The sequence below is a fragment of the Schistocerca piceifrons genome, chromosome 2 (assembly GCF_021461385.2).
Source record: "Schistocerca piceifrons isolate TAMUIC-IGC-003096 chromosome 2, iqSchPice1.1, whole genome shotgun sequence".
In the NCBI taxonomy this organism is placed as follows: Eukaryota; Metazoa; Arthropoda; class Insecta; order Orthoptera; family Acrididae; genus Schistocerca; species Schistocerca piceifrons.
This window is the reverse complement of record NC_060139.1, coordinates 655,255,241-655,327,329: the sequence shown is the minus strand read 5'-3', so window position 1 is coordinate 655,327,329 and position 72,089 is coordinate 655,255,241. Positions and strand designations below refer to the sequence as shown.

At 40.0% G+C, this 72,089-nt stretch overlaps 1 protein-coding gene across 8 annotated transcripts; it reads right to left on the bottom strand.

The window, feature by feature from the left end:
- Positions 1 to 26,002: 26,002 nt before the first annotated feature.
- On the bottom strand, positions 26,003 to 68,650 carry LOC124776612. 8 transcript variants are annotated; one of them, XM_047251685.1, is made up of 3 exons: positions 68,378 to 68,650; positions 62,537 to 62,762; positions 26,003 to 26,698 (listed from the first exon to the last, which is right to left on the bottom strand). In XM_047251685.1, exons 2-3 carry the CDS (start codon positions 62,734 to 62,736, stop codon positions 26,437 to 26,439), a joined length of 462 nt encoding a protein of 153 aa, XP_047107641.1. In that variant the 5' UTR covers positions 62,737 to 62,762; positions 68,378 to 68,650; the 3' UTR covers positions 26,003 to 26,436. The 8 variants fall into 8 exon arrangements, with proteins under 8 accessions (XP_047107641.1, XP_047107648.1, XP_047107645.1 ...); XM_047251692.1 differs by having other exon boundaries at positions 68,581 to 68,644; XM_047251689.1 differs by lacking the exon at positions 68,378 to 68,650 and adding an exon at positions 66,536 to 66,653.
- Between the last annotated feature and the right edge of the window lie 3,439 nt (positions 68,651 to 72,089).

Sequence of the window (72,089 nt, the reverse complement as noted above, 5' to 3'; positions counted from 1 at the left end):
TACACGCTATTAAAGTGGTGATTGACGAACTGTTACAGGCAGGAATTGTTCACTCATTCAACAGCCCATGTGCATCATCAATCAAATTTAACACCAAAAAAAGATGGAACCTAGACGCTCTGTGGTGACTACAGAGTATTAAACACCTATACAGTTTACGACAGCTACCTGGTACGCAATATACAAGATTTCACACATTTGCTAGCATGTGTCACCGTACACAGTGTGACTGGCTGGAAAAAAAAAAAAAAGGTCTTACCTCCAAATCCCCACACACAAAGATGCTATCGCAAAAAATACTATTATCACACCATTTGGTCTCTTTGAGTATCTTTTCATGTCATACAGGTTGAAGAACGCAGGTCAGGTGTGTCAACATTTCAATGCAGGGGTATTTTCTCAGTTCAATTTCTGCTATGCCTGTTTTTATGACATCCACTTTTTGGGGGGGGGGGGGGGGGGAGGGGAAGGAGGCTACCATGGAAACCACAACTGACAGTTTGAACAAGTTCTCATTGCCCTAAGCGATGGAGGTGTGGTGATCAACAAGGACAAATTTCAGTTGTGGAAAGCAGAAGTTATCTGCTTGGGCAAATAGTTTGTGCAGAAACTTTGAACTTTTATCAGTGGCACCTGCCACAAGTCATGCCTTTACAAGAACCCCTCACTGATATGCTAGCAGGGTCTAACAAGCAAGTACAAAGGAAGATTGCTTTCAGACTTGCTATGAACTGCTTTGCACACAGAGTTATGCTGGACCACCCAATTCCAGATGTTTAGCTTACAGTTACCACAGGCATCAGTGACATTGTGATTGGTGCCAATCTGCAACAACTCTGATTATTATCGTGGAAACTTACATCTCCTCACGTCACATGGTTAGCCTTTGAATAAGAACTCCTTGCTGGCTGCAAAGTGGTGAGATACTTCTGTGAAGATATTGAAGGGCATCACATTACAGCCTTTACAGATTGTGAACCTCAACCCAAGACACTACTGACAACTGGACCATATCACATAGTTATGGATATGATACCTACACAGAGTTGATAATATCATCCCTGAATACTTATCATGAGACAATGTCATTTCCTTCCTGTTCAGTTATGAGAAACTAGCCACTGATGAGCGCAATGACACTAGCGTCATGGAGTTAATAAGCAACCAGGATTGAAATGTTAATCCTTAACAGGATTTGGCTGTTAGTGCCGCAATAATGTGCCATATGATTTTTGACCAACTCCACTGCCTCCCTCACCCAAGCAGGACTGCCAGACTTGAGTGCAAGCATGTGTATCGTGCAAATGCAATAAAGTCAGAAGACATGCACAACCACATTTGGGTCAGCTTGAAATTCCAAAAGCCCGCTTTTATTGTGTACACGTCGATCTCATCAGCTTTCTACCGGTGTCAGAGAGATTCAAGTATTTACGGTCAATGATAGACACAGCTTCTCTGTGGTTGGAAGCAATCCGCCTCAAGGACATAACAGTGGAGTCCACCACCCATGGCGGAGTCCACTGCCTGCACATTTATAGAAACATGGGCAGTGCGTTTCAGCATGCCAGATATGATAACTAGCAATCAAGGCTGTCAGTTTTCATTGGTGTTCTTCAGTCCCCTGTGTAACCTATGTGGAATCCAACATAACCACATCACAGCCTATCACCCCCTGTGTAACAGGTTAGTTGAACGGTGGCACAGATTCTCAAAGCTGCCCTTATGTGCCATGGGGAATTGTTGACCAACACGTGGTACTACCCATCGTTATAACTGCCTTCAAGGAGGACCTGCAAGAATCCCTCACCCAAAATGCTATACAGGAAATCATTGATGCTTCCTGCTGATTTTATTCTACTGATGGAAGAACCCAAGCGTATGGATCTCCCTCCACTAGTTCAACTAGTGAAAGGCCATATTAGACATATTCACATGCCACCTCCTGCTCAGCACTCAATGCCCAAGGTCATCATATATAAAGCACTCTCCAATTGTGAGCACATCATACTATGGGATGATGTGGGCTGATCGACACTATAGCCACTGTACAAAGAACCCTTCAAAGCTCTTAAGAGGGAAAACATGCATTTGATATTCTGTTTAATGACAAACCAGTGACCAACTGCCTGCATGGGTTCTCTAGGAAATCACCACCTCAAATGTCATACACAGCACTGATGATGACAGCCCATCACCCAGCGCACAGATTGCCAACCTTGACACAGCCTTCCCTGTCATCATCGTACTCAATCTCATTGATTTCAACCATGATGACACCACTTTCAAATTGCTTGATAATAATCTGTACCTCACAGGCCACAAGACAGATTCTCCAACAGCTAATGTTGCATGCATCCAATGCCTCAAAACATGCATACAGCCACCCACTGACATCAACTACACCTCCATATCATCACACCTTTCAACAGATGGTGTCCTCACTGTCACCTGCCCAAGGGTCTTACCATGATTGCTACATACACCCTCGCCTCAGGTAGGGGCAGATACCGCTGCACAAGCAATCACACTGCTTCTACTTCCTTCCCCCACAGACGCCCGCCAGAGTCCCAGTTTGTGAGTGGCAGGTGCCTTCCGCACTACCTGCTCCCCTAGCAGCTATACAGCACCAGCACCACACGAAGCTATCGTACAGTCCTTCATAAATAAAATACACTGGTTGGTATAATAAAACTGGAGGTGTTGTGAGTGCTGCAGTGCAGGCTATATACATTGATGCTGAAACATCATAGGTATGTTCATTAACCAATGCACTCATGGCGCATGGAGAAAAAAATAATAGTTCGATTTTCTGCCACCAGGTGAAGATGTGGCATTGTAAGCAAGCAGAATGTGAAATGTTTCCAATTTTGACATTAGTATGCCCTTTGTCTCTTGGTGGCATATGTTGATTTCTTTTGTGAAGTGGATTTTGGTGTAAAGGGTTCAGAAGGTTAAAGATTTGCGTATGAAATGGAATGCACTGTTGGTAAAGTTGTTTCATCGGAACAGCAGCAATGGCTAAAGAATATGATCAAGAAATTTGCAGCAGGGAGAAGGAGGCAGCCCATCTCCAAGGCAATTGTTGATGAAGTAGCTGTAGCTATAGTTGGACCGTGAACATGTGCCTCAAATTTTGCAGCCAGTGTCTTGGAATTTTGTCTCTCCCTTGGTCAAGAGTTTCAAAAGACTTTGTGTTGTATTTTACACTGGTATCCCTACAATATTCAGAATGTGCACCAAATGAGGCCCCAGGATCAGCTACAATGCCATGACATTGCCCTTAGTTTTTTGGTACTCATGCAAATGGATGACATGTGGTCAAGGAATATTCTTTGGAAGTATGAGGCACATTTCACTCTGCACAGTGTCATGAATGCGCAGATCTGTCGTACATAACAACATATTTCCTTCACCTCTCTTCCGTCCCCTTCAACCCTTCTGCCTGAAGAAGAAGCCACTGGCTCCAAAAGCTTGCCTAATTAAAACTTCTGTTATGTGTGTATTCTGCCACCAATTGGTGAACCATCATATATGCCACATGTTGTGCAGGAACATCCACTGCACTCAACTTTGTGACTGTATGGTGTGGTTTCACAAGCTCCTTCACTCTCAGTCCATTATTCTTCAAGGAGATGACATCTCATGGGCCTGTTAGGTGTACAATGACATACACTATGTGATCAAAAGTATCTGGACACCCCCAAAAACTTATGTTTTTCATATTAGGTGCATTGTACTGCCACCTACTGCCAGGTACCTACACCCTCACCTCAGGTAGGGGCAGATACTGCTGCACAGGCAACCACACTGCTTCTACTATCTACTATCTGCTTCTACTATCACAAACATTAACCTCAGTAGTCATTAGACACCACAAGAGCGCAGAATGGGGTGCTCCGCAGAACTCGTGGACTTCAAACGTGGCCAGGTGATTGGGTGTCACGTCTGCACACGAGATTTCCACACTCCTAAACATCTCTGGGTTCACTGTTTCAAGTGTGATAATGAAGTGAGAACGTGAAGGGACATATACAGCACAAAAGCGTACAGGCCACATACAGCACAAAAGCGTACAGGCCGACCTCGGCTGTTGACTGACCAAGAACGTTGGCAGTTGAAGAGGGTCATATGTGTAAAAGGCAGACATCTATCCAGACCATCACACAGGAATTCCAAACTACGTCAGGATCCATTGCCAGTACTATGACAGTTAGGCAGGAGGTGAGAAACTTTGATTTCACGGTCGAGCAGCTGCTCATAAGCCACACTTCACACCAGTAAATGGCAAACAACGCCTTGCTTGGTGTAAGATGTGTGAACATTGGACGATTGAACAGTGGAAAAATGTTGTGTGGAGTAACGAATCATGGTACACAATGTGGCGATCCGATGGCAGGATGTGGGTATGGTGAATGCCCGGTGAACGTCATCTGCCAGCGTGTATAGTGTCAACAGTAAATTTTAGAGGCGGTGATGTAATGGTGTGATCGAGTTTTTCATTGAGGGGGCTTGCACCCCTTGTTTTGCATGGCACTACCACAGCACAGGCCTACATTGATGTTTTAAGCACCTTCTTGCTTCGCACTGTTGAAGATAAATTCTGGGATGGTGCTTGCGTCTTTCAACACAATCAAGCACCTGCTCATAATGCACAGCCTGTGGCAGAGTCATTACATGACAAAAACATACCTGTATGGACTGGCCTACACAGAGTCCTGACCTGAGTCCTGTAGAACACCTTTGGGATGTTTTGGAACACCGACTTCGTGCCAGGCCTCACCGACCAACATCAATACCTCTCCTCAGTGCAGCACTCTGTGAAGAATGGGCTGCCATTCTCCAAGAAACCTTCCAGCACCTGCTTGAATGTATGCCTGTGAGAGTGGAAGCTGTCATCAAGGCTATGGGTGGGCCAACACAATACTGAATTCCAACATTACCATTGGAGGGCACCATGAACCTGTAAGTCATTTTCAGCCTGGTGTTCCGATACTTTTGATCACACAGTGTATGCACGTTATAAGGACCTCCTTGTCAACCACGTGATTTCAGCTTTGCAAGAGAATGACTATTTTCATGCAAGCTGGAGTGACACCACTTGCCAGGTGAAAGGTTTGCTTCGAGGAACCTTCAGCAATGAGCACATAATCTCTAGGCAATTTCAAGGTGTGTGTGACCTTCCAAGTCCTCTGACCTAAATCCATGTGACTTCTCATAGTGGAGATATCTTATAGATCATATCTATTCACACAGTCCACTATTCAGTCCTTCAAATGCCTTATTTGCACACAGGAGGCCTCACTTCCTTCAAAAAATGAAACAGATGTTATTTCAGTGGATGTCGATTCTATAGTGGTGATGGCCACAATGTTCTGATGGTACAATATGCACTACTTCCTTCAAATATGCACTTGGTCAGCTGTACTTCCAAGAGAACTGCATTTTAAGCTTGTATTTCAACTTATGCTCTCTCAAGTCATTCACTTCAGGTACCTCTCCGTCAACCCTCCTTAAATAACGGACTTTTGACCAGTATGTGTGTTCTAAAAATTATATAGATTTAATTTGACTGCTGATTAATAATAGTTACATAATGTAAAATAACCATGCTCTGCTACCATTGTTTAATGGAGTGACAGGCAAATGGAAGGAATGGGTTGATTACATGAGTTATTCCCCAGAATATTTATTAAAAAGCATCTTCAGTAATTACCAGGCATTATGACCAATTTAAAAACACAATGACATCAGGGGGTCACCGGCCAGTTTTCTTTATATTACAAATGACAGCTACATATCACAAACGACAATTAACATGGTTTTTGCCAACTTATACACTTCCTTCATCAACTCTATCCTAATAAGAAAGCTCCCTCCAAAAGTTCCTCACAAGTACCTAGTAGTTATTTCATATCTCCTGCTGATGTAACTATGTAGTGTCAGACCACTCCACATTCAGTCGCAATTCCAACTTGATCAACAGGGAAGTTGGTCCTCTCGCTCCACTGCAATTATGAGCCATCCCAGCCTGTTTATGTCATGTTGCCTCACTCCACCCCCTGAGACCCCACAACTGCTCGGGGCCTGTTGCTTTCTGTCAAGGAGACACAACTCATCTATATGGTTTGGCAGTGCCCTCAATGGAGCCACCAGGAAATTCAAATGCAATGCTGGCACCAATGAGACAGGGCCATATCCATCATGATTTCCTTAAATCAGCTACGGCAAATACTAGGATGGTTTCTTTCAATAGGTTTATTATGTTTCTATTAACCTAATTTTTGAGTGGTATTAAAACGCAAAAGTATCTTCCTTCCTCCAAGGAAGAAAGATTAGGGTTTAATGAATTGCCGAGAACAAGATCATTAGAGATGGGACAAAAGATTGGATTAGGCAAGGATGGGGAAGGAAACTGGTCATGCCCTTTCACAGGAACCATTCTGGCATTTGTCTTAAGCAATTTACAGATATCAAGGAAAACCTAAATCTGGATGGCCAGACAGAGATATGGACCATCATCCAGTGCACAAACCACTGCACCACCTCTCGATTCCTTTCTCCAACCCATTTTCCTAGTCTCTTGAGTGTTATCTGTGGATGGTGAGATGTATCGATGATACGGTAGGTAAAGAAAAATTTAAGAAATCATTTGCCTCTAGTGAGCTGGATTTTCAAGAGTAGAATCATATCTTCTGAACACCAAATTGAAGAGAGTCCAGATGAGGTAGCAGATGATGGTTCACTCTAATCTCTTTCCTTTGTAACTTGTAAGTGCTATACTACAATAGATACATGTGTTTGTGGGATTCTTTCCTGGTTGGAAGAATGTAGTCATTATTAGTCCCCACCATAGGATGAACAGAACAATTATTGTGTAATTAATATTTTACCCAGTCCAAGCAGTCGAGGTGTGCCAGGCAAAAGTTTAATCTTCTTCTCCCACATAAATTGCAGTTTATTAAAGCTTTTCTTGTGGGTCCTTATTACCCATTTGTTGTTCACACAGTCTAATTGTAAATCTGAGCACTGATGACTTACCACTGACAGCCTGGCATGTAATTATTAAGGCAGCTGATAGGTTCATGAGGCTAGGCAGACAACAAAGTCAAAGAATTCAGGATTGAATCCAAAATTGGTCCTAAAACTTTCTCTGCCACACATTTATTTTTTCACATATGGCAGTGGTATGCATATGAAAAATTGCCAACTTGCACCGGGGCTTGGAGTCTACATTAAATTGTAAATCTCTTATATGTGGCTGAGTACGACAGTTCAAAGGTTGGAAGGAAGGCAAGAGCTTACTACTTCCAACAGGACCATACTCAGTTAAGCTTTACAGAGTTCAAAGCAACCTTCAAATTGAGGACAGATTTAGCTTTACCTGATAGGGTATGTTTTTCAGTTTGTTTATAAAAAGCAAAAAGAAGTTATTTCATTATCACTAAAAACACAGAATTTTCAGAGAACTTTTTTGTGATTTATTTATCATGCAAATGGTATTAATTCCTCCTCTGCAGTTCTTAGAACTCTGCATTTATACTGCTTTCCTTAAGATCACACTCAGTTGCTTGTGCATTGAGTAGCACTGACTCAAATTCACTGTTTTCTGAATACTGACTCTTGTCTCTTTCTCTCTTGTTTTAGATCTGGAAATTAACGTATTTTATGACGTTTTCTTGTGTGCTTGGCACCTTCATGAAGACCCTTCTTTAAAATAGTCAGCTGCATCAAGAAAGGTAAATCATCTCAATAATAACTCTGATGAAATATTATGAGAAAGATATATATAGCATTGAGTATGAGGCGATTGAACAAGTTTCTATTTTTGCAGGATAAGAGTATCCAGAATAACCACTACAGATAAGCATTGATGATGTGATATAAATTGACAGCATTGTTCCAGTGTAATTTACAGCTGTGTTGCAGTAGATGATCTGCAGTAAATTCCAATAAATGTACACAAATCTGAAAAATACCTAAGAGAAAAGAACAGAGAGGAACACTAAGTACAAAGCCAAAGATCATCAGTTACAGTTAGTTGTTAATGTAGCGTAGAGAATTAGTTTGTAACAGCTGCATCTGTGTGTAATGTACACAATGTAAATCATTGAAAAGTCCCACTACTGGTGAATTTCATTGCCTCATCATCATCATTCAAGGCATAGTACAAACTCAGCTAAATAAGTGTGGAAGAGATTCAATGATAAATCTTTTGCAGGAGCTCTGCTAGTAATTGCTTAAAATTTTTTTGGTACAGCCACAAAAAAGCTGGGCAAAAGTGGACAATTGTATACTGTCTTTGTTTGGGTTATGGGTGCTCGGAGACACTCAAAAGAGAGTTTTAAGAGATGTGACATCTAGAAGAGATCATCAAGGAAGTGTCCGGGTGCTATGAGGGCTTGGACACAAGGTTCTTAGGATAGTGTAGGCCTTATCTAATATGGGTAAACAAAAGCCAGAGTATGAAGCCAGTAGACTGGACAGCTTTTTAAAATAGTTTATGTACTACTCCCCAAATCACATTTTAATATATACAATACGCCTTGGGGATCTCCATCTACACTCTCCGAGACCCAAGTTGGTTGGTTGGTTTTGGGGAAGGAGACCAGACAGCGAGGTCATCGGTCTCATCGGATTAGGGAAGGATGGGGAAGGAAGTCGGCCGTGCCCTTTCAAAGGAACCATCCCGGCATTTGCCTGGAGCGATTTAGGGAAATCACGGAAAACCTAAATCAGGATGGCCGGACGCGGGATTGAACCGTCGTCCTCCCGAATGCGAGTCCGAGACCCAAGTTATCAAGTAGTTATATAAAAGCTGTCTTCTAACACACTTCATGCAACAATAGAGTTATTCTCAGGTAATGGCCTTGCAGTTTGCTCGCCTTCCCTTGGCGGTACTGCTCTTTGAGAAGCGCTCTTTGATTTGCATTAAAGTGACAACTTTTCCATTTGAATCCATTTAACAGGTAGAGTGATCCTCGAAAGGAAGCTGCAAAGATGGATGCTCGACAAAATAAATTTGTCATTCTACAGCCAACTGGCTTGTTCTGAACACCACAGCAGCATCTGGGACAGGGTGAATTGCATTACAAGTGTGATCCACCATGTCACTGATATATCCATCCCAATGCCATCAGGACACAAATAGGCACCCAGTCCCATGGTGAAATGACAAACGTCAGTCCACTATAAGGGGCAGGTAGGTGTTGCCTCTGTGAAAGCTCAAGTGTCAGTTGGCCAACTGCTGAAAACCTCACAGACTTTCGAGTTACAAAGGAAAAATCTCTTCTGAGAAGTGGATTCACAAAAAGCTTGCTAGTTGCAACCAAATACATTATAGCACCTAGGATCAAAACAAAACAAAAATTCTATCAGTATTTTAAAAATAATCTGGATGATTGGGGACTTTCCTAACCAGTAAAGGGAGGCAATCCTGGTCTCCCTCCAGAATCCAGGGAAGGGCTCTACAGTGCCGAGTAGTAATCCTAGTGTTGCTCTAACTGGCTGCATAGGAAAGACCTTTGAGCACAAGGTCAGTCAGTCTCACTTGGGTGTTAGTATACAGGTAGCTACTCAGAACCTTCCATTGTAGGTTTAGGAGGTAGCACTTGAGTCTTCACAACTTCACTCTGCTGGAGGTGTCGCATTAAAAGGATTTCCTATGCAGACAGCATCTTGTAGTAATAAAAATTTATTTTTATAAGGCATGCCGAACTATCTGGAGGCAATACATACTAAGGCAGCTTGGACACACCTTCCCATCTCCCTACAGTCCTTTCTGTCAATATGTTCCTTTTTGGGTACTGAGTACATGATACTCCAGGCATCAATACAAACAAGAGAATAATACTCCACCCATAGATAACAAACAAGATCCCTCAGGAATCGAGTCATAAGTGTTAAATGCTCATTGAACGTATTGTGCTCAGTACCACGCCATCCATCATTAATTACATTTACTTGCTAGTGTAGTTCATGGAGAACATTAGTTGCAACTAGGGATAATGCATTTACAGGAGCAGGTGGAGAGTGCTGGCATTAAATTCTCCTCAGACAAACAGTGTGCTTCTGCTTTTACTGTTCACACAAGCCTTTTTCATATGTACACTTCTACTTAAAATGTGTAACACACTTCTCAGTTCAATAACACAGGCCTCACTTCCAATTACAGAAGCTGACTTGGTTGCTACATTTAAGGGATTTAATGAGCAAAGATCTTATGACACTATCTATCCTTTAGTAACCCAATAATAATCTTGGTTAGCAAAAAAGTTGTGTTTGTTCCAAGTACATTAATTTGTTAGTACTCAACTAATGGCAGTTTATGGAGAGCAAGACCAAAACAACTAAAAACCAAAAAACATTATCCTTCACGAGACGAGCAGATTAGCATTGGCAACTCCTCAGTGTGTATTAAGTGGGGAGGTTCTTGTATGATCCTCTGTCAGCTGCATTCCATCTGACCAAAAAAAAAAATCTGCATTTTCCAGTTGTCCTCTCACTACAAAGTGACTTAGGAGTTACATGAATCATGCATGATTTGCATCATGCATGACCTATTGGCACATCATATAATCAAAGTGTCAGCCCTTACCCAGTGATGGAACAGCCTGCCTCTCTGATTCATTCTGAGACCAAGAATTATTATTATTGCTCTTTATTATTCTTATTTCTCTTTATTATTCTTATTCACCCAAGGATTGTCTAACAATCAATAATATTGTTATTAAATCAAAAGTTCAAAATATACAACACAGAGACTACATAACAAGCTTTATCAGGACAAGACAGGTGCATTATGAGGATAGGGTAGGCAGTTGCCCATGGCCTTGATTGAGGAACCATCATGGCATTTGCCTTAGTGACTTAGGAAAACCAAGAAAAACAGAAATCAGGATGGGCAGACAGAACAACTCCATCCTTCTGAATATGTGGAATACATGGTCAGTGTCTTAAAAGCTGCACTGTCCCATTCCTTGGTACATTTTGTACAACATTCCTCGATTTAAACACATTTTTTCAGGTATCTCTTAATATAAAAACACAGTTCTGTTCTTCATCAAATAACACACACACACACACACACACACATACACGTGCAGATGATGCTGCAGTGTCCCTTGTACCAACTACAGTCTGTTCAGAAAGCAGAGTCCATGTTCGCACACATGCAACTATGATCCTCAGTTCCATAGAAAAACTTAGATAGTATCCCCCTATGATGAGTGAGATGTTGAACACAGGAAAATGACAAGACATTACTACCATACATTTTACATCCTGACATATGGTTTCCAATTGACAGGAATGGGGGAAATAAATACAGTAGAAGAAGAATGGGTAGCTTTGAGGGATGAAGTAGTGAAGGCAGCAGAGGATCAAGTAGGTAAAAAGATGAGGGCTAGTAGAAATCCTTGGGTAACAGAAGAAATATTGAATTTAATTGATGAAAGGAGAAAATATAAAAATGCAGTAAGTGAAACAGGCAAAAAGGAATACAAACGTCTCAAAAATGAGATCGACAGGAAGTGCAAAATGGCTAAGCAGGGATGGCTAGAGGACAAATTTAAGGATGTAGAGGCCTATCTCACTAGGGGTAAGATAGATACCGCCTACAGGAAAATTAAAGAGACCTTTGGAGATAAGAGAACGACTTGTATGAATATTAAGAGCTCAGATGGAAACCCAGTTCTAAGCAAAGAAGGGAAAGCAGAAAGGTGGAAGGAGTATATAGAGGGTCTATACAAGGGCGATGTACTTGAGGACAAAATTATGGAAATGGAAGAGGATGTAGATGAAGATGAAATGGGAGATACGATACTGCGTGAAGAGTTTGACAGAGCACTGAAAGACCTGAGTCGAAACAAGGCCCCCGGAGTAGACAATATTCCATTGGAACTACTGACGCCCTTGGGAGAGCCAGTCCTGACAAAACTCTACCATCTGGTGAGCAAGATGTATGAAACAGGCGAAATACCCTCAGACTTCAAGAAGAATATAATAATTCCAATCCCAAAGAAAGCAGGTGTTGACAGATGTGAAAATTACCGAACTATCAGCTTAATAAGTCACAGCTGCAAAATACTAACACGAATTCTTTACAGACTAATGGAAAAACTAGTAGAAGCCAATCTCGGGGAAGATCAGTTAGGATTCCGTAGAAACACTGGAACACGTGAGGCAATACTGACCTTACGACTTATCTTAGAAGAAAGATTAAGAAAAGGCAAACCTACGTTTCTAGCATTTGTAGACTTAGAGAAAGCTTTTGACAATGTTGACTGGAATACTCTCTTTCAAATTCTGAAGGTGGCAGGGGTAAAATACAGGGAGCGAAAGGCTATTTACAATTTGTACAGAAACCAGATGGCAGTTATAAGAGTCGAGGGACATGAAAGGGATGCAGTGGTTGGGAAGGGAGTAAGACAGGGTTGTAGCCTCTCCCCGATGTTGTTCAATCTGTATATTGAGCAAGCAGTAAAGGAAACAAAAGAAAAATTCGGGGTAGGTATTAAAATTCATGGAGAAGAAATAAAAACTTTGAGGTTCGCCGATGACATTGTAATTCTGTCAGAGACAGCAAAGGACTTGGAAGAGCAGTTGAATGGAATGGACAGTGTCTTGAAAGGAGGATATAAGATGAACATCAACAAAAGCAAAACAAGGATAATGGAATGTAGTCGAATTAAATCGGGTGATGCTGAGGGAATTACATTAGGAAATGAGACACTTAAAGTAGTAAAGGAGTTTTGCTATTTGGGGAGCAAAATAACTGATGATGATCGAAGTAGAGAGGATATAAAATGTAGGCTGGCAATGGCAAGGAAAGCGTTTCTGAAGAAGAGAAATTTGTTAACATCCAGTATTGATTTAAGTGTCAGGAAGTCATTTCTGAAAGTATTCGTATGGAGTGTAGCCATGTATGGAAGTGAAACATGGACGATAAATAGTTTGGACAGGAAGAGAATAGAAGCTTTCGAAATGTGGTGCTACAGAAGAATGCTGAAGATTAGATGGGTAGATCACATAACTAATGAGGAGGTATTCAATAGAATTGGGGAGAAGAGGAGTTTGTGGCACAAATTGACTAGAAAAAGGGACCGGTTGGTAAGACATGTTCTGAGGCATCAAGGGATCACAAATTTAGCATTGGAGGGCAGCGTGGAGGGTAAAAATCGTAGAGGAAGACCAAGAGATGAATACACTAAGCAGATTCAGAAGGATGTAGGTTGCAGTAGGTACTGGGAGATGAAAAAGCTTGCACAGGATAGAGTAGCATGGAGAGCTGCATCAAACCAGTCTCAGGACTGAAGACCACAACAACAACAACAACAACAACGTGACAGCAGTAAACAGTGATCATGTATGGAAATGTGACAGGGTGTTGTAGTTATCCCCCTTCATTATTAACCACTACTCTGAATCCTGTAAGTAATTTTTATGAAGAATGGTTTTGCTGATTTTTAAACAGTTATATTTCAGTAATCTTTTTCATTTCCCTTGGAAATTTATTATATAATTTTATCCCCCCCCCCCCCCCCCCAAAAAAAAAAATGCTGTTTTGTATTTGTTGTTTATTTTTCTGTGGTAAATTTAAGTTCAAGCCATCTCTGGTTCCATGATTATGAATAGATCTAGTAGTGGAATAATGTTTTCCCTGGTATGTACCACATATCGATAGATGTACTCATTTGCTGCGGTAAGGATGCCCAATTTTTTTAAAAGCTCTTAACAGTAAACTTTACTACTACTTACAGCTATTGTTCTTACAGGCCTTTTCTGCAGTTTAAAAACTGTGTCCATGTTTTGTGCCTTCAGTCCCCAGAAAACAAACCCACAGCTAAGAACTGAGGGTACACACACATAATAGGTCACCACAACTGGCTGTTACAAACTGATACTGAAACCCTAAGAGCATAACATGGTGATTACATTATTTCTCCCAGTATCTTTGGGAGGTCATTTCAGGATATCTGACAATGCTCATTCTAAAAACTTTGTGCTTGCTATACAGTCTATAGATTTATCATCTGATTAATGACACAGTTGTTTCCCCACTTTTTGCAGAAGTGTTTACTGTTTATTTTCTTTATGTTCAACATTAATTTATTACGTACTGCCAAATCATAAAAATCCTTGATGGTTTCATTTGTTTCACCAGTGACTATGATGCTGCTGTCACCTGCAAAAAGAACTTTTTCTCTCTATGCTTTATACTGTCTGGTAAGTAATTGATATATTAAGTACAGGATTGGACCCAAAGCACTACCACAAGGAATATTATTGATTACATTTTTCTTGTCTGATCATTCTTTTTCTAAAAATTTATTATCAGCAGAGGTCTGAACTATGTCCATCTTTTGCACGCTGTTTTCCAGGTAAGACTGGACTCACTCTTTCACCATTTCTCTCATACCTAGTGCTTCTAGCTAGCTTAGTACTTAATTGTCAACTGTGTCAAAAGCCTTGGCCAAGTCTAAAAAGCTGCGTGTAATGCAGTCATTCTTGTCAAGAGCTTCAAGTAGCACTTTTGTGAACTCTAAGACCAATACTGTATTCATCCCAATTTTGAAACCAAACTGTGGTTCATTAAAAAAGGCTGTATCTATTCATGTAATTCATTAGCCTCTGTTTCAATTATTTTTGAGAATGAAGACAGTGAAAATAGCCTTTAGTTTTCAATGCTTTCAGCATTACCTTCCTCCAGTAGGGCACAACTTGTGCATGGTTTAGGTACCCTAGAAAAATACCTGATCTAAGGATACATTTATTATATCTGTTAATGAGGCTTGTGTACTATATGTGCACACCTTCAGAACAGAGACAGGAACCTCTTCTATGCCTGCTGACTTATTTTTTTTATTTTTGTATTGTTTTCCTGACTGAACTCTGTTGTGGGAAACAACAATGTGCTTGCTAAATTTTCAGTTTACTCGAGCACACAAAACATGGCACTCTAAACATTTTTCAGTTCATCATTTTATAACCGTAACTCATTCATATGCCTGCAGACACTCACCGGTCTAACAAAGTGGCACCCTTAGTTGGACTACATTATAATGGCTCAGGAGACTGTAAGTGCAGTCAGGACAGCCACCTACCTACCTCACCTAGGTGATCGGCAATAGATTGCATCATCAGAGGGCCCCGAGTGGACTGCAGGCCTCTTTCACAGTGGCGGCATCAAACAGAGTCCAACAATCAAACTCCACATTAGATTCAACCAACACATTTATTGACAGCATCATATCAGAGTTCCACACAGCCAGCTCTCATAAGCAGCTCTGGCTGAATGGAAAGTTGGTGGCATGGCTGCAGTTGTCTACAGGTTAAGTTCTCTGAGCTGGAGCCAACCCAGTGGGCAATCTAGAGCTATTATCCTCATGTTCCTGGAAGAACAGATTATTTATCAGCTATGTGTTAGCCCCATTTGTGATGTGGTCAGCTTTCCTCAGCAGCACTGGAATGGTAGCATAGGGGTGAAGCCATTTCAGATGACTGATAAGGGTGCAACTTGGCCTAATTTTGCAGTGTGTATTCATAAATAGTGTGAGGTGTAAGGTTCTTCCCCACAAAGCCCCCTTTGTTGATTATCTTCTCCTTGTCAGTGACCCATTTTCATCATTAATATTATTTAATGATTGGTGGGTGAAGTTCATTAAGCACAATAGGTTGAGGTATCACTATTCATTTATTATACCCTTTGTCAAAAGTTGTTATTGGATCATAGCATTAAAATCACACCATGAGATTTAAAAAGAAAAAAAGTTCAACTTCCATAAATGACTCAATCTTGGATAACATCCCCTGTGTGCAAATTACTGTTCAACATTCTTCAGACATGTTGCCAGAAAATCCAATATGCTTCTTGGGTTTCTCTGACAAGGAATTCAGGACTGATCACATCTATATTCCTCATTAACAGCTTCCTCATAGGTGCAGGCTTGAAAACTAGCCATTGTAAACCTCAGTCTTTTGCCCAGAGACATTTAACCGTGCATCGTGGCACCTGCCAGAGTGCATATTTGCCATTGTATCAATTGAGATGTAGCAGTTCCCCTTATCCTCAGAGCCATTTACCTAATAAATTAACTGTATATAACAATGAAGTGCATGTGACCTTGGGGTAATTCTACAAAATTCCTCATATGCTCCTATCCCTTTCATACACTGCAAGCCATCCAGTGTTTGTGTCTAACAGAAAAATCAATCCGTTCCATCGAGGGCACTTTCCCTCTGCTACAATAGCCAGAAGAGAGGGTAATATTCTGCTCATACTAAGGTACGTGGAAATCAGAGGAAACAAATTAGCCAATACAGCAGCCAATATCCGTGGTATCTCAATGTTTCATCCCCCAGTGTGCAATGTCCTTCCCGGTGAAGCACAAAGCAATGTGCCATTTGGAGGAAAAGTGTCTCGAAAGAAGAGAGAACAAAAAGTGATCATTGAAAGCTACTTCCAGTCTATGACAAAGTTCCTTGCATCCAAAGTGGTGATGCAAGATGCTCCTAACACATCTCTGGATTGAGCAGAGTCCTTTACGGTATGGATTTCATCTCTGGTGAGGGAATCCACAGACTTGTGTATGCCTCAGTATAGTGCACTCAATTTGCACATGAGAGGGTACTCCACAATCTCATTCCCTATTTTAGGCAACAGCACATAAAATGTCAACAACACTTACCAAAAAGTTTGTTTATCTTTCAATTTTTCACACTGTGTATTTTAAAGAAACTTAAAGCCTGATCCTAAAGTTGGTTCATTGAACAAACCATTTTCACTTGTAACATCTTCAGATTTCTTTTCGCATTTTTTGTGCACTTCGTCATATCATTTTCTTTTTTTTATTTTATAACAGTTACTGATTACTTTTAACACACTGACCATACACTACCTATCATTGGAAGCTGATAATCATGCCACTGAGCACCCCTGAAACCAAACAATGCTTTACTGACTTATCTAACAATTTGTGAGATTTTTCTTTTTGCTTTGTGATGTGTTACATTCACGATTTTGCTCTGCTCTCTGTGATACAAAGTCTGTTCCGGAGGGAAAAAAAGAATATATTACTGCACTACCCCAACAATCAACTTTCTCTATCCAAATTATGCCCTCACGTGTCAATGTTTCACAAGTATTTAGGAGTAAAGCAGTTCACTCACCAACTAGCAGAAGCACTGAGCCATTAACAGAAAAATACAAAAGAGAACAAAAATTTTACTTGGCTAGCTTTCTGAAGAAAACCCAAAGATTTTCCCAGCCACAGGCACTAATCAACCCCACCTGTGCTGTACAATTAAAATAAAGTCCCTTTAATTCCCTTCCAGTCACACCTCTTGCAACTCCTCAGATTTTCCTGTTAAGTCACTTCTTTTGCTTGGTTGTCTATTGCTGGTGGTTCCACCAGTTCTTGAGAGAATGGGAGCAGTTTGACGACATCTCAGTGATGCGTCTCACATCCGTGTGGTATCTAGGTGCTTTGGCTGTTTCGAGACAATACCACATGATGTGAAGGCAGTGAAATCTAGCCAACACTACCACTGCAACACTTTTTTCCTGTTCTACCATATCAGCATTGTACCATGGTTTAAACCTATCTTAACAAACTAAGTGATACATGTTAACTATTTTCCTTGGGCATCACATTCCAGGCTTAGCCATAACCCTAAATCCTACATTATGCCCATCTCTAATTACTGATATACATGTTTAGGCTTGCCACAAGTTGCCACAAGTTTCCCCAAGTGAAACTCCCTTATTTCCAGACAAGTTTTAGCACTTTTCCTCCGACAAATTTTGAGATCTCAAGGGTAACTTAAAATCTTAATGTGACAATCAGTCTTTGCAGCTATGGTACAAGAAACAATAGTGCAAATAAGGAAATATCTAAAGAAACTCGCAAGCAGATAGAGTTTTCTGATGTGAGCAAAAAATCTTAAGTACTAACACCAACATCTTTTGTAATGAACTGTTCTTCATATTCAGAAATCAAGCCAGATGGTATGGATGTTTCATTAAGACCACTGATGTTATTTTATTTCAATAAAACAAAACACATTTGGTGACAAAAATATGCATTTCCTTGGAGTTGCAAGACTGATTTAAAATACCTTTACTGATTTCAGAAAAAGCCTCAGAAAGAAAGTAATCTTCTTGAAAGGAGTGTAAAAGGCAGGGAAGAATTGGGTAAACCAACACTGTAGGTGGCTGCCAATAAAATGTCGGCTCTAGTACGTTTGCTATTGTCGGTTATTACCCATTGTGTTATAGCTATTATTTTACAGGTATTGCATGATTTTTCTTTCGAGAAATATATGCGTATGTAGTGTACAAACTGCCAGCGACTGAAACAATTTACTTCTTATCATCTATACTTTCTAACATATAAACTACTTTTGCAGTACGAAAATGTACCAGAACAAATAAAATGTCTATAAAACGCCACATTGTACAACATAGTTGCAGTGAGACATTTGCAATTCCTGAACTCTGTCGTCCATGGTCTCTGGCCTGTTGAGGAGTACCACAGTCCTAGGTCCATCGATAAACCATGAAAATTCGCTCCATCACATCACACACAAACAGACATGGCCTGTGGACAGATTGGTGAGACTGGATCCAACGGGCAGGGTCTGCACATTGACGGGAACCAAATGGCTTCAGATCAGCAGGCTCCATCCATTACAGATACCCGCAGAAAGGCCTCCGGTTTTGGCCCATCGTGGAAATCCACTTGTGTGGCCAACTATTCACAAGCCACAGACAGCATGTTGACGAAATGAGACCACAGTGATCAATCCATGCAACAGATAACTTGTTCAAATACTCTGAGAATCAATAATAATGAGGATAGGTAGAAGCAACTCACCATAAAGATGACTGCTGAGCCACACACAAGCATCTAGAAAAGACAATCACACTCTTCAGCCATAGCTTTTGTCAGAAAACAGGAGCGCACACACATTCACACAAGCTCATGCACACATGACCGCCATCTCCAGCCGCAGTATCTACAGTCTCTGAGAATCAGATCCAAACAAACCACTCCTCATGCCTCCCTGCCTCTCTTCGGTAGCTAATAGGCTAGCGGCAAGAAGTGGTGGCACTTACTGCAAGCTGAGGGGAATGGTAGGGTTGGGAGAAGCAGTAGGACTGAGGGAGTAGGAAAGTGGCACACATACTCAGCTGCACCCAGCCTGTGACTATGCATGACACCTCAGTAAACAAACCATTTCATCTACTGAGACAAAAATGAGATTTTTCCAATCTTTTTTCAAATTTCCCTGTTGTGTTTGAAATTCCCTAACTTCTGGAACTTGTGGCAACCCTGATATCATCCTTTCTTATCCTGGAACATTTGCTTTATACAATTCCTTAATTACAGCAAAACTCCTTATTCCTCTTCTGACTTATCCTTATGAAATTACTGAACTTGTCGGGGTACCCGAGGTTTTCCATACCTGAGCCAGACACACACTATGCACTGGCTGGTATGTAACAGGATGTGACTCAGTGCATGGGGTGGACTATCCAGGTAAATTACACTTGTTGCATATTACTGTCGTTAACAGCTCAGCCCTCACTTCCTCACCGAACACTACAGCGGTATCTAACCCCGACATGATGGTAAGAAGCTGGGAGGAGGTCAAACCAAAGAATGTACAGAATCCCAGGAGTGAAAGTAAAAATCTTTTGCTGCACCTGTTTATTCACTGTTAGCAGTCTTCTGTCATCACCATTTTATGTATCTTCTTGGTCATCATCGAACCAACGCTGTTCCAAACCATCTCGATACTTATACCAAATATAACTGGCGCCTTTGTTGGGTGCCAAAATAGAGCAGACCATGATAGCTGCAGGGAAACTTGAGTGAAATATGATCAGTTCTTGCTTGCCACAAAGGATTCAAGTCTTACTCTGGGCATGGTAAGGTGCACAGATGATTTGGGAGACAGGTGTGGCGTGTGGGAAAGCTGCAGACAAATCAGTGCTGGACATATACATCATTCTTTATCCTGTCATTCAACTTTATTCCTCCATGAACATGAACAAGTCTTTAATTATTCTATCCTGCTACTACATTAATCAAGTGCATTTTCTTCTTTATATAATATTCTGGTACTATAGGGCACCAGCAGTGTAACTGCCAGAAGTGCAAGGATGCAAGCAGCTTGCTTGGAGGAACGTTGACAGAGGGCACTGACTCAGTGGCAATGGCACAGACACCGCACGTGATCCAATTGCAGCACCAAGCATGCAGCAGGTGACATCACCCGGCATAGCAGAAGGTCACAGTGCTGCCCAGAATCTGACTCCAAACTGCTATCGACAGCCAGCAATCCCGGGGAGGCAGCAGATGGAGTGGTGTTGGTTACTTGGGCTAGGCAGATAGGCAGAAGTCCCTCAGTCACAGCAGAGTTATCACAATACGCAGACACACACAGACTATGCACCACGCACTGCCCAGCTGGCCAAAAAATGATTAGCTGGTACGTCCATGGTTAAATACTGCTTCCATGCACTGAAACTTGCAGAAGTGTGACAATGTGTCACACCAAATCATCTAGAGTGAAGACAATGATCGTCTGTCGTAACTGGCATTGAGTTGAACTGCAGTTCTTCCTGGTTACTGGCCTGGTTTCATCATAAGGACAGCAGTGACATCGAAGTCATAGACATCCACTCAGCTCAATGGTTGCTGACCAGTGCCTGCCTGACTTAAGTATGTGGCCTTGTTGCAGTTCTGGGCTCTGACTTCTGTGTCATGTTCACCTGGTACTGGAAGAGTGTACAAGATGCACATAGCTCCACATACATTTGGAAATAACTCTGAAATTTTAAGCTCAAGCATCTTATTCAAGAGGTCTAATGGTTCCAAAGTAATGTATTCAAAGATTTAAGTATGAATTTTTTTCAAATATTTAATGTGACATAATTATGCTATTCTATGACAAATAACTTGCATTACTCAGCAACCTGATTATCAGTCATCTTCGATTATTTTCATAAAAACCCAAATGTTTTAATGAAATCTTTCATATCAGGTTTTCAAATTAGACACTAGATTGTCAATGATGATATAAATACTAACAAAGAGATAGAGGGGCTGGCCAGTACTTACCTCAGCTCAGTACAGCCGATAGATACACATAAAACAGAACTGAAAATTTACATTCCTAGCTTTCGGAACTTTGTTCCTTCATCAGGGAGGAGAGAGGGGAAAAAAGGGAAGAAGGGAAAGTGGATTCAGTTACTCGCAACCCAGGTTATGAAGCAACAGGGAAACGTAAACAGGGAGGGTAGCAAGGATGGAGGCATGGTTGTCAGAGGGAAGCCAAAGATATTCTACTGTAAGTACTGTGCCAGCTTCAAACCAAAGAGGATGCATACAGAAGTAAAGAGGTATATAGTATAAAGATAAACACAACTATGTAGGATGAAAAGATGCGTGAATGGCTAAAGAGGAAAGCCATTCACGCATCTTTTCGTCCTACATAGTTGCTTCATAACCTGGGTTGTGAGTAACTGAATCCACTTTCCCTTCTTCCCTTTTTTCCCCTCTCTCCTCCCTGATGAAGGAACAAAGTTCCGAAAGCTAGGAATGTAAATTTTCAGTTCTGTTTTATGTGTATCTATCGGCTGTACTGAGCTGAGGTAAGTACTGGCCAGCCCCTCTATCTCTTTGTTAGTATTTGTTTCACATCTTATATGAGATTTTCCATTAATCATAATGATGATATAAAAACATTTATCTTGAATAAATCATCTCTATTCATATCCGTTTACTTATGGTTTCACAATGAAATGATTTCTTCTGAGTGAGCACCTCCAGAAATTTATGATCAATATTAATTGCACCGGCAATAGCTTTGGGTTCAGGGAGAATGGTGCCTCAGTTTTTTCGAAGATATCCAAAGTCATTTAATGAGGTTTCAAAGTGCCTTACCTCAACACCAACAACAGTATTTCAAGCTTATGGTCCTTTGCTTGTTTAGTCAACTGGTACCCATAACTTTTGCCAAATTGATGCCATAATTAAATAATTGAAACATCTTACATAATATGTGTACCACAGAACATGTTTCAACTGACAAATATAACTTACTGAGAAAGTCAACAGCAAAGACAGTCTTATCCAAGTGATCTGCAACTGGTCTCACACTATCAACTGGCGTGCTCCAACAGCTATCAGACATGGAATACAAAGAACTTCCAAGACACTTTCAGAATTTTCCATCGCTGTGGATTGAAATTGAACAGGTTGTAAAGAAGTAGAATTGTTCCAAAAGACCATCAGCTGCATGTACTCTACATAAGGCTATGACAAATACATACAGAAAATTTTGCAAGTGGATTCTACTGAAGAAAATGTGCATAAGCTCCTTTATAAGATCCTCTCATATTACTCCCATTACCATAACTCTGTCCACAAAATTCATTGATAAGAACTGATTGAATGTTTCATAAGCACTGATTTAATTAAATATACAACTCCTGTTTTCTGATTGCAATCTATGAATTCCAAAAACCGTTCACTTATTTCATATTTATCAATGTCTTTAATGAAATAAAGCTAATGCAGGATGGATGTTGTTTGTTCAACATGAATTGAATCACGAGTTGCACCAGCAATAATTGAATAATACTTTGTATTTTCTATATTTTCCAAGGTGCACTCCTTACATCATGGGCACAACTAGAAATGAATTCATTGCAAGTATCGCTTGACAGATAATGCACTTCTTGTAAACACTTTCTAGCTTCTTGTCTGTCCCTCACCTCACTAATGGGTTTTGCAAGCATGACGACTCAAATGCTCCAATGATCTGAGGCGTTTTCCATTATTTCGATCTCCAATCTGTGAGATGAACCTCTGAAGGCCAAGCTTCTTTCACCAAAAAAGTCACATGAAGTAACATGAGAGCTTCCATTAAGTTGACTGTTCTATGGATGAACAAAATATAACCTCCACTTACAAGCAATCAGCGTGGTCTCTGTATCTCTTTCGTGTCATTTCATTTATCCATTTTTATGATTTTTCCTGGACAACTATGTGCAGAAGTATATTTTATTTTGTGCTTACTCTTGAATGCAAAATATATTTTGTGTAAAATCACCTTGTGATGGACTCAGCAATACCTTATCTTTGAATGTTGTCGGCAGTCCTACCAAATTATACTAACGTTTCACAGCTGTTGCTATCTACATTGTTGTTGTTGTTTTTATATGTAATTAATTACATGAGAGAAAATTTATTTTACAACAGCAGTCCTGATATTTGCCAACTGAGCATCCTTGACCATATGGAATCTTGAGACACTTACATCATCCCCCCCCCCCCCACGGGCCTTGGGCCCCAAAGATTTTGCTCCCTCCTGCTCCCCCCACCTCTACCCCTCCAGTATGGGCTACCTGTTCTCACAGTCGCACTGTTCTGGTCGGTAATAAATCAATGCCATTCCAGAGCAAAGTAAATATTTATGCCCCAAGATGGTACGCATACTACCAGAGTTCAATTCTCCTCCTACAGTACCAGTATTTCGTAAGTCATTTTCTTATCTTCTTATGGAAACTATTGTAAAGCTAATGCTGTAAAACAGGCTAACTTTCTGAAGCATAACTACTTTTCATCAATTTCCTATTTTATTCACTCCATATGGCCACTTGGCAGGATCCAAACTGCAGGATGAAAAAATGGTTGAATAATTATAGTCAATTGACTATAATTGACAGAGATATGCACGCTTACTGTGCAGCTTTCAAATCACTTCATAGCAACAGTCCAAATAACTATCCACTCATTCATGTACATGTCATGCAGGCTTCCGGTCTTCTTCTTTTAGTGTTCAACCCTGAGGTTGGTTTGCAGCAGAGCGCCATTCCTCTCTTCTGTCTGCCTTCCTCTTCACTTCCACATATGTGTTACATGCAACATCACTCATGATCTGTTACATGTATGATATCCTTGGTTGTCTCCACCAATTCCTTCCCTCAATAGCTCCTTCTGCTATTGTTCCAATGATGTTGTGTCGTACAATGTGCCCTACAAGTTTCTCTCTTCTTGTTTGGATGTACCTCCACAGAGATTTGGTTTCCTGTACTCTTCTAAGCACCTCTTCATTTGTTACTTTGTCTCTCCAGCTGATGATGATGATCATCATCATCCTCCTCCTCCTCCTGTAACACCACATCTCCAGGGCCTCTAGCCATCTTCTCTCTTCTCTTCCAATTGTTCAAGTTTCACATAGGGCCACACTCGAAACAAAACCTTTCATGATACGTTTCCTTATTTGCAGATTGATGTTGTTGCTGGTGAGTAAGTTCCTTCTCCAATTAAATGCAATTTTGGCTTTTTGTATTCCGGTCGCAATTTCTTTCCGGCTTCTACCATCTCTTCTGATTTTGCTTCCCAGGTAAGTAAATTCCTCCATCATTTCCAGCTCCTCTCTTCCAATCAGCAGGCTTCAGGCAGATTTAAAAATTACATTACAAGAATAAAAATAGGAAGGAAAACAGACATATTAGCATTGTGAGTGTTTTTTGAAATTAATTCCCAATTTGCCTGAATTGTCAGATGTTTTATTTAATGCTTATTAATGTTCTTAACTTGTGTACGAGTCCGAGACCAAGCTGTTTTTGCTCTTATACTTAGCAACAAAAGGAAGTACCAGAAGTTTAAGTGTACCAATATCAAATACATATTTAGCCTACTACAAGCAAAAAGCTTTATGTTAGGAAATAGTTTCACATTTCATTCACACACACCAGTTTCTAAAGCATGAGATCGAAAAGTAGTATTACAAAATTTTTATATAAATTTGGAATCTGTCTCATTCTTCCATAATTTGTGTGATGTTCCCGTTTCTTCCCCTTCCTTGTTCTAACAAAGAATCTTGTCATCACCAATTCTGTAGCTATTCCTGCCATTGTCAAAATTTGTTCGCCGATTAACTTCACTAACCCTGCCACAATCACCAGTTTAGTTATCCCGTTTCTCTGGTTAGGCGTTGTTACATGTTCGTACAATGCGTTTTCCGCACTACTTAGAGAATAGAACTGAAGCGGCTGCTAGCCGGGGACTGTACAACTGGACCTTACTAGTGTAGCAATCTGGCCAATAAATTTAAGTCAAAATTTCATTTTCTTGGATACACCTAGATTGCCCTGACAGATACATCACATACACTATGCATACATTCAAAAACCAACAAGGATGCATTTCAAAATCATATGAATAATCGATAGACCAATGTGCACTGGATACTATGTGCTTTGTGAATTTTTGTTTTCCTCTCTCTCTCTCTCTCTCTCTCTCTCTCTCTCTCTCTCTCTCTCTCTCAAGAATATCCCCCCCCCCTCCCCCTCCCCCTCCCCCCGCCCCTCCTGAAATACCCAGGTCAGATACCTCAGTTTGTCTCAACAACAAATCCCATAATGGAACAGATGTAAAAGACAGCAGACTTAGAATTTAGAGACATCTGAACAATGGTCTACATGAAGTTCATGAACCGACACCACAAATCTGTTTCACATAAATTCTCAGCAAGCACACAGTTATTGAGTGCTGGCGTCTTTAGCAGGGCACAAGGTACTAACAGCAGTGATTTATGTCTTTCAAAATTAACTTGCGTGTGAGACCAGGTAGAGTATAGCTGGATTCCAGAGTTTCTGGGAAGTTGTGTGCATAACAAATTACCTGTGCAGGTATTATTATTGTATGTACTTTACGGTATGATATGACAAGATATATTTCACAATATGACCTGTCTTAGCAGACAATGCTGTTGCGAAACTTACCAATCATCACTAACTCGAACCTCCTAAATGGTATGACACATGGCATTAAAAAACGAAGAGACTGGGTGAAACTCATATGCACCACTAGGCAATGCAGTCCTGGGTACACAACCTTCAATAAAAAATGAATGGATTGAATGCATGTGAGTGTGATTTACAAATCAAGAAAGCTTCTGAAATGTCTAAAGTAGGTACCTGGAATTAACAGCACAAAAAACTTTATTTCTGTAACAGTTTGTAATCCAACCTAATTTAACAGTTAAATTTTTTCTCAAAAGTAATATCTTGTAGGATTTGTCATACTGTGCATTAGACTATATTATATGATGTACATACTCGTATAAAAAGGCACAATAAAATTTAAGAGCAAATTGTAGATCACAGCATACTACAATCAGCTACAAAAGAAGCAACATATTCAAAACATGGTTTTGAGTGGTAATATGCCACTCAAATAACATCTTAGACACGAGTTAATTAAACTTGTCCAACTTGTCACTTTTTTGTCCATTGTGGTTAATATCACAGACAATTTGTTGCAGTCCAACATGTAATGTCTTCATTTGAAATACATGACTGTCATAGGAACATGGGTGGCATTATTCCAGTAAGAGTATGTCTTCTGGCTGAACCAATTAGGTCATATTATGTTGACGTCTCATTTCTTTCCGAAACGCTTCCAGCTTTGGCTCCAGTAAAACTTCAACATGCCGACGAGAAGACTCAACAACTTTTACTGTTTCAAGTAAACGGGCAGAGTTTGCTGCTTGTTCCAAATCATCTAATTGGCCAGTATCAAAGTTGAGAGCATGGTCCTGCGCAAAGCGCACCAGCTCCTTGACATCTCTCATTAAGTCTCGCCTACGGTAGCCAGCACCCCTCAAACGAGACAGCCACCTAAAACAATATTACACATGTATGTATTAGTATGTGATGCTGCTGTAGGAATTTGTGAAACAATAATTAGTTAGTAGAAAGCATACATTTAGCTGACAGAAGATTTACTTAAGAACACAGAAAACAGGAAATGACGTCTCAGCAAAGAGTGAATGACACTGGAGACAAAAAATGAGAACAAACACTAAATTAGTCAGCTTCCATATTAAGCTAATATCTTCTTTTAAAAAATAGAACAACAATATTAACTGCAAAGTTGTCAAGCAGTATAGCTTCTGAAAATGTAATGTGGGTTAAAGAGAAAGTGTGTCCGGGAGTAGTGATGAACAAGAAACATGATGCATTATAAAAAGGAAAGGAAGGACACACACACACACACATACACACACACACACACACACACACACACACACACACACACACACACACACCAGCAAGCACATCTCACACGCACATGACCATCGTCTCTAGCAGCTCGGAACATGCAACACTTTTCTCTCTTCCCCTCTCCCTCCAATCTGTCATTCTATCTGCTGAACACACCCAGGATCTCGCCCCACATTCCTCCAGCCGAAACACTATTCTAGGTTTTGCACCCAGATGTGTGTGTGAATGGCACCTCCGCTTTTCCTCCCTCTGTCCCTGGTAGGTCCCAATGCCTTACTACGGATGTAGCCATTATTGCAATTGGTCAGCAGTCCCCTTACTTGATTCTTGATAAATTCTCTAATGACACAGCCCAGAAGTTACATGTCTGTGTCAGAACCTTAGTACAGTCGTAATTCATTCAGTATAATTTCACCAGGTAAGTTTCCATGATTGCCAATTTGTTATGCTGCTGCAATCCGGTGTGCTGCTGGTGTTCTCCGCAACACAATCTTCGACAGCATGCAGAGTCTGACCTATATGTTTTGCCGCATTAGCAGGGTATCTGACTGACTTTTGATATCTGTAGATCAGGGTAGTCTTCGACATTACCACGCAACGCCCATGTTTTAGCTGGTGGGTGCAAGATTGTCTTCACTTTGTTTATAGAGAATTCTATTATGAGTTACCTCTAAGGTAATGGTCTACTGACACATGGTCAGCATGGATTCAGAAAATATCATTCTTGTGAAACACATCTAGCTCTTTATTCACAAGAAGTAGTGGGTGCTACTGACAGGGATCAAACTGATTCCATAATTCTAGATTTCATGAGTTTTGACAATGTTCCTCAAAAGAGACTTCTAATCAAATTATGTATCTATGGGTATTGCTTCAGTTGTGCACTGGATTCACGATGTCCTGTCAGGAAGGTTACAGTATGTAGTAATCGACAGAAAATCATCTAGAGAGAAGAGATGATATCTGGCATTCCCCAAGGAAGTATTACAGGCACTATACTGTATACAATCTTCATGAATGATTTAGGAGACCATCTGAGGTGCCCTCAGATTGTTTGGAGATGATGTTGTCATTTACCATCTACTTAAGTCATCAGAAGAGCAAAAACAATTGCAAACTGATTGAGACAATATCTGTATGGTGTGAAAAGTGGCAACTGTTTCTGAATAAGGAGAAGTATGAGGTCATCGACAAGAATACAGAAAGAAGACCACTGAATTTTGGTTACACAATAAACCATGCAAATTTAAATCCTGTCAATTCAACCAAATACCTAGGAATTACAAATACAAAAATTAAATTGGAACAATCACATAGATAATATTGTAGGGAAGACAAACCAAAGACTTTACTTTACTGGCAGAACACTTAGAAGATGCAGCAACAGGTCTACTACAAAGACTGCCTACACTATGCTTGTTTGGCCTCTGGTAGAGTACTGCTGTGAGGTGTGGGGTCCTTACCAGATAGGACCGATGGAGGACATCATAGGAGGCCAAAGAAGTGTAACTCTTCTTGTGTTGTCGTGAAATAGGGGAGAATGTCACAGATATGGTAAGCAAGTTGTTTTTCATGCAGCAAGATCTTTTCCTGAGGTTTCAATCACCATCTTTCTCCACTAAATGTAAAAATATTTAACTATTGCCAACCTACATGGGGAGAAATGATCGTCGTACTAAAATAAGAGAAATCGGAGCTCGTACAGAAAGATTTAAGTCTTCATTTATCCCATGCAGTGTTCGAGAATGGAATAGTAGAGAGATAGTCTGAAGGTGGCTTGCAGAATCCTCTGCCAAGCGCTTAAGTGTGAATTACAGAGTAGTGTAGACATAGATTTGTCCTATCTTCCTGGATAATGCACCAACAGTTGTACAGTGGGTGTAGGATGTAAGTTTCTCCGAATTTGCCATTCCTTGTAGCTGTTTTACAATGTCATTCTAGGTGTTCAAGTCCTCAATTGAGACTTTCATTGTCAGAGAGAACATGAGCCCTATGTACCGAGGTTCTGAGCACACCATTCCTTTGCTCTGAGTGGTGGCAACTGTTTGCATATCAGTATATGAGGTCTGTTCAAAAAGCTCCAGAACATTCATAATTTCATGTCAATGGTGTGTTGGAGCGAGTGAAATGCAGTTGGCAACACTGCACATGCCTGTGTTTAATATGTAATTACTGGCAGTTTCATTGTTGTATGTCTGTTAGTTATTGTTCAGTGCTGTACTGAGTAGAATGTTGTATCACACAGCTACTGAAGTTCAAGATGGCAGGGGAGCAACATGTCTGGATTAAATTTCGTGTGAAACTCGAAAAAACCTTTACAGAAACACACCAAATGATGCAAGAAGCCTACAGTCGCGAGTGCTTAAGCCTTACTCTGTGTTATGAATGGTTAACTGCGTTTAAAAAAGGCCAGATGGAAGTTAAGATAAGATGATCCTTGTTGAGGACATCCTTCCATGTCTACCGATGACACTCATGTCAGAAACATCAATGAAATTTTGCATCCCAGTCAGAGGGACTGTGCAAGAATGTAATATTTCAGTTGGACCATGCCTTGAAATCCTGACACAGCATCTTGGAATGCATATTATCACTGACAAGTTCATCCCACAATTCACAAGTCAAGACCAGAAAGTCCTTCTCACCTCGAAATTTGTGAAGAGTTTCTGGACTGTGCAAATGAGAATGAGATGTTCCTTAAAAGAATAACTGGTGATGAGACATGGATTTACGATTATGATGCTGGGACCAAGATTCAATCTACACAATGGGTTGGGAAGGGTTCTCCAAGACAAAAAAAGCTTATCAGGTCATGTCAAATGTGAAAGCCATGATAGTTTTCTTTGACTTTGAAGGATTAGTTTGTCAGGAATTCGTGCCACAGGGGCAAATTGTTAATTGATGGTACTATTAGGATGTGTTGCAAGAAAATGTGAGAAGGAAACAGCATGAAATGTGGGCGAGACACTTCATGGTTGTTGCATCATGATAATGTACTCGCACATTCATCCCTGTTGGTATGTGACTACTGCACAAAAAATGAAATCACTGTGCAGCCTCATCCTCCATACTCTCCAGACCTCACTGTTGAGACTTAACTCCACTGAAAAGAAAAAGACTTGCAAATTTAGATGAGATAAAAGAAAATTCGCAGGTGATGTTTTGTGAAATCTAGCCAGAGGTGTACCAAGACTGCTTTCAGAAGTGTTACTGGCATTGGAGCAGTGTATCAACTTTGGAGGAGAGTATTTCGAAGGAGAACATGTACAATAAAAGGTAAGCACAGAAAAATTTTGTGGACAAAGTATTGAAACATTCTGAAGAGACCTCGTAGGTAGGCATGTACCTTCTTCCAGTGCACACTGTGACCCAATATGCTGTTCACTCTGCTTTTTACCATGACATCCCGAAAGGGGAGCACTCCACCCAATTTGCTCTTCCATAGTAAAACAGATGTTCTCATGTATGGAATTGAGATTTATGTCATTCAGTTTGCATTATCCACGTGCCCATATGACAAAGGTGCCATCTACATACTGAAATAAATTGGCAATTGAAATAAATGGGCTGCATACTGAGCGTCCTCCTCTAAATGTTCATATATACAGTATGTTGGTGAAAGTGAACTCCCCAAGGCTGTTCATTATTCCTGCCCAATGTAGCGACGATCGAAAATAAAGTATGTTGATATCGAGATACTCCTTTACCACTTGTTATTGATTATTTGCTGTAATAATGATGATAACAAGAAATGCAGTTCCCAAAAATATTAAGCAATATCTCGAGGACGACAGCAGTGAAGTAATTGCTGGTTGGTTGATTTGGGAAGGGGACCAAATAGTGAGGTCATCAGTCCCATCAGATTATGGAAGGATTCGGAAGGAAGTCGGCCATGCCCTTTCAAAGGAGCCAGGAGTAATTTAGGGAACTCACAGAAAATCTATATCAGGATGGCTGCACATGTCTTCCCGAAAGAGTCCAGTGTGTTAACCACGAACCACCTCACTTGGTGCAAAGTAATAATGCCATGAAAAACTCTTCTATACAGTAGGAATGAGTTGTGTAGTTAGCTAGGCGCTCTCTCTCTCTCTCTCTCTCTCTCTCTCTCTCTCTCTCCCCCCCCCCCCCCTCTCTCTCCCTCTCTCTCTCTGTGTGTGTGTGTGTGTGTGTGTGTGTGTGTGTGTGTGTGTGTGTGTGTGTCGCTGTTCCTCTTCCAGTTTCAAAAACACACATTCTCCAAGTGACAAAAATTTCAGTAGGAAAAGAAATGATTCAATCAAAAGTTTTATTCCCTACTAACAGTATCATCATGAACTGTGGCAGAATGATTATTGTCTCATTGTATTGCAGTTCATTCTTGATAACGAACAGATATCTACAGCATTACCTCTCCGTGCTTTTTGGAAAATTCCAAGGTGTATTTTTCCACTTTTTCATGCTAATTTTTTTTTCAGATATTATGAAACACCGTCTCTGCTGGGATCATCAAAATTGAGACCAATCACATTTTGTCTAAACCATTTACTGTAGTTCCATAGAGAAATTCTAAGCCATTCTTTAACTTTACTACCTCTTCAGGGACATATTATGGGCCATATAACCAAAAGTTTATTTATTTATTTTTTTTTATTCCTTGATTAATGTGGATAAATTTGTTGCAGTGAAGTTCAAAGTTGTGTACATGGTACGAAGTACACATTGTAACACCCTAATTTCTTTAAAATTGTCAATGCCAATCTAGGAATCTACCAATAAGAAAGACAGCTCTTTAACAACAGTTTCACAAGAGGTGATTTCTACATTATGCTGCGATTAGTTTCCTGTGCTTTTAATTTTCATAAATTCTTTAGTACAAATGTTGATGGTGTTGGGACAGCAACCAGCCACAAATTTACTTTCAGTTCCTTTATCCAAAGGGTACCATTACCGGTTTAGAATCTTAGTGATTCATCTTCAGACGGTTTACGCGATTTCCTTATGAGACGTGGTGTGTTTTTTTTACAGATTACTTGTCATGAAATGTCGGTTAGGAGTGTTTGTTTTCATAACATTCATCCAACAGATGTGAATAAATACCCACTGCATTCTTATTGTTGCACATGTAAATTTTTCTCACTGAACACTTTAGATTTGTCACTGAGAAGATTTCTACCACACACCACACGTTTTGATGCATACAATGTATCTTCTCAGTGACAAATCTTAAGTGTCCAGTTAGAAAAATTTGTGTGTGCAACAATAAGAATGCAGCGGGAGTGTATTTACATCTGTTGGGCGAATGTTATGAAAACAAACACTCCAAACCGACATTTCACAACAATTAATCTGTAAAAAAAACACACCACTTGTCATAAGGAAAGCGTGTAAACCGTGTGAATATGAATCACAACGATTCGAAACTGGTAATGGTACCCTTTGGATAAAGGCACTGAAAGTAAATTTGTGGCTGGTTGCTGTTCCAACACCATCAACATTTGTCACCAAATGACAGCCACGGTTGCCATCATGTCATCATATGACAAAATTGCAGAATCCTTTAGTAATTCACTTGCAGCATATCCCGAGGCGTAATATACCCTAATGTCAGTATCGTCAATCATATTTTAGCACGAGGATTATTTGTAATTTTAAAACTAGTAAGATTTCTCAATAAATTTGCATCATCATTTATAACATTTTTGTAACCATTACCTACTCATGACACTTTGTATATGGTTCTTTGTATGCTTCGAAAATTATGAAATATCAAAATTGGTAAGGCAATTGTGGTGTCACCGCCAGACACCACACTTGCTAGGTGGTAGCCTTTAAATCGGCCGTGGTCCATTAGTATACATCGGACCCGCGTGTCGCCACTGTCAGGATTGCAGACCGAGCGCCACCACACGGCAGGTCTAGAGAGACGTACTAGCACTCGCCCCAGTTGTACAGCCGATGTTCATAGCAATGGTTCACTGACAAATACGCTCTCATTTGCCGAGACGATAGTTAGTATAGCCTTCAGCTACATTTGCTACGACCTAGCAAGGCGCCGTATTCAATCGATAATTAATATTATGAAGCATGTATCATCAAGAGAGATGTTCTACAATTGTGGATTAAAGTTAAGTATTATATCAACTACGTACTTTATTTGCAATTCAAGATATTGTCCTGTTCCAGACCTCACGCCAGTCAGCGTGTAATTAAACGCGTGCATTTCGGCCTCCTCTAGAAAAACAGTGTTGGCTCTTCTGCCAACACTACAGCAATTTTCATCTAATAAAAAGTGTGGATGAGACAAGTGAAGTTTCAAACTCATTATCCGTCATTTAATTGCTGTGATGTAAGGCATACATAACTTTTAATGCAATTAAAATGCATGTTTTACTGTCCCATAATGGTATAGTAAAAGAAAAGTGTCATTTTCTAAAAAAGATGTCATGCGATTTCAATGCAAGTATGTTATGGGAAAAAATTATATGTGCAAATAGTCAGCAACTTAATTATAACCTTCAAATTATTTTTTTGTAACTTGTCCCATTCTCTCAAAAGCTTAACAGACGAATTCAATGACACTCTGGAGAAGTTTAATTATTCCTTACTTTTAATGTATAAAATTACTATTTTAATAAACTTAAAAAAAAGAACTTTCATAAAAGAGAGCAATTCAAATTTTTTATCTTAAATAATGTTGATATTTATTAGATCATGTAATTAATCAATTTTTGAAAATATAATAGGATATATTTAAAGAATCTACTCACCAAATGGCAGCAAAAGGAAATGCAAATAAAACTTATGGAAATATACAAGCTTTTGGAGCCAGTGGCTCCTCCTCCTGGCAGAAGAGTTGAAGGGAAAGGAAGAGCAATGAAGGTAAAAGCCTGGCAACATTTAGGAAATGGGGAGATTTATAGAACAGTCGCTCAGAACCTTTTGTCAGGTGAGACTTTCTGAACAGGATGAGAAGATTTGACTGGGATTTGTACCATATAAGATTTGAAAACCATATGAGATTTGAAAACCAGATAGCTTAAAAGTGGAAGATAGGGTCATAAACAACACACAGATTACTGCAGAAAAAATTAATAAATAAATAAAAATAAAACCATGCAAGAGTTAATAAGAGCAGAAAGATAAGTGTATTGTATGTGTCGCAAAGAAAATACACAGGTCAGAAAACTGAAAATGAGTAAAGAAAAGGAATAGATACTGAAAGTGAATGCTGAGACCAAAGAAATTAATGTAAATTTAAGCCATGTGGATAGTGCAGGGTGAACCCAAGCACCTGTTTTAACACCAGTTCCCACTTGTGGTATTCTGAGGAACTGGTGTCAGGAGGGGGAATCCCAATGAAATGAGTGGTGAAACAGGCAATGGAGTCATGACCATCAAATTTTAGAGCATGTTCTGCAACAGAATATTGTGTGTTGCCAGTATACACCCTCAGTCTATGCCCATTTGTCCTAACGGATAACTTGGTGGTAGCCATATCAATGTAGAAGACCAAACAGTGTTTACATAACAGCACGGTAAGTTTATTGGAATGCCAGTGCTGATGGAGTTTAACTCAAATGGAAGATATGGCATGTGGTTTTGGATGGAAAAAAATGGAATTTTTTTTTATGGTGATGACGAAAATAAAGAAAACAAATTGTAGTAACATATTGTTAAACAGTTTGCGTTTATGTGTGAGAATTTTTCATAATTATCCATGCAATACCTGACACTGTGTGAAAGCCTTGTACCCTTACACAGTAATTTATAAAGAGCATGCTATCACCAGAAATGCTTTTGAATTTAACTTTGCCTCGGGAATAATTAAAACTATGATTCCTGATTGCACTCCAAATAATGAAGTCAACTTTCTAATGGGTGATGAAAGGGATGATATTCATGTGGGTTGCTTTGTTGTTGCTGCAAACATTTAAATTTAAAGCTGACAATACTGCTTGGGTACCAAAGTGATACTGACCAACAACAAAGATTTTCATCCCCTGGTTTGGAGATCAATGTTGTTTCATAGGCTGATGTATTTTTTGCTAAATCTAAAATTTGTTTATTTGTTCGTGTTAGAAACCTATGTTTCCAAAATAAAACAGATTAAAATTAAACTGACTTCTGTTTTGTACTAGTATTGTTCCATCACTATGAATATTCGATTCCATCATGTGTCACAATTTTAATATTAAAATACCAGGTGGGAGTGAAAAATTATTAATGCACACTGGACGAGCACAAAAAATTTCAGATTCTAATTGGATGTAGTTTCTGAAAATTTTCAGACTATGTTACCACACATTTCTTGTATCTTCTCCGAGTCCCATTCCATGATAGATCTATTTTTATTTATTTACAGAACACTAAATAAAATTTCTGTAATTTTATTGTACTGACATTGTAGTTAAGCCTATACCATTTAAGACCACAGAGAAAGAGTTGCTGTTTCAATATAAATTTAATGTTGGAATGTGAAACAAGTTACAATAGTATGCAGATATGTCCCTCAACTAATACATGATATTGTTCACTGTCTTAAAAGGAACAAATGTTATGGGTTCATGGCTATATTGTGTTTCTATGTAAATTTTACCATGGGTGAAAGCAAAGGCTCCATAAAAACAAGTGATCATATTTTCAGTTACGTATACTGACCTACTCTAGACTCTCCGTAAACCGGCCCTCAGTAGTCTGGCCTCTCAGTAATCCGGCACACATCCGAAAATACATGCACAATGAATTATCATGCGCAGAATGCTTTGTATACTGTATTTGAAATTTTAGCTTTCTTTCAAGTTCGGAATCATGTCTTCTGAAAGGAAACATGTTAGGCTAGACCTAAAGCAGAAACTCAGAATTTTAGAAAAGTTAAATCAAGGTTCTTCGCAGAAAGCCATTGCTGCTGAGTTCATTGTTGGACAAGCAAATATTTATGACACAAAAAAAAGATGTTATTCAACAGTACTCAACACAAATGGATAGTGAGTTGGGAAAACGGAAGGTTATGCGAAAGAGTGAGAATGTAGAACTGGAGGCAGCAGTTTATAGATGGTTCATACCACAGCGCAGTAAAGGAATTCCAGTCAGTGGGCTGACTAAGGGAAAAAGCAGCTGCATTTGACAAACAACACAGTGGTAGTAACTTATTTGCAGCGAGCAAAGGTTGGCTATCAAACTGGAAAAAACAACATGGTGTTCAGCAGCTGACATTCTAATTACATTTTTGCAATGTGTTTATCTGACATTCCCTCTTTTATGGGTCTATGGAATGAATAATTAATCTAATCTAATCTAATGGATTTTTGGTACCTGGTCTCAGTTCCAAGTCTAACATAAGAGAGAAACCTTCAGGTAGACCTGTTATAATCTCTAATTGCAGTTCACAACAAAGAAGTGCCATTGAATCAAAGAGTTTAAGAAATAACAAACTTTGCTTATTTCATCAATATATAATGGGTCTACAGAACAAACTGGACCAGTTGTCTGTCTGCATTTATGACAGTGATGCAACAAACAATGCCCATATTTTATGTTTTACTGAACATCATATGAAGGAAAGGATTGAAATGCTGCAACTAGACAAGTACACCTTAGCAACTTTTTATATTAGAAGTAAAATGAACAAAGGAGGAATGATAATGTAATATAGTGTACAAATCTATAGATTTAAAAAAATATTGTGTTGACCAGCATTTTGAGGGTTGTTGCATTGAAGTCCTTGTCAATACACTGCCTATTTATGTTATTGCAGTCTACAGAGCTCCCTCAGGAAAGTTCAGTGTATTCCTCAAGCAAGTAGAATCACTTTTAACTTACTTGTATTCAAAAACCAAAGAAATAACAATGGTTTGTGATTTTAATGTACATTTTCTTACCTGTAACAATGATAGAACAGAGTTTGAGAATGTAATGAATGCTTTCAATCTGAGAACAGTTGTTGACTTTCCCACTAGGGTAACAAAGAACTGTACAAGTCTGATTGACAATATTTTTGTAGATAATAATAGAATCGAAAATATATTTGTAACAAAAATCTTAAATGGTCTCTCTGACCACGATGGTCAGCTGTTCGAAATACACTATGCAAGCCCTGCTAACGAAGGCAGTTCTATCAGTAGACCATACAGATTAATCAACAGTGAGAATCTGGAAACCTTCAGTAGGCATTTGGAGCAGTTAAGTTGGGAGGCAGTACATGAGGTCAAAAATGTAAATGATAAATTCAACATTTTCCTAAATGAATTTGTTACCCTTTTTGAAGCTGTATTTCCTAAGAGAATTTCAAAAAGCACAAACCAGAATGATTGTAGGAGACAGTGGCTCACTGAGGGAATAAAAACTTCATGCAGAAAAAAGAGAATGCTTTATGTTTCACTAAGAAATTCTGATAAACCTCAGGATAGGGAACACTACAGATTGTACTGTAACATCCTAAAGAATATTATTAAAAATCAAAGAGTATGTTTATCAAATCTGAAATTGACAGATCCAATAATAAAATAAAAACAATCTGGATGGTGGTAAAAAGGGAGACAGGAAAAGTTTAAGAGAATACAGACAGTATCCAAGTCTGTCACAATGGAAGCATGGTAGATGAAGGGGAAATAGATGCCACTATCTTCAGCAATCATTTTTGGACAGCAGCAGATCAAACTGGATGATCATTTACTGACAGCAGCAGATCAAACTGGATGTAAAGGGTCTATGGATGAAGCCATGAACCTTCTACAAAAAGAAGCGCAGAGAAAAATTAGCCTGATGTATGTACCCTACATCACAGCATATGAGATTGAGAAGGTGATATGCCAAATGAAAAACAAAAATTCCACTGGTGTGGACAATATATCTCTCAAAGTACCGAAACAATGCCACAAACATATTCTTAAAGTTCTGTATCACATATTTAATGAAGCTCTAAATCAAGGTACTGTCCCTAACAGACTAAAATTTGCAGTTGTTAAATCACTCTTCAAAAAGAGTGATAAAGCAGAGGTTTCTAACTACCGCCCAATTTCATTGTTAACAAGTCTTTCAAAAATCCTTGAGAAACTTATGTACAATAAAATCATGGATCACCTTAACAAATATAACATCCTTAATAAAAATCAGTTTGGATTTCAAAAGGGTGTTTCAATTGAACAAGCCATTTTCTCATTTGTCAACAAACTCCTTGAATCAATAAACAAGAAAATGCCACCAGTTGGAATCTTTTGTGATCTGTCAGAAGCATTTGACTGTGTAGACCACAAGATTCTACTAATAAAGGCTGAGCATTATGGCATAAAGATAAAGTAGGGAAGTGACTTGAATCATATCTAGATGACAAAAATCAGAAGGTAGTATTAAACAATTGTGCAAAGGTGCATGCCAGCTCTGATTGGGGTACATTAAAATGTGGAGTGCCACAGGGCTCAGTGCTTCGTCCCTTACTTTTCTTTATCTTTGTAAATGACCTCCCATGGTGTGTTACCCAAGAAGCACACATCACCCTATTTGCAGATGACACAACCATTATGATTGACAAGGTACTCAACTGCAGTCTAGAGAACACTGCAACCACTATATTCCAAGAAGTTCTAGATTGGTTCACTGCAAATGGCCTGTCCCTCAATGTTAATAAGACTAATTTCATTCAGTTTCAAACAGTAAACAAAAAATTGGAAAATATTGAAATAAAATGTGGAGACAAAGAAATAGTGAAAATTGCATCTTCCAAATTTCTGGGTTTACATATTGATAACAATCTAAACTGGTCTGTCCACATCACCGACCCATGTAAAAGACTGAATTCAGCAGCGTTTGCCATTCACTCAATTGCATCTGTTTGTGACATGGAAACAATCAAAACTGCATATGTTGGTTATTTCCATTCACTTATGACATATGGCATCATATTCTGGGGAAATAAACTACAAGCAAATAGTCTTTGTTGCACAGAAGAGAATTATCAGCATTATGAGTAGAGTGCATCCTAGATCTTCTTGCAGAAATTTATTCAAACGGCTGGGGATCCTCACCATGCCTTGTTCAAATGGCTCTGAGCCCTATGGGACTTAACATCTGTCGTCATCAGTCCCCTAGAACTTAGAACTACTTAAACCTAACTAACCTAAGGACATCACACACATCCATGCCCGAGGCAGGATTCGAACCTGCGACCGTAGCGGTCACGTGGCTTCAGACTGAAGCGCCTAGAACCGCATGGCCACACCGGCCGGCTCACCATGCCTTGTCAATACATCTTATCACTAATGTGCTTCGTGCACAAAAATTATGCAATTTACAAAATGAATAGTGCGTATCATGATCACAATACAAGAAGAAAACATGATCTTAACATAGATTTAAAAGATCTCAGCATGGTACCGAAAGGAGTTCTTTATTCAAGTATAAAAGTGTTCAATAAACTTCCTGTCCATATCAAATCAGTCATTGGGGATCATACTAAATTCAAAACAGAACTAAAACTTTATTTTTGGATAATTCTTTCTATTCTTTACAGGAATTCTTTGATAATGTGTAATACTTCTTGAATGTGTGTTTAATTTCAAGTGTTTGTAATAGAACTGATTATGTAGATTAGCATATCACTTGTTAGAAGAATATTTTTAGATGAATTACTTTAAATTTTTTTATGTAATCATCTATGTCATTACTGTACTATTATCTGTGTTGTTATCTGAATGTATGTGTGTAATTATTTGACATGCGGATGTCGTTTTTCATGTATCTGCTTATAAATGTTAATTGGTTGCCTCATGATCATCTACATGTGGCTATTTCTGTAATAATCTGACACGTTCTACATCCTAGCGATACATTCGCATCAAGGATCCATGGAACTCAAAATAAATAAATAAATAAATAAAAACAGTCACCAGGGAAAGTCGCTCAGTTAACAATAAAGATGCTGATGAGTTTGTAAGCAGGATACGAAAGATAATGGAGGTAGAAGATTTAAATGCTGATATCTTGTACAATGCTGATGAATAAAGACTGATGAATAAAGACTCTTTTACAAGATGCTTCCTTCAAAAACATTAGCTGCCAACAATGAGAAGGAAGCTCGTGGTTACAAGCAACAGAAACAGCGCCTAGCATCAATGACATGCTGTGATGCAAATGGGAGTCATAAACTACCGCTTATAGTGATTAGAAAATCCCAACGTCGGCGTTGTTTTCAACACACTGATGTAAATACTCTACCAACACAGTATTGCACTCAGAAGAAAGCATGGGTGGACAGGCGAATATTCTCTCGGTGGTTCCATGAAACGTCTGTACCAGCAGTGAGAAAAGAGCTAAGAAGAAAAAGCTTCCACTGTTAGCTATCCTTATAATTGACAATGTTCCCAGTCATCCTTCAGATGTTTCTCTAAAGCCCAATGGTATACAAGCACTCTTTCTCCCACCCAATGTGACAGCCTTAATTCAGTTCATGGACCAGGGAATTTTGGAATCAATTAAACATCATTAAATCAATTAAACATCATTATTGACATTCACTTATCTCCTTGCAGAATGAAAGTGAAAACAACTCTATCGAGACTATGCTGAAGGCATCGAAAGCTATTAACATACGTGATTATGTTTTCCAAGCAGCCGAAGCATGGGGTAAGGTGGAGAGCACTACCATAATGAAGAGCTGGAGAAAATTGTGGGTATCCATTGATGCTGAGTTGGATCCAGTAGTGAGTGACAGCAATAAGCCAGTCATTTCGGAATTATCAATTGCTTTGTACACTGACATGTTCCACAACCTTCCCAGGAGGAGAAGAAATTGATGATGATGTTACTAAGTGGCTGAATGAGGAAAACTGTAATATGGATCAAACTTTAACAGATGAAGAAATAATCAAAAGCATGCAAGAAAGTAATGATGAAAGTGATGAAGAATAGGACACAGGAGGACACAGCATGAAGATTTCTCACATTGCTGGTGCTGAAGCTGTCGAGGTCTTCCTGGAGTACATTCTGCAATAACCAGATACATTCAATACCAATGTAATGCTTGTAAAGTGGTTGCGTGATATAGCATGCCATCATCATTGTGAAAGTTAAAAATTAGGGACATGTTCCATTGTGAGCGATATGACTGGGTAATTATGTGCAGTATATTGTACACCCAAGGACTAAGTTTTCTTTGAAAATTAATGTATTTTTGGATTTAATAAAGTGCATCCTCTATATTTTAAAACTGTATCCTTTGTTTAATAAAGTAGAGTACAGCATGTCCCCTACATTTTCAAAATAAATAAAAAATAAATGAATAAAATAAATTTCAGATACTCAATAATCCTCCGGCACTTCCGCTAATCCAGCACCCATGTGCCAGGAATGGCCAGATTAGCAAGAGTCTAGTGTAAGTGCATGACGTCCAGCCCAGCCCATCCATCCTATCTTCAGAGAGAATGATACATATTCTGGATAGTTCTTTCTTTTCTTCCAAAATAAAGTTCAGTCATCAGTTGAACAATTAGGAAATTTATTTTGATTTGCCATTTCAAGAGATTAACCTGTCATCTTCAGAAGCCTACAAAATTTGTGATATTTTAAACCATTATAACTTGGCCATACACTTTTATGTTTTTCAAACTCTTATTTTACTTTCATTTTGTGCACTTCTCAGTATATGCAAAATTTCTATATTAAGGAAAGATGGAGGAGGAAGTGTGCGTTTCTCGATTTTGAAATGTTCTGCAAAAGCTGACATATATACTTTTAAATAGGACAGGCAGAAGAAACATTTAAGACAAGCTTTCACGAATACTTGCTCAACAAAGAGAGTGAAAATTCATGGAAGTCAACTTTTGCATAATGTCTCAAAATCGAGAAAAACACTTTTCCTTCCCCACTTTTGCCTTATATGGAAATTTTTGATATAGTTGTCAACGGCTACAAAATGAATTCCTTAGAAGAGTTGAAAAGTAGACACTATTTCAATTGTATTGCCCCTCCTACAAAATGGTGAAAATGAGATCATTTCTTCTCAATATTAATGTCAGCAATACATTCTGTGGATTGTGCGCCATATTTCTGCAATGTATTATACATAATTTCCTTTATCTACACCTTAGTTAAACTCTTTAACAACTTGATATGTACATAAACTCTGAGTTAACGAGACTGTTAGTGGTGTTTGGACTCTAAGGAGAAAGACAGTCATTCAAGGTGCGAACTGATATGTCATGTAAGCTCCAACAGCTTAGGCACAATAACATTGAACAGAAAGGTATAATGTAATAAGACAGATAAAAAATCTATGCACCAAGTGGGGATAAGAAAATGTGTGTAAGTTAAGCTTTTGCAACAAGGGGTTGCTCCTTCTGGCAGAAAGGTTTGAAGGGGAAGGAAGATGGATGAAGGAACAGGATTGGCAAGGTTTAGGAAATGTAGATAGTTACAGAAATGCTGCCCAGAACCCTGTGTCAGGGAAAACTTACCAGATGGTATGAGAAGGAAAGACTGACTGTTTGGGACACACTGTATGAGATTTGAAAACCTGAGAGCTTAAAGGTGGAAGACTGGATATAAGTAAGACAGAAATTACTAAGGTAACACTGGAACGAGTTAATAAGAGTGGAAAGCTAAATGCATTATACATTGTAGACAGATGATGAGGAAGATCACAGAGAAAAACTGATGGGTCAGAAAATAAAAGGTACAGAAAACAAAAAGGGAGCAAACAAAGGAATATTACTGAAGCAAAATGCTGAGACCAAAGAAATTAAGGCCAGGTTGGGGGAGACGTGAGGATATGCTCTAACACCAGTGCTGATTCTGAGAAACGGAGGAGGGGGGGGGGGGGGGGATTTTCCAAACTGGTGAAACAGACAATGAGGTCACACAACAGTCATGTTGAACAGCACACACTGCAACAGGATATAGTGTGTTGCCAGGATACATTCTCTGTCTATGCCCATTCATTCTATTTGATACCTTGGTGATAGTTATATCATCATAGAAGGCCAAAAAGTGTTTATGTAACAACTGGTTCTCAGCATGTATCATTTCAAAATTGGGAATGCTGTTTTGTCTTTTACATTGGTAAGACTACCACCAAGTTATCAGTTAGGATGAATGGGTGCAGACAGAAGGTGTATACTGGCAACACACAATATACTGTTGCAGAGCATACTATAAAATATGACAGTTGTTACCTTGTTGCCTGTTTCAACACATGTGCAGTTTCGCAGAAGTAAGCGGTCATGGGGAGGGGGAGGGGGGGTGGGGGGAAATTGGTGTTTGGTGTTACAACCTGTCCTTCGTTCTTGCCACCCACCTGGCATTACTTTGCGTTAATTTCTATGGTCTCAAAATTTCTTTTCAGCAACTATTCCTTTTTTCGATCCCTTTTTGTTTTCTATATCTTATTTTATGACCATCTATTTCCCCCTTTCCCATCTCCTAACATACCCCACCCAAACTATCATTTACAGTGCACTTAGCTTTCTATTCGTATTAAGACTTGCACAATATTTTCTCAGTAATCCCCATCTTGCATAATGCTGTATCTTTCACCTTCAAGCTCTCGGGTTTTCAAATCTCTTACAGCGCAGTCCCCAATAATCAGTCGTTCCTTATCCCATTCAGCAAGTACTTAACTTTTACCCACGTTTCCTCCTGCCGCCACTTGGTGAGTAGATTTTCTATTCATTGAATTATATTTTCAAAAATTCATTATTTTTTTAGATCAAGACAGTAGGTATTCTGCTTTCAATATGACCTTACACACATTTTCATCTCTATACAAAAGTGTCCACATACTATGTTAATACCTTTAGAAAATTAAAAATATGCATGTGATATATTTCTGATAATGTACTTGGAAAGAAACTTACATTGGCCTTGTTTAACACTGATGACAACATATATTGGAAACATGAAATTTTACTGCCACACAGAAAAATTCACGTCAATGGAAAAACAAGCTTTAAAATGATATGCTGTTGTTATTCTTCTTCTTCATGTGTCACCTCACACAGTTTCTATTTTATGTGTATGATTAGCATTCCACCAAAAACTCATATACAGCAGGCTGGTGCATGACCAGCAAATGTATGTTACATGTGTGGCTGCTTATAATGGATTGTGATCAGAATGCTACTATGGACTATCAAATTATTTCAAAGATTTTCCCCACTTTGATTTATAGAGTACACCTTTCAGATTCATTTTATGTACTTTATTTTGAAACTGACCTGCTCACACCACGTGTGGCATGTAATGGTTGTAGTCTAGGCAGTCGGCACACGTAAGACCCACATATGACAACTGGATTCTATTTAACCCTTTCACTACCCAAAATGTGTAACTCATCGAGGCCAAACACACTGTTCAGGTTCCTGATGCGTTCACTAGCTTTTGCAAAGCACATTTCATATGATCCTTACATGTAAACACAGCAGAGATTAATTGTTGCTTACTTTTTAGCTGAGGTACCACAATTAGTTCACAGTTTTCAGTTGATTGTTATGACATTTCACATTACAAAAGGGTGAGTAAAAAATTATTTACAAAATAAAATGAACAATGGGCAATGCCGACATGCCCTGGAACCCAGCAGAATGCCACCTCTTTTCCCAGTTCTTTTAGTTGGAGGAGGGCGTCCTGGATGGTCTGGACCATTTTATCTGCAGGATACAAACGTTGCAATGAGTGAAGGTCACTTAGTGAGTTGGAACAGACAAGAAAGTTAGAATGGGAAGAACGTCTCATCTGCTCCAGTGCCCGCAAGATCGCAGACAATTCTGCACCAAAGACAGTAAATGCTTGAGTCAGTCGGACCTCGAGGAAACGATCCAGAAAAACAACAGAGCAACCAACAGAATCCGCATTTCGAACCATCCGTAACAACAGCTACATAGTCATGTTGCTCAGATAAAATGGCAGAAAATGTTGCTTAAAAGACAGTGGCAGAAGTGCAATCTCTTGTACTGCACCAAATCTAAAATCGCTCTGGGCCACTCCAGTAACCGGGGAGGCAGGTGATTAAAACCCTGGATTTGGGGCTGTACGGGCTCCTCACCGAAGGACTCCAAGACACACTGCACACAGATCCCAAACAGCATCGTGGCTCGGGGACGGTGGGAAAAAAGATGGCCCCCAAGGGGGATGAGCAACAATACGGTGAGCGGGTGAGGTTGGAGCTGCAAGAAACTTACAAATCTGGCACACTAGCAGGAGCAGCCACCGGGTGGTAAGTGGCAGTTCCCCAGCCTCAGCACAGAAGCTGAGGCTGAGACTGGTCCGATAAGCACCTGTGGCCAGTCGAATCCCTGCATGGTGGACAGCGTCAAGGATCCACAAATAAGAGGGCCTCACTGACCCATACACCGTGCACCAGTAGTCCAGCCGCGAATGCACAAAAGCCCTGACCGCTCCCCAAGACCTGTGGCTGAGGCACTTGACGATGTTCAGTGCCTTCAGGGTTCTGGCTTTCAAGTCTCATAGGTGTGGCAACCAGGACAATCTGGGGTCAAAAATGAGGCCCAGAAACCATACTGTATCGCTAAAATGTAGGATAGTGCCCCCTCTATGCAAGGCACACAGATTAAAAGGACAACGAGAACGATTAAAATGAACACACACACACTTATCGGCAGAAAACTGAAAACCCGTCTTTGCAGCCCACTCCTCTAACGACCGCACTGTAAGTTGCAACTGACAGTTCACCATTGCAACACTGGAGGAGGAATGGAAAACAGCAAAGTCATCCACAAATAAGGAGCACTGTACAGGACTCCTTACTGTAGATGTTATACTGTTGATGGCTATGGCAAAGAGGGTAACACTTAAAACACTGCCCTGGGGGACAACATTCTCCTGCTCAAATCGATACAACATTCTCCTGATCAAATCGATCAGACATGTGTCACCAACTCAGGTCCAAAAAAAAAAAAAAAACGCTGAGACAAGAAAGACCAAATCAAAATGGGGAGGTGACCACAAAATCCCCAATGATGCAGTTGTGCGAAAATACAGTGTCTCCAAGTAGTATCGTTTGCCTTACTGATATCAAAGAATATGCTGATACACTGATGCTGATGGAGAAAAGCCTGCTGAATAGCTGCCTCTAGGAGGGTCAGGTTGTCAACTGTGGACCAAAATTTTTGGAATCCACACAGAGAGCAGCTACTGAGTTGCCTGGTCTCTAACAGCCATACCACTCGACAGTTAACCATCCGTTCCAGGGTCTTTCTGACACAGCTCACCAAGGTGATACTCCGATAACTTCTGGAACATGTGCGATCCTTTCCTGATTTGCGGAGAGGGATGAGAATTGCCTCCCTCCATGAGTTGGGGAAGACGCATGTCTGCCATATTAGATTAAAACATTCGAGGAGGATTTCCTTTGACACCACTGGCAGATGTCTGAGCATGCAGTACCAGATGAGGTCGTGACCAGGTGCTGTGTCAGAAGTCTCATTCAGTGCCGATTCGAGCTCCCACATGGAGAAAGGGGAGTTTTAGGTCTCAGAACTGTTCGACTCTCGATAGTCACACGGTAGTGACGAAACAATGGATCCTGGCTCGCAGAGGCAGTAGTAGGTGCAAAATACTGGGCCAGCGTCTGAGCAATGTCTCTAGGTGTTGTTTGAAGGCACCCCTGGTTCAGCACTGCAGCTATCAGTAAATGGCTGTGCTTACTGGAAATCCTCCGGATGGCTTCCCATACTTTAGAGCAACAAGTGGAACAACTGATGGAGTTCAGGAACTCATGCCATGACCGCTTTTTTAATGACACGGTGAACCTTGGCTCTCAATTCAAAACATTGTGAGATTGTCCGCTGTCGGGCGACATTTAAACCGTCTAAGAGCCATACGCCTGTCCCGGATAGCCAAACAACACGCTTCTGTCCACCAAGGGACAGGTCACATCTGAAGACGGCCGAAAGGCTCTTGTATAGTTAGATCAGCAGCGTGATGGATCACATACAGTGTGTTAACTGTACGACACCAGAGTTGTGAGGGGAGTGCGGTGAGAGGAGGAAGCAAGCATTGGCTGGCGAAGGGAGAGGAGGGGGGGGGGGGGGGGGGGGGGGGGACAAGGCACGCCTACCAGATGCAGTGCTGGCACTACAAATTGCGCAAGCTTACACGAAAGCAAGCAGACGAAAGCAAGCAGACAAAAGGCTTGGAAGTAAAACTCGCTTTAAATGTTGTTCGCAAACTAAACTGAAATCGTCGTGTACATTAAAATCTATATATATAAAAATGAATGTATGTATGTATGTATGTTTGTTTGTCTACTATGCGCTCACAAACCATTCATCCGATTGCAATGAAACTTTGGTGAGTTGGTCTCCGAACGCCCAAAAACAGTAATGGACAATGATTCAACAGTTATGTCACTGTTGTAAGCGTAGCGCAATTGATTAGGTAAAGGCTTGTCACGCAGTGGACCCGCGTTCAATTCCCATTATTCACAACTGTTTTTTCATTTTCTTTCATTCCCCGCAATGTTGAACTATTAATTATAAAATTTAAATATACTCAAACAGGTCATATTGTACAACATAACTGTCAATCTCTATATATAAAAATGAATGTATGTATGTCTGCCCTCTGTGCATTCCGAAACCATTCATCCGATTGCGATGAAATTTTGGTGATTCCTTCAAAGTGATCGCGAATAAAATATCTGAAATGGAAACTCACCTTTTCTTGCCAGGCCTTTGTGGTGATATGCCAGGATGATTCTTGGAAAACTGTTTGAGTCTTCCAATGCTACGCATGCTTTGTCCTGTGTATGTAGCAGCTCTCACTGAAGATTTGTAAATGGGGGTGAAGCAATTTTTTCTGCTCCCTTTCCCTTTCATAGCATTCAATCACACGCAATATAATTTTGTGATCATCATTACATAAGACTGGTTTCCTTTTAACCGTAGGCCTACCGGTAGGGGTTGTTGGCGACTCCCGAGATGGGCCAGCAACTGCCTCTTCACTCATTTTGATTATGTTTAGCACAACTGCACAATAAAAACACGCAGAACAGTACAGCGCAAAACAATAACGAAGCAGACAACACTGGCTACCTTGTACAACACAGTCAGCTACGTAATGTTGGCAGCAGTCGAAACTGCGTGACTACCGAAGCCTCCCGACGTTTACCGACTTCTGCCGATTCAGGACTAGGGAGTGGTCTGCCATCTAAAAGTTTACACACCGTACATGATGTGACCATCCATTCCTGGACACTGACACAGTGTTCAAACACATGTGCGCCCTTAATCAAAAAAATGGTTCAAATGGTTCTGAGCACTATGGGACTTAACTTCTGAGGTCATCAGTCCCCTAGAACTTAGAACTACTTAAACCTAACTAACCTAAGGACATCACACACATCCATGCCCGAGGCAGGATTCGAACCTGCGACCGTTGCAGTAGCGGGGTTCCAGACTGTAGCACCTAGAACCTTTCAGCCACTCCGGCCGGTGCGCCCTGAATCCATTCATGTTCCACTGTATAATGGGAGCCATCTATCAGGGGGGGTAGAACTTTCATCTTGACCGTTTGACAGGGGTGGGGAACCCACAATGGGTAGAGGCTCAGTTTTGGAGCAAGATGGTTGCCCCAGTCTAACATCAAGATCCATAGCCTCTAAAGAAAAATCGACAGAGACATCAGAGAGGTCAATGTTTATATTATCAGGCTGTTTTCTGCCCAATTCCACCAGTGGTTGACATTTTGCCTTGCATTTTTCCCTGGGTAGACTGGGAAGAATCCTGGAGATACTAAAAGGTATCAGATAGATTATATAATGGTAAGACAGAGATTTAGGAACCAGATTTTAAATTGTAAGACATTTCCAGGGGCAGATGTGGACTCTGATCACAATCTATCGGTTATGACCTGTAGATTAAAACTGAAGAAACTGCAAAAAGGTGGGAATTTAAGGAGATGGGACCTGGATAAACTGAAAGAACCAGAGGTTGTACAGAGTTTCAGGGAGAGCATAAGGGAACAATTGACAGGAATGGGGGAAAGAAATACAGTCGAAGAAGAATGGGTAGCTTTGAGGGATGAAGTAGAGAAGGCAGCAGAGGATCAAGTAGGTAAAAAGACGAGGGCTAGTAGAAATCCTTGAGTAACACAAGAAATATTGAATTTAATTGATGAAAGGAGAAAATATAAAAATGCATTAAATGAAGCAGGCAAAAAGGAATACAAACGTCTCAAAAATGAGATCGACAGGAAGTGCAAAATGGCTAAGCAGGGATGGCTAGCGGACAAATGTAAGGATGTAGAGGCTTATCTCACTAGGGGTAAGATAGATACTGCCTACAGGAAAATTAAAGAGACCTTTGGAGACAAGAGAACCACTTGTATGAACATCAAGAGCTCAGATGGAAACCCAGTTCTAAGCAAAGAAGCGAAAGCAGAAAGGTGGAAGGAATATATAGAGGATCTATACAAAGGCGATGTACTTGAGGACAATATTATGGAAATGGAAGAGGATGTAGATGAAGATGAAATGAGAGATACGATACTGCGTGAAGAGTTTGACAGAGCACTGAAAGACCTGAGTCGAAACAAGGCCCCCGGAGTAGACAACATTCCATTGGAACTACTGACGGCCTTGGGAGAGCCAGTCCTGACAAAACTCTACCATCTGGTGAGCAAGATGTATGAAACAGGCGAAATACCCTCAGACTTCAAGAAGAATATAATAATTCCAATCCCAAAGAAAGCAGGTGTTGACAGATGTGAAAATTACTGAACAATCAATTTAATAAGCCACAGCTGCAAAATACTAACATGAATTCTTTACAGACGAATGGAAAAACTAGTAGAAGCTGACCTCGGGGAAGATCAGTTTGGATTTCGTAGAAATACTGCAACACGTGAGGCAATACTGACCTTACGACTTATCTTAGAAGAAAGATTAAGGAAAGGCAAACCTACGTTTCTAGCATTTGTAGACTTAGAGAAAGCTTTTGACAATGTTGACTGGAATACGCTCTTTCAAATTCTAAATGTGGCAGGGGTAAAATACAGGGAGCGAAAGGCTATTTACAATTTGTACAGAAACCAGATGGCAGTTATAAGAGTTGAGGGGCATGAAAGGGAAGCAGTGGTTGGGAAGGGAGTAAGACAGGGTTGTAGCCTCTCCCCAGTGTTATTCAATCTGTATATTGAGCAAGCAGTAAAGGAAACAAAAGAAAAATTCGGAGTAGGTATTAAAATCCATGGAGAAGAAATAAAAACTTTGAAGTTCGCCGATGACATTGTAATTCTGTCAGAGACAGCAAAGGACTTGGAAGAGTAGTTGAATGGAATGGACAGTGTCTTTAGAGGAGTATATAAGATGAACATCAACAAAAGCAAAACGACAATAATGGAATGTAGTCGAATTAAATCGGGTGATGCTGAGGGAATTAGATTAGGAAATGAGACACTTAAAGTAGTAAAGGAGTTTTGCTATTTGGGGAGCAAAATAACTGGTGATGGTCAAAGTAGACAGGATATAAAATGTAGACTGGCAATGGCAAGGAAAGCTTTTCTGAAGGAGAGAAATTTGTTAACATCGAGTATTGATTTAAGTGTTAGGAAGTCGTTTCTGAAAGTATTTGTATGGAGTGTAGCCATGTATGGAAGTGAAACATGGACGATAAATAGTTTGGACAAGAAGAGAATAGAAGCTTTCGAAATGTGGTGCTACAGAAGAATGCTGAAGATTAGATGGGTAGATCACATAACTAATGAGGAAGTATTGAATAGGATTGGGGAGAAGAGAAGTTTGTGGCACAACTTGACCAGAAGAAGGGATCGGTTGGTAGGACATGTTCTGAGGCATCAAGGGATCACCAATTTAGTATTGGAGGGCAGTGTGGAGGGTAAAAATCGTAGAGGGAGGCCAAGAGATGAATACACTAAGCAGATTCAGAAGGATGTAGGTTGCAGTAGGTACTGGGACATGAATAACCTTGCACAGGATAGAGTAGCATGGAGAGCTGCATCAAACCAGTCTCAGGACTGAAGACCACAACAACAACAACAACAGACTTTGCAGCCACAATTGTGGTTGCGGGTGTGACAACATTTGACAGTGTACCAGACGGAACCTTTGGATGGGCAGGGAGCTCTACAATGTCAGTAACCACAGCTTTCTCTGAAGTTCTCAGGGGAGGGACAGGCGTACAAACGACTGCAGCAGCACAAGTACATGGACACATGCAGGTATTAGTGCCGACACTAGCAGCCTCCGTTTGTGTAGCAGCATCAGCTTTCCATGTGGGCTGTTTAACAACTGAAGTGAAGGAGGTAGCAAAACACGGGGGCAGCATGGCTTTTAGAGCTTTTTTGCCCCTGTATACGGGGTGCACTTAATTGTTTTAAGCTTCTGTGTCTTCCATTCTTCCAGATACACACTGCAGTTCCGACTCCAGATAGGGTGAGGTCCAGAGCAATTCACACACTTCAATGGAGACAGACAATGCACACATTTACGGGTGGCCTGACCGCACTTGCCACAAGTAGCTTCCCCGCGACACCCCAAGAGTAGTATGCCCAAAGTGCTGGCATTTGAAACACTGCATTGGGTTAGGTACACAAGGCTGCACACTTAAGCGAAGGAAACCTGCCTTAGTATGCTCAGGGAGTTTCATGCTATTAAACGTCAGGATAAAGGAGTCAACTTAACAAGAACCCCATCCACCTTCTTCATGATATTTTGCACATTAACTATTCCTGTTGTAGCCCACTCACCTATCACTTCCTCTTTAAGGATGTCCACCAGATCCCTGCACGTCACAACAAGGTGGTGTGTAGCTCAGTTTACATGGTATATTCCGGAGGGAGTGTGGATTCTGGAGATTCTTAGCTTGTTGGGAACTATCGGTTACCACCAACAGCATCCCATTATGCAATCACTTAACAGATTTCAAACTGCCAGCAATGCCCTTGAGCCCTTTTTGAATATACAATGGGGAAACTTTCCCGAAGCTGCCCTCTTTCCTTTTAATGATTAAAAACACACCGTCTGTTCTGTTAGTAGTCATGATACTCTCAGATTTCGCTCCTGAGTCAGGAGGGCTGGCTACAGGAGCCCTCTTGTTGGATTGGGTGTTGGAACCTACCAGCGGCCCACCCTTTCCGCTGCGAGGATGCAAACAAGATTTTGGAGGATCCATCTCGGTCCCACAAGCAGCTACGGAACTAGAAGTCACCTAGACAGAGCCCCGCATGCCTAGGTAAGCCTTTTACAACTGAGGTGCGGCAGGTTCCCCAAACATTGCCTGCTAACGACCCGTTCCACCTCAACAGCCATGCATCTCAGCAGCACGCAGCACACCTTGAGATAGAGGTTTTTTTTATAGACTTTTATTCCATCCTCGCAATCCGGGCGGTGAAGCCAAGGTCCCCATTTCCTGAGACAACATTCCACCGCTGCGCTGTACGTTGGTCGCTGAAGCATGCCCAGAGCTTACAGTGACAGGGGACTTGCCGCGCTTAAGAGTCCCCCAGCTCAGGAACCCCGGTGTCGCCAAGCCTGTACCCAGCAAATGAATGTTGAGCCCCTGGAGGTGGTAGCAGAAGTGATTCCACAGAACTACCTTTCATAATCCTTGTCATTTGTTGTAGAATCACAGAACATATTCTGAGCTCAAATGAAATGAGGTACTTCACACGGAATAACTTCCTCCATGCCAACCAGATCTGTACAACCCAACTCACTTTTTTCAGATAACATACTGAAAGTCATGAATCAAGGCAGCCAGGTAGATGCAGTATTGTTTAATTTCTGGAAAGCACTTAATTCACAAGAGGGACATGCAATATATCACACTCTGACATAGTGTAAACTTTGCCTGGTAAAAGAAGGACAAAAATAAAGGGACACTTACTTTGTCTTAAGTGCCAATACTCAATAGTTTCCCAGAAAATGACATTTTTTATGGTACTTCATCAGCAAATCCATCAATAAACTAAATAAGTCTGTGGTATAGTGGCTAATAGCACAGTTCCAAATTTTTTTGTTCTGTGTTTAAATCCAATCTTAAGCTGTTTTGGTTGCCACTGAAGTATGTGACTTCCAATGACAGCAGTATTTTTTGTGACATCAAGAAATACAATAGAATTAATGAGAAAAGAAACAAGCATTTCATTAAAAACAGATTTTATCATCACAAATCTCAACTTTATATGAAAAACATATAAATTCTAGTATTTCACTTTTTGCTTTTTCTACTTCTAGAGAACCAGTACATTCCTATATGCCATGAAGACATTCAAAGTATAGAGAGCACCACAAGCAATGTGGGGTGGCACGTATGCCACAGTCACATATTTTAGTGTGAATATCATTAGGGAATACAACCTCATAAACATTGCTAAATACCTCATGATCTGATGATAATTTCACAGCAAACCAAGCACATCAAAGCATTTTCTTGACAGCTGCAGCCTGCAACTGATTGCAGATCCAGGCCTGTGTTTTATTAATTGCATCACTCCTACTCACAATTTCCATTTGCTGCGTGATGAAAATAGTGTACTTCTGTAATGGGCAAATTCATTTCTTCATATGTCAGCAAAAGTACACATCATACGATTGAAACAGCACACACCTTGATGGAATTACTTTTAACACATCAACATTCTGATTTCATCAAAAACCAAGCCATTGGGTAAGGGATAGCTTCACCCATCAAACGTGACAATAATGCACAGAAATGGTTCAATTTTTACATAAGATCACAAAATTACATACAAGGGCTGATAGTAGGTTAGCTTTCCAGATTTTGTGGCTGTTGTGTACTCATTAGGGTCCTGTTCCACTGACTGGTTTATGCCTTGTTGGACTCTAGGACCAAATTTGCTACAGACTTCTTTAGGACAAACAAAATCTGCTAGTAACATTTAGTAACAGTGTATATATATATAGAGGGAAACATTCCACGTGGGAAAAATATATCTAAAAACAAAATGATGAGACTTACCAAACAAAAGCGCTGGCAGGTCGATAGACACACAAACATACACACAAAATTCTAGCTTTCGCAACCAACGGTTGCTTCGTCAGGAAAGAGGGAAGGAGAGGGAAAGACGAAAGGATGTGGGTTTTAAGGGAGAGGGTAAGGAGTCATTCCAATCCCGGGAGCGGAAAGACTTACCTTAGGGGGAAAAAAGGACGGGTATACACTCGCGCACACACACACATATCCATCCGCACATACACAGAGACAAGCAGACATTTGTAAAGGCAAAGAGTTTGGGCAGAGATGTCAGTGGAGGCGGAAGTAAAGAGGCAAAGATGTTGTTGAAAGACAGGTGAAGTATGAGCGGCGGCAACTTGAAATTAGCGGAGATTGAGGCCTGGCGGATAGTGAGAAGAGAGGATATATTGAAGGGCAAGTTCCCATCTCCGGAGTTCTGACAGGTTGGTGTTAGTGGGAAGTATCCAGATAACCCGGACGGTGTAACACTGTGCCAAGATGTGCTGGCCATGCACCAAGGCATGTTTAGCCACAGGGTGATCCTCATTACCAACAAACACTGTCTGCCTGTGTCCATTCATGCGAATGGACAGTTTGTTGCTAGTCATTCCCACATAGAAAGCTTCACAGTGTAGGCATGTTAGTTGGTAAATCACATAGGTGCTTTCACACGTGGCTCTGCCTTTGATCGTGTACACCTTCCGGGTTACAGGACTGGAGTAGGTGGTGGCGGGAGGGTGCATGGGACAGGTTTTGCACCAGGGGGCGGTTACAAGGGTAGGAGCCAGAGGGTAGGGAAGGTGGTTTGGGGATTTCACAGGGATGAACTAAGAGGTTACGAAGGTTAGGTGGACGGCGGAAAGACACTCTTGGTGGAGTGGGGAGGATTTCATGAAGGATGGATCTCATTTCAGGGCAGGATTTGAGGAAGTCGTATCCCTGCTGGAGAGCCACATTCAGAGTCTGGTCCAGTCCCGGAAAGTATCCTGTCACAAATGGGGCACTTTTGTGGTTCTTCTGTGGGAGGTTCTGGGTTTGAGGGGATGAGGAAGTGGCTCTGGTTGTTTGCTTCTGTACCAGGTCGGGAGGGTAGTTGCGGGATGCGAAAGCTGTTTTCAGGTTGTTGGTGTAATGGTTCAGGGATTCCGGACTGGAGCAGATTCGTTTGCCACGAAGACCTAGGCTGTAGGGAAGGGACCGTTTGATGTGGAATGGGTGGCAGCTGTCATAATGGAGGTACTGTTGCTTGTTGGTGGGTTTGATGTGGACGGACGTGTGAAGCTGGCCATTGGACAGATGGAGGTCAACGTCAAGGAAAGTGGCATGGGATTTGGAGTAGGACCACGTGAATCTGATGGAACCAAAGGAGTTGAGGTTGGAGAGGAAATTCTGGAGTTGTTCTTCATTGTGAGTCCAGATCATGAAGATGTCATCAATAAATCTGTACCAAACTTTGGGTTGGCAGGCCTGGGTAACCAAGAAGGCTTCCTCTAAGCGACCCATGAATAGGTTGGCGTACGAGGGGGCCATCCTGGTACCCATGGCTGTTCCCTTTAATTGTTGGTATGTCTGGCCTTCAAAAGTGAAGAAGTTGTGGGTCAGGATGAAGCTGGCTGGCTAAGGTAATGAGGAAAGAGGTTTTAGGTAGGGTGGCAGGTGATCAGCGTGAAAGGAAGTGCTCCATCGCAGCGAGGCCCTGAACGTGCTGAATATTTGTGTATAAAGAAGTGGCATCAATGGTTACAAGGATGGTTTCCGGGGGTAACAGACTGGGTAAGGATTCCAGGCGTTCGAGAAAGTGGTTGGTGTCTTAGATGAAGGATGGGAGACTGCATGTAATGGGTTGAAGGTGTTGATCTACGTAGGCAGAAATACGTTCTGTGTGGGCTTGGTAACCAGCTACAATTGGACGGCCGGGATGATTGGGTTTGTGAATTTTAGGAAGAAGGTAGAAGTTAGAGGTGTGGGGTGTCGGTGGGGTCAGGAGGTTGATGGAGTCAGGTGAAAGGTTTTGTGGGGGGCCTAAGGTTCTGAGGATTCCTTGAAGCTCGGCCTGGACATCAGGAATGGGATTACCTTGGCAAACTTTGTATGTGGTGTTGTCTGAAAGCTGACGCAGTCCCTCAGCCACATACTCCCGACGATCAAGTGCCACGGTCGTGGAATCCTTGTCTGCCGGAAGAATGACGATGGAACGGTCAGCCTTCAGATCACGGATAGCTTGGGCTTCAGCAGTGGTGATGTTGGGAGTAGGATTAAGGTTTTTTAAGGAGGATTGAGAGGCAAGGCTGGAAGTCAGAAATTCCTGGAAGGTTTGGAGAGGGTGATTTTGAGGAAGAGGAGGTGGGTCCCGCTGTGACGGAGGACGGAACTGTTCCAGGCAGGGTTCAATTTGGATAGTGTCTTTTGTCAGAATTGGACAAAGGTTTGTGACCTTATGCAAAAATTGGTCTGTTTCTGCGTGCAACTGAGTCATAGGGAGTGCAATGTTATCCCTCCTTCTACAATGGTCTGGTTGTTGATGAATTTTGAATATCGACACTTTCATTAAAAGTAATTTCGTCAAAATATATGCCATGTTGTCAACCCTACAACGTATATTTTGACTGACAGGTGAAGAATTACATTTGTCCATTACATTCCCATGAGACAGGAAACAGAAATCACAAGTAGATGTAATGAAACTAATAAAACATACACATGGATCTGTAATCAATTGCAGGCACCAGCTTTCAAATAAATGCTTTGATATGCTTGGTTGGCATGAAATTATCGCCAGATCGCAAAGTATTTAGAACACTAAAGAAATTACTTTCCTAAAGATATTCACATTAATGAATGTAACTATGGTATATATGTATTTGCAGGAAGCTGGTGGTGCTTTGATTTTTTTTTTTTTTTTTGTCATCGAAAGTTTTTATGCTATTTATCACCCTGGGTAATACAATGGTTCTCTCTAAGCATATAAGTAAAAATAAAAGCAAAGACTGATATACAAAAATTTATATGCCTCAGCAAAACAATAGGATTGCATCACATAGACTAAAATGGCTATGGAAAATGACTGTTACAATAATGTGAAACATGCAGGGTGTGGATACTAAGATGAGAGAAGTATCCAATATGATGTATCAGGCAGCGTAACTTGCTGTGACAGTGCAAGAGAGAGAGAGAGAGAGAGAGAGAGAGAGAGAGAGAGAGAGAGATATTGTTTATTACTCTGGCGGTCAGCGCTCACATAATTATTCTTAGGATATAGAGCTTTTGTTCTTCTTAAGAGTAATTTTTACTAGAAGAGAGCCATTCTTGTGATGTAAAAATGGATGCCATTGCGAGTTTTTGATTCACATTGTAAAATATATGTGTATATGGAAGGAAATCAGTTAACAGAACAATAAAATATTGTTTATTTCAAGAAGTTACGTGTTATTCTACACCCGGAGTATACTTCTATTGTGATTTAATAATAAATACCAGCTTGAGAACAGTTCCGACGGGAGCGTTCAGTACTAGTGAAATAGTTCGATGTTTTCTTCGGAAAAGAAGTCACTTCATGGATCATTCAAGTCCACAACAGTACCTGGACATTTCTCAGAACTGAAAGCAATCTGATTGCTATGCAACAGAGCCCCGAAGAATATTTCTCCATGCTTTGGTTACCACTTTCAGCTCAACACAGTATCTGCAGCATCTGGAGCAGATTTCTACAACAGCGGAAGCATGTAATCGCTATCAGTTTCACACATCGCCCTGTGTACGCTGTATGTATTTACCCACAACAGTGAACATACAGTTACTCACACACATAGAAAGACAATACAAGGTGGTGTGGGAAACATTTCAGTATAAAGGCCCTGTAGAGCTAAACAGTAATTAGCCTAGTAGTAGTAGTAAACAAAATTTATTATTATTATTATTATTTTTTCAAGGGAGCCTTTACACCAGGAACAAGGTAGGCTGAAAGATGTGTGTATCTTCAGAAAAAAAAGGGAAATGAAAATATAGCAGTTCACATTCATTTTTACAGCGGTGTCGAAAAGGACACGACAGGAACTTCAATAGCTGCCCATACGAAGCATAGAAGAGATATCAACTGCTGGTAGGAAATCAGGAAACTGGTGAGAGGATAATGACAGCAGAAATCTCAAAATATGGCCATGAAGTTATTGTGGGGTCTTATGAACTTACAAACGTTGGTAACAGCAAAGTCAAAGACGAGTTTTATGAAAAATTGCAAGTGTGCTAGAATGCACACGTGCCTGGAAAGAAATTATTTTAATGCGAGATTTTAATGGAAAAGTAGGGGTGGCCACTGATAGTGAAGTAGTGGGAAGATATGGTGATGACACAGTAAATGGCAATAGGAAAAGGTTAGGCAGTATGTGTGACATATTGTCCTGGCAAATTTTAAATTGTTTCTTTCCTCATAAGCAGATCCAAAAGTGTACCAGGGAGAGCCCTTCCAGAAACACCAGATCAATAGCAAAGTATACTATTCAAAATAAACATTCCAACATAAGAACAAATACTGTTAGGGCCTACAGGGGTGTGGAATGTGACTCAGACCACTTCCTGTTAGCTGCAAAGATGACAGTAACATCTGTGGGCCAAAGACAAATTAAAGAGGCAAATATTCCAACAAGGATAGTGGATACTGTGAAATACAATTCAGCGAGCTTGAAACAAGATTTGGTACAATCTCTTTGCAAATTATGGTTGTCAAACCAATTGAGGCACTTATTCGAAGTATGTATACCAAGGAATTACAAAATGCATATATGAAGCAGCATCTGTAACACGGGCATCAAGGAGAAAAAAAAGGAAGCAGCCCCCACAATGGTGGACTCAATGCAATGATGAAAAAGTAAACCTAAAAAAGATGTTAAATAGTAATTGGATGAGAACACAGGACAAACATGATAGAGCCTTATATGTCAGAATGAATAGAGAAGTAGAAAAGGACATCTGCAAAAGGAAATATGAAATGTGCGAGGACAAATGCGAGGAAGCTGATCAATGTGTTGAGGGTACAAAATTGGTGGTAGCATGGAAAATGGTTGCAGGGCTCAGAAAAGAAGTAAAAGAAAGAGCAAACTTGTCATTTATCAGTCTGATAATGTGGGAGAAGCATTTTAAAGGCTTGCTAACAGAAGAAAGGAAGGAGTACAAGGAAATAATGTGAGAGATACAGGAAAACCAGGACAATGAGGATGTATAGAAGATAACTACAAAAGAGGTACAGAATGTGGCTACACGAATGAAATATGGGAAAATCTGCAGGTCCTGGAAAAGTACCATTAGAATTAATGACAAATGATCCAAGCATTCTGTATGAACATCTAAGCAAGTTACTCAATAAATGTACGTGGTATGGGGAGGAAATTCCAGCAGAGTGGAATTTACTGTATCTAAGACCCGCAGATAAAGAAGCAAGGAAGTGTGTAGCAGTTATCATGGCATAAGTGTCAAGTTCAATTAGCACTTTTAAAATCAAGATTGTAGTAGTCTGTAAATGAAGTGGAAGAACAAAGTGGCTTTAGAAGAAGCAGGTCACGTGTAAATAAGATCTTGACCCTATGACATTTCACGGAGGAGCAACTGGAACGAAATCTAAGTGATCATTTGGTCTTCACAGCTCTTGAGAAAGCGTATGACACAGTTTCGCTAAAGCTATTGTTCAAGGTGCTGCCAGCAGAGGAAATGCCAAAAATATATTTAAGAGAGGTCAAACATCTCCAAGTCAGCAAAATGTGTCAAAGTGTAGAAAGAAATTTCTAGAGAGGCTTTGAGAATAAAGGACTGCAGTAAGGATGCTATCTCCCTTCCCCACTCTTAAAATGAATGTGCAGAAGACACTGGATCCAAGGCGCAGAACGGGCATGGGCATGGGAACTGGATTGGGGATCCAGTGTATGTACATGCTTTTTATGCTGATGATCACTTAGTTGCAGCAAATGATGAAGAGGATATATCTCGCACGCTTAGGAAGTTGATGGAAGAGTAAAAAATGTGGGTTTGAAAATTAATTTTGAGAAGACAGAATATCAATGTTTATGGAGGACAGGAAAGTAACTTTGACACTGATGGACATCTTAGTGTGTAAAGAGTACCTGGATAGTACCTGACCACGTGATGCAAGTGCGACAAAGAGATTCAACAACGAATCTTTGAGGGAAGGACAGCCATCCACACATTAAATCCTTTACTTTGGTCCCCAAAAATAATTTTAAGGGTTAAAATGCATTTGTATAAATCCATTGTGGAATCAATAAAAAGCTATGGGAGTGACTGCTGGGAACTCACAGAAAGGAATAAAAAGAGACTGGAGCTTTAGAAATGGACCACTTGATAACAGCATGTAGAATTTTGTGACTTAACCACATACGAAATGAGGAAATAAGAGAAAGGAGACAAGACTAATTACAGTACTGTGGACAGAACAGAAGAAAGACAGCTAAGATGGTTTGGGTGTGTCAAAAGGATGGTCAAGACAGATGGCCCAAGGGAGTATTTTCATGCAGATATTCTGGAAGGAGAAGAAAAGAAAGACCACGTAAAGTGGTATCCAAAAAGCAGCAGAGACAAGAGGAATATAAGAGGTTGAGGAAGAATGGGAAGACTGAGGCATTTGGTGGCGGAAATGTGGGGTGAAGCGACAGCTGTAGGACCCTGCACAAAGAAGACTGTAAGATTTAATTTTAATAACATGTGAAATGATTATTTCTTTTGCAAATAATTCCACTGTATTTCTCAATGTCCCAAAAAGATTGATGAGACTGGTGTCACAAACTTCCACAACAACAAAAAGAAAAAATAATGACATAATATTGGAATTGAATAAGAAACACAAAAATTCAAAACCCTACTCTTAGCTACTATGCTACCAACTCGCTTGGCATAACAGAATGCATGTGAACTGGTACGTTAGCACTAAAACTTTAGAGTGTCATTTTCTCAATAACTATTGCATGTTGGCACTTCAGACAAAATGTGTGTCCTTTTATTTTCTTCCTTCTTTCACAAAGAAAAGTTTACACTGTGTTGGAGGGACCACTTCCACATCCTAATTGTAAGTACACATCGGAGCTTACTATCTAAAGTACAACTGTAAGTAGTACCAAGCAAAATTTGTGACTTGATTGTGAATTTTTTTGGGAGGGAGTACACAGCAAGTTACCTTGGATGGTGAGTCACTGACAGACGTAGAAGTAACTTTTGATGTGTCCCAGATAAATGTGTTGGAAATTAACAACCTTGCAAACAACATTAACATTTACAGATGAAGCAGTTGTCTATAATGAAGTACTGTCTGAAAGAAGCTACGCAAATATTCAGCCAGATATTGATATGATTTGATAGTAGTGCAAGTATTAGTAGCTTGCTTTATACATTGGGGTAACACTTCTTAGGGAAATGAAATGGAACAATCACCTCTAGTCCTAGTCATAGATAAAGAGCAGGTGTCAAACTGTAGTTTATTGACAGAATACTAGGAAAATGCAAGAAGAATACCAAAATGTGTGGGAGCCATACCAAACAGAAGGAACATGCGATATTGAATATGTACAAAGAAGTGCAGCATGAATGGTTCCAGGTTTGTTCTACCCATGGAAGAGTATCACGAAGATACTGAAAGAAATGAACTGGCAGGCATTTGACACAAACTATCCTTTGAAAACCTACTTAGGAAGCGTCCAGAACCAACTTCAAATGATAATTCTAGCTATGTAGTACAGTCACCTACCTATTGCTCCCTTAGTGATCACAAAGACAAGATTAGACTAATTACAGGACACACAGTTGTATTTAAGCAAAAGTTCTTCCCACGATCCACACATGAATGGAACACAAGAATGTCCCAATAACTTGCACAATGGGACTTGCCCTCTACTACGCACTTAACAATGGTTTGCAGGGTGTAGACGTAGATGCAGACAAACTCACTACTCCAATAGTTATGACTGACTTGTTTCTTCCAATTAAGAGTTTATTTTAAAACAGAGGGTTCAAGAGCCGGAAAGCTGAATTATAAGAAACAGAGTGCACATTCAGTTGTCATAAGCCTGCTGGGAAACAATCAGAGCAGTTCGATCATTTCAAGGCAGTTGTTTACTCTGTTTCCATCGGACGGTGATTTTGTTTCATCAAAATATTTACTTGAGGTTTAAGTTTTAAACTTCCCTGTACCAATTTTTGTTATATGTGAAGCCAAGTTTTATTCTACTTGCTTTCATGACCATACATGAGACTTTGAGTTGACATCACTTAATACGTCAAACTGAACAATTATACGGGTTACATATAAACTCTTCCTTTGTTAGCATTATCTGTCAACATTCTATGCCGTACCACATCATTGTGTAATAACCTCTAATACACGAAAATCCTTGTACTTATGTAATAGACTGGTCAATCAAGAAACGGAAGGAGAACTTTGCCACAATTACTTCTACTGTTAACATGGATTAATGTCACTATGAGATCAACTAATAAGAAAAAAGAACCTCGCAACAAAACTAGTACTCACCCATTAGAAAAGTTATCAGACTTTGCAACAACATCAGTACACATTTCCCAAAACGCCAGCTCATCTAAAGCAGAGTCTAATGAACAATCTTCAAAAAACTGCCGCAAACGTTCCCGTGTATCTTCTGTTGCCAATGGATTGCGGATTAGTGTTCTGGGTGATACATTGCCCTTGCAGCCAACACCTCTGCATGATGCCATGGAATATATTCGTCAAACACCTTCATCTGTAACGTTTTACACATTCAATCAAAGGAGAACAAGAAATAACATTCCACTGTAACTGAGGATAGAGAGAGAGAGCATAACAAACAAATGAGAATTTTATAAACTGTGATGCCCGCACAAGAGCAGGAAAATGGCTCATTCATAAAAAGAAAAATCTAAAACCACTGACTGTGAAAAGATTATGAATTGTTAGTATTCATAAGGAGCTATTTGCTGGAGAAAGGTCTGCTTTAGGCTTCTCTATGCACTAGAGGTGGTGATGTAAAATGCACGGACACTTATAAGTTGGGGCAAGGGTCCAATATAAATATCTGGGCAAATAGATTTATGCATTTTAAAGATTAATTGATAAGTGGCACATAGTAAAAAAAATTTAACCGATGTTTTGTACTGGAAAAGGTGTTTTGAAACATTGCTTCTGTAGTTGTTGGTAAAAAGCTGCTTCAAGTTATTAGGGGAAATAAATTATACTACACATGTAACCATAAGTTTTTAATGAGGTCAATTCTTGGAGTAGTACATAGTAAAAAGAAAGAAAACAAAACTCAAATTTAAAAGCAATTCTTGACCTAAAGATAGTTTATACTAAGTAGGTAATCTGTAAGTAGTATTTTTACTTATACTATGCTACCACAAAAAAATAAAGAGTAAAAAAAAAAAAAAAAAAAAAAAGTTGTTCCATTATGATTTTAATTAGGGATGAGTCATGTGCCAATTCCAATTCCATCAACCCAAGAACTGTCGATTCTCTAGGGATCTATTAGTATCAAAACAGAATGATTCCAGGATACCAAGCATTGATTCCTTATTATTAAATCTTTTATATGTAAGTGTCCTCATTTTATCTCCACAGTAGTACAGTCGTACGAAAGTAGATAGAAAAAGTAGGAAAATGGAAAACTATAGTCTCAAATGTCACTACATCTAACAGTAAAGCTTTCTATTTCACTGAAAAAAGTTTCACTTTTAAGTATACATTTATTATCAAGAAACACACACCAGCTGTTGAATACATTCAGTAATAATTTTGCTATCAATAACCATTCTTCAGTAATATTCAGCAATTTGACACATATTATAAAGTGTGTTACATTGCAAAGTGATGTCGCAAGTATATATAAACAGAGTGTGAGTGTGTGTGTGTGTGTGTGTGTGCGCTTTAGTTTGTATGTTATGCATTCTAGGAGTAAAAACTTTAAAAAGTCCTTTTTTATAAATTCCCAGATTTTGGGCATTTAAAGCTGCTTTGAGCAAATTCCCAGGCAAATGCCCATTTATACATGTTCTGGTCACTGGGAATTTGCCTGACACATCACTAACTAGAAATGGTTTTTATCCAGCAGTGGATGACAAATGGCTGAATATATTGTACAAACACATAAGTAGCCTTTGTTGTTCTGTGAAAACAATGTTCACCACACTGTCAAGTACCCAAAACCATTATGTATCAGTCACAAGAGCTGCAAGTGCCTCAGTCATCTCTGAATTTTAGCCGAAGGATCAGAGGTTTTTTTTCAGTTTTGAAAGGGTTTTCAGATAATGACTGAATTGATCAAAGTGAGGCTTATTAGCAGATGGTACAGTACCAAATAAAAAAAAAAGTCTTCATTAGTGAGCATGGTAAAAATTTAATAGTAAAAGGTACTAAAAGCCACATCTCTCCAAAATATTGTGGACATAGCATATGAGTACTACTATACAGAACATTTAAATTGCTGTAGCATAAGGATCAATGGTGGCTGCATAGAAACAATGAGTTTTGTTTGGAGTGCACTATCTCATCATCTGCACTTTTTAGCTCTGAATCAGTTCAAGGTTTAGGGCTTTGCGACAGTAGTGATTTGTGTATAGTCCGGCCAAACTTTTATACCAATCAGTATAGTGTGTATCAACACTGTAAAAGCAATTACTGACTGGTGTGTTTAGATTGGTGATATGCGATTTTAGCAACAGGCCTATGTAATGCTGAGGCAATTGGATTATGAAATGAGATACAAAAACAGGGGGAAGGAGCAGCAAACCACAATGACTTCTCTTCCCTCTCAACTGAGCTACATACCAGCCATAAGCTGTAATTTATCTGCAGTTTTTAGAACATTAGTAATTTATATGGAACAATTTTCATATAATTAATACACTTTGAGACATTAAGTATTTTAAAATTTGTTGCTTATAAAACTCAATAAAATTCAGTTGGAGTGCTCAGTTAAAATGCAAAATTCCCTTAGACTTTGAAATTCCCTGACTTTTCCATGTAAAATGTAATTCCCTGAAAATTCCAGGTTTTTCAGAAGAATCATCACCTTGCAAAATGTTGACATCTATTATATATTGAAGTGCTTGGCAGTCTTTTCTTGGGGGATTTGGAATGTAGCCTTGTACAGAAGGGAGACATTGATAATTGTTATTTGATATGAGAAAACAATAAATGCTTTTAAAATTTAGTGTCATAGTCAATCTGTAAATTTGATAAGAGAGAGAGAGAGAGAGAGAGAGAGAGAGAGAGAGAGAGAGAGAGAGAGAGAGAGAATGTTAATAAACAAAGACCTTACATACCCACGCAAAATATGCCCACAAACAATTTCAAATTGTAGCCTTTACGATACATTTGTAACTACTTTACCAAATTAAATATACCGGTACTGAATGATCATGTGAAAAACGAAAATGCCAGTACAGTACCTACTATATCAGTGTGACTGAGTGTGAAATTATTTAATGCCAATTATTTTACGTTTTTATTGCAAAATTAATATACTGGTATTGCATTCTCGTTTTACAGCAGTTTGTGTACGTTGTACTCTCCCAATGATTTCAGCAGCAGTTAACACAAACAATTGTTAACACCAAACGTGGTAGTTCAAACACCAAACTTACTAAGGATAATAGTTTCTTACGCCCAACTGCTACAACGTCGCTCTCGATTGAACTACCGGCACGGTACATAATGCATTCTAATGTTCGTCAACGATATTCACAGCACTATCTTATTCAGATAACTTGCATTATAGTTTCAACTGATTGGCTGCGAGTAAACCAATTTGTTCATAACACGCTAATTTTTGTTGTGTAAAGTAGCAAATATAATTATCTACCAGTCTGATGAGTGGTAACATCAGCAGTAGATACATATTTAGCACGAGATTAGTTTTTAATTGACACAAATTATTGTTACCGTCAAATCGTAATACACTTTCCCACTGCTGTCATTCAGCCCACAAACGTAACAATCGATAACACCACAAAACATTAAAGTCTGGCGTCTACCGCGAATCAATGCGTTCCGTTCTAAATTCTAATGTAACTTCTGATTAAAAGTCGTGCTTGTTAGCGTCAGTGGCGTTACTTCAGTACGTCTTGCGATTTATGTATAATTAAAATACCGTGTTAACTGAAGTCCATGATGTCGCAGCATACGCGTAGACAGCGATTGTTGCATTAAACTGTCAGTACATCAGCCATCGCACTGACAAATGTAAAAAGTGGCATGCACTGACCTGCCACCACACGTTAAAAAAATCAACGCAGGCCAAGGCCGTCGTAATTCACCAAGCTGGTGTATCGTGAGAATCTGCGAGCGTGAGAGGAGCCGAACACAGTGAGCCTGGTCCTTGCCGGCAAGCGTGTGCAGGTCGTTATCACAGAGTTAGCACTACGCCGATGGGCAAAGTTCGGAAAGAGACGGAAGCCAACAGACTACGCATTGTGCACTAAAACTATTACAAACCTCACAGCCTAGCAAGAGTTCCTAACAACCCTTGTAATTACGTACCTCTTGAGGGCAGCACCAGCGAGTCGCGTTTGTGCGTGCAGCAGCTTTGGAATAACTGCGTGCCAACAGTTTGATCGATATGCAGTGGCAGCTCTCGCGGTGCCTGGACGACGTCTGTTTTGAGCGCGATTTTCGAAATGTCGGTGGCAAACATTAAAAATTTCCAAGTTGTATCAGAATTACAGTCGTCAGTCGAGCGTGTTATTACGTAAATTTTTATACAAATTGTATTTTGTGATTAGCACCAGAGTTTTTCGCGCAACTGAGGTTCATTTGGAAAAATATGTTGGAGCCAGAATAGCATCTGTGCCTAAATCTGCCCGACAATTTAGTAGCGTGCAGAAGACATGTTTCGATGACTTTCAACAAAAGAAAAAAAAACACTTTATATTTATTCAAGTTATCAATTTAAGATATTTATTTTCACAGCTAATTATGACCCATTGGGTGTTCTAAGGGTAACAGATTGTACAAATTGCAACATTCTAGATAAGTATGATAATCCGAACCTTCACGAGAAAAACCGATTAAAACATTAAAAAGTGACATAGGCCTCCCGGTAACTGAAACTCACTGAAATCTTGGTTTGAAGTATTGTTTTAAACCTTTATGACACCACCGCTTTAGCTGCATCGACCCTGCTAGGAAGACAACTGATATGGGATGTCAAAAGAAATTGCACCGAACGAACTAAAGACTTCTAAAAATGAACCGTGGAAACAATCACAGCAAACATAGTTATATGAGCATTTTATATTTAAATACACTATTAACCCGTGGTTAAATATAGAAGGATGAAAAGTCAGACATGTTTGTAGAGTGCTCGCAAAGCTTAACGAAATTAATTAATCCAACAGTAATACTCAGTTACTATTCTGTAATGAAACACAGTAATGGGTGATGTAGGCCGACTGCAGGGATAGCAAGCAAGGTAAAGCAAAATGTATTTTTCGTCAGCCGGCCGGGGTGGCCAAGCGGTTCTAGGCGCTACAGTCTGGAACCGCGCGACCGCTACGGTTGCAAGTTCGAATCCTGCCTCGGGCATGGATGTGTGTGACGTCCTGAGGTTAGTTAGGTTTAAGTAGTTCTAAGTTCTAGGGGACTGATGACCTCAGAAGTTAAGTCCCATAGTGCTCAGAGCCATTTGAACCGTTTTTTTATTTTTCATTCATCAATATAAATTATTGTAAAACAGCTACAAGTCATTAAACTGATGAAATTGTTAAACTAGTGTATTATTTGCTGCCAATAACATTAAATGTCTGCAGCATTAACTGGTATAAGAAGTAACTGATAGTGTGAAATTGCTCTACGGTAAAAAATAATTTTATATAGCAATGACAAACTGTAGTGGCTCTGTAAGTAAGACAAAAACAGCAAGGGCTCATTTACATTGGAGACCAAGCAGCGTTTTATTCTGTAGCTGAAAAATTCTGCGATTGTGCTTCTCTGACCAGATAATTCAATGATACATCACTGAATATCATTATTTTATTGTTAGATATACACATGGTACACAGAACCTCTATAAAAAACTGGATTACATATTTATTTTGTCGAGTTACTGCGAGAGCAGAATTAATTACGCTTGAAATAGTCGTCAAACTTTTTTCTGTAGGGTGCAATAGCATGAAAAAACTTGTAACTGGCAATCACTGCTACTTCTCTTAAACGTGCGATGCAGCCATCTGATGACATGACTGCTCGAAAGCCATACAGCAATAAAGACTAAATTGATTTAAATGTTTCCTCCACTTGTTGACACCGACTATCTCACAATATAGCCAGTAACCACGATCACCCCATTTCATTTATTGGAAAATAGTTTTAATGTTTGTTTACCTGTCTCTTGGTTGATGTAAAGCAGCTGATAACTAAAATTGTGTTCTTCGTAAACAGTACAAGTTACGAATGGTTCTACTGCTAGTGGCAAATGATACTGAAAGCACTAAAGTACGGACATGCGTGTATCTATCGTTAGCACAACTGACTGACTGAAGAGCACATTGGAGAGGAAAACAATAACGGATGAATTGGAGAATCACCGGAGGAGCACGCCGTGTAGCCACACAAACAGGACGAATGACAACCCACACGCGAGGCTCGGAGCGTACTACTTCCTGCGCGTCTGTGCATCTGCTTCTTAACAGTGTGGCAGCCCTCGGCTATTTCCGTCGCGCTATTTCGGATACCGTCGGCGGCGCCCTTGCGCTTACGTCTGCCTGGCGTTCTTAAGCAGATGCTGGAAGAGGGGAAATCCTGTTCCGTTGTAATGGTAAATGCCAACGCACCTTGTTGCTGTCTTGCCGCTACGAAACACTGTAACGCTCTCAACTTCAAAGTAGGCTTGTACATACTATCAGTGTTTGCAAACCATTATATAAATGTGATACCGGTATATTTAGATCTGTCCACGAACTAAACTCCATCTAACTCTCAACTCTTGAAAAGGAATGGTCAGCATCGAACGTCCCAACGACGTTTCGGCAGGGCTGAGGAAGAAAATAGACCTGGCTTTTTCAGAGGAACGACCTGCATCATTTACTTCAATGAAGAAACAAGACATCTTAATCTCCATTGCTGGACTGGAATTTGTAACCCGTTCGCTCCGAATGCGAATCCATTACCTTAAACCAATGAGCGATCCCACTCAGTTTCGCCACTTGAGGCGACACCCATTGTGTGTACATAAAATGTTTTTGTAATGCATGCCTTGTGAACAACTGATCGGTCATAAAACAATTTTCCGCACCTCACTTAAAACAGACTTAGAGTTGCACCATCAGTGTCTGCCGGCCACAGTTTCAAGGAACATTAGGGATCGTCTCAGTGAAGAGGAGGTACGGTCATAAAGCTGTGTGATTTGGGGCACAATACTTATACACTTGGTGGTTTTATTTGAGGTATGAGGACAGAAAACTACTCCCACATCCAAACACTCTTGCGTATCAAGTTTTCTTTCCTCTTTTTTTTTTTTTTTTTTTTTTTTAGGCTTAAGGAGTATTTAGCCACTAGAAGAAAATGTTTCTTGCAAAAAAAGTTCCAAGTACAGTTAAAACGGTATGCAGCGCGAAAGGTACAATTATTTCATTTGAACTGACTTAGTCTTAACTCCCAAGCACCTCTTTAGCCGAGGTAGCTTTAGGAATGAAATAACAGGCTTTCGGTTATATCGTTATTATTTTTCAACACTAGTTAACCAGATAGTTAAAACCGCTGAAAATAACGGTTGCTGCAACAACCGTTTTCGGTTTTTCATTCCCATTATATCCTGTAATGAACGTAGAAATCGAACAAAAGTTGAAAAATTTCGACTCTGTCAGTTTCAAGATGCAGAGAACCGAAGTATTAAATGAAATAGGCAAATAAAAGAAAACAGCCTGGTCTCCATTCGCTGCTTTCCTCGAAAAGTGATAACTTGTTGCCTACTACAAATAGTCACCAGTATCCTCCTACTGATTCAAATTTTTTGAAACTCTACTCAAAAATCATGTTGTATCGTGGGTCATACCACTATTCCGACATTGCAAACAGTGTTAAAGGGTGAAAACTGAGTTTGGAGATCTCTAGTTTTCGTGTCAATTTGTCCGTTTGAAAGGACTAAAAGAGATAAAGGTATGTTGGCGTAGAGACAGGTAGCTGATCAGCTGCTTTCTATTTTTATCGTAAACTATGAATGAACTGTTAAGTTTTACGTTTTCTCCTTATATTATGTCGCAAACGTGTTGTGGCTCCTCCCGTTTCTAATCTTTTAAAGCAAATGGAGCATTGTACTTCAATGATACCACACTTCCGTATAATATTTCCAGGCTAGGGATGGTGCTATTCTGTAAAGCAAGTGGTTTCCGATGACGACAGTCATAAACTACCATACACACCAGGCGACACAAGCCTTACACATTGCATGTACAAGGATAGCATCTAACAGGTCATGCCACATGGTAACCAGCACGTTATTGTCTCAGCAATGCTGTACCAATTCTTTTTCCATGTGTTTGTTGCTCGTCAATGTCGACACCGTTATTAAATTATCACTGTTCGCTTTTCGGCCGACCGTTGTGGCCGAGCGGTTCTAGGCGCTTCAGTCCGGAACCGCGCTGCTGCTACGGTCGCAGGTTCGAATCCTGCCTGGGGCATGGATGTGTGTGCTATCCTTAGGTTAGTTAGGTTTAAGTAGTTCTAAGTCCAGGGCACTCATGATTTCAGATGTTAAGTCCCATAGTGCTCAGAGCCATTTAATCCATTTTTTGATCGCTTTTCCCTACTTTCTATAATGACGCAACATTTCAAACCAATACACATTTTACCAATAAAAATTACTCGTTCTTTAAAGAAGTTTGCTTAAAAACCAAGTATTTTAACACTGCTGCTATGGTTAATTCATATTTCGTTATTTTTTACACCTCTTATAACCGAGACCAAACAAATACGGAAAAATACTAGTTATTCAGAACTAAAATACCGATATCTGTTTTAACCGGTCGGTTTTCCCCACCTCTAGGTCATTGACGCACGCCTGTACAGTGATGCTCTTCTCGAAGGTACGCCGGTTCGAATCCTCTAAGGAGGAAAATTTTCGCTGCCAGTATTTTCTCTGTAACTCCACGATTTGGGCTAGTCGTCTTGTGCTGCTATAGGGTTGCTCTACCATCACAGTGCGAACGTGCCTCTACTCTCGAAGTGCCGTCAGTGGTGTCAGGAAGAACAATGGGCGGAAGCTACTGCACTGCAGGTCTCGTAACGCTTGAGGGAGCAACCAATCTTTCTCCCTGGTGCGGTGAGCCTTCTAAGGAGGTTCTCCCTTCTACCCCCTCCCCACACCAGCGCCAGCCACACACACACACACACACACACACACACACACACAATGGAAAAGTTGGGGTGCCATCGTGTTCCCGCGCACGCTTCAAGTCTGAAAAGCAAGAGGGTTCGTTGGCGATATAAAAAACGCGTCCGCACAATGCCTTGTTTCTGTTCAGCTTTGCGTATGCACTTAACGTTCCCCACAGCGCAAGCACCCATACCTGTTTGTGCATGCGTAATTTGTTCGAATCGGAATTGGAAAGCGTGTGTCATCGTTGCCCTTTAGTGGGAATCTCTTGCGCTATTCGCCAGACGACAGGCAGCTCGTGGCTATATGTTTTTAGTTGTGTACACCATGGTGGTTATGTTTTCAGTCGATTTAGGTGCCATTGATGTTCGTTGACTCCAAAGAAAGCGCGCTGTTATTTGTAGATGATTACCAACGGAGAGAAGTAATATGCTATTTCGCTTCTAAAAGTTAAACAAACAAAAATTTGTGATTCAATGCTGTGAGTAGTAAATATGGGCTTGACCTGTCAGAAATTAAGAATAAGAGAGAAAGTCTCTGGCCATATTACTATAAAGAATAATATGCGTCTCGAAGTAGAGAAACAGAGGAAAAACAACCTACAAGTTCATGAAAAATGGATGTGAAAACAATAGACGAATATTCTAGATTTGGCGACTAAGCAGTGCAGCAGCTAAGGAGATCGATATCTGAGCAATTGAGGAAGATGGGACGGTAGGAGCT

Bases quoted from the DNA above. Each gene is read 5' to 3' on its own strand.
- LOC124776612 (XM_047251685.1), bottom strand. From the start codon at position 62,736: ATGGCATCATGCAGAGGTGTTGGCTGCAAGGGCAATGTATCACCCAGA. The intron at 26,699-62,536 runs GTGAGTACTAGT...ATATTGTTTTAG, and splicing joins TCTGATAACTTTTCTAATGG to GTGGCTGTCTCGTTTGAGGG.